We start from the raw sequence: 71,670 nt of genomic DNA on the forward strand, positions 1-71,670 counted from the left end.
ACTAGACATAAATTAAGCAAGTTGTGTTTATTACAAGCAATGAAAGTTATCAGTTATTCAAGATAGACTTACTTAAAATGAGTATTTTGGTCTCTTGATTGAGCTGAATTTAAGAATTTATCCCTTAATCTAAGATTAATAATTAGCAACAAAAAAAGCTTGACAGTTAAGTGCTGAAAACCTAAAACTTCTATAGAGGTGCATATTAGGGGTAACACAGAACAGGTGTTAGTGATCAATGGGACGTGTGACATAGTCATGTGACATGCTGGGGTTGATGGGTAATGTAGTTCAGTGTGGATTTCAGCATAACCAGGACACATAGCTCCTTCATTGAAAAATCTATTTGTTCAAGTGGTTTTAGTCTTAAAATAAGGAAAACACTTATGTTCCTCTGCTGGAATATTATGCGAACCATTGTTGTAGCTTATTACTGGTTAAATCTAGCTTAATATTTGCTGGAAGATCTTATTAAGACAAAGTTAGATATCTTTTCTTAAAATGAGATTACCTTTCTAATGCAAAACATGCTGCACAAGATTTATTTATTTATTTATTTATTTTTTAACACAAAAATAAGACTTTTTACTTCCTTGCAATTCCTTTTCTGCAGTGCAGCTTGAATTTGTGGGAAATTGGATCCATATTGTGTTTAAAGGTTTGTAGCCGTTCCCCAGGATGACTTCTCGTGATGACCTTCTGTGCAAAGTGCATGGTAAAGTCATGAGATTTAAGACAGAGACTGTGTGTGGGATTAAGGAAGGAAGAGAAGGTGAAGAAGGATAATGTAGGGTAGAGATATGTGTGATTTTAAAACAAAAGAATGAATGAAATAATGAAATAAGATTATTTTGGTGATTAACGTATGTTACCTTTCTTTCATGCTTCAAAATTATATTACAGGAAACATACAGAGATAATAAAAATACAAAATAATATCCAAAAAAAAAAAATACAAAAATGCAACAAGACACAAGGGACCATTTTTATCCATGTTCAGTCATACATGTTTAAAAAAAACAAAAAAAAAACTGTATTATAAATAACAGCAAATTAGAAAGATAATTTCATAATAAACCACCTAATATTTCAGTACAACAGTAACACGTCGATCCTTGTTGCTGAGATGACATTCACTTACTGCCATCTAGTGTTCTTTCATTGTGTTCTTGGTATTAAACCTGATTTCAATTCAAGATAAACCACACTGAGGAGATGCTGAATCAGGGCTTTGCAGGTTTGCAGCAGCTCCTGATGAGCAGGTATGACATGATGGCAGAAGAAAAGAAACTGTAAGACCCGTTTCTCTTAGCTGTAGCACAGACTACAAGAACTCTGTAATCTGAATATGTTAAATAATAACTGAAGTGTTGCTAAGTGACTTTTATTGTCAGTAAAACTGACATTTTATCATTTTTTTCTACCCAAGAGCATTAAATCGATCTGAACCAGTAACAGAAGCTGTCACATTTTCCTCCAGCAGAGATTCACTCAAATAAACATTGACGTTTATATTTATGGCATTTGTCAGACGCCCTTATCCAGAGCAACTTACATTTATTTCATTTATACACCTGAGCAGTTGAGGGTTAAGGGCCTCGCTCAGGAGCCCAGCAGTGGCAGCTTGGTGGTGGTGGGGTTTGAACTTCCGATCAGTAGCCCAACGTCATAACCGCTGATATACCACTGCTCCGATGGAGCTGAATAAAATAAACATTTGAAATCTATTTCACTTTATAGATTTTATAGCAGGTGCAGTTTAGTCTTCTAGAAAAGCAGCTCTGCCAGTAGTTCCAGCGGTGTGTTATATGTTATTGTTATATGACAGATGCTCCAGATAATCAAAGTATAATAATAACTGGAGTTAACATGCTGTCTTAACAAGGAAAATGTCAATAGTGAAGTTTTCAGCAAACCTGATGGTGTGGTGCTGTGATGTTTAGCAACACAGTCGTGGGTGAGCGTACATAAATATAACATTATCATTAATTCATATTCATTAATTGTGTTGTATCTGTAAAAAAAACCAAAAAGGTATTTTTTTCTATAAACACCATTTCATGCCAGATCATCAAATTAATCAAATCAAATGGTACAAATTTGTACCATTAAAACTGCAAGTTCCATATCTCAACATGTCCTACTCAGTACAAAAAGAGCACTTTTTTAACCAAGCTCAAAAAATGGCTCATTTGGATGTCGCAGGATTTGTGACGTCACACGGGCAAATACATTTGCATATGACTGCCCCTACAACAAGACATTGACACCTATTTTTACATCACTGCACCATTAGCCCCACCCACTGGTGATAACAATATAATAATATAACAGTATTAGATCAATAATTAGAATGTTTTACTCCCCTTCGAGAGACTGAACTAATTTCACTCATTTCTTCATCAAAATCATGTATATTTTCTATACATATATATAATATAATATCTTGTATATTAGATACACCACCTACATGTTTCTTCCATCTATTCATCCATACCGCTTATCCTTGCTAGGTCACAGGAACCTGGAGCATGGTGCCAGTCCATCGCAAAGCACAATCTCACACTCATTCGTACACTATGAACACTTTTGGACATGCCAATCAGCCTACCATGCATGTCTTTGGACTGGGGGAGAAAACTGGAGTACCCAGAGGAAACCCCCACAGTACGGGGGAACATGCAAACTCTGCACACACAGGTCCATGATGGGAATCGAACCCCCAACATTGGAGGTGTGAAGCAAACGTGCTAACGACTAAGCAATCGTGCCCACCTACATGATTTTTCAAACAGATTATTCCAGAAGTAATCACACCCCTTCTAAAAATAATAAATTCTTCCCTTAGCACTGGCTATGTACCTAAATCATTTAGCAGTTATTAACCCCTGATTAAAAAACCTGACCTCGACCCCTGTCAACTGTCCAGCTATAGACCAATATCAAATCTCCCCTTTATATCCAAGATCTTAGAAAAGGTTGTACACAGCAGCTATGCTCGTACTTACACAGGAACAACATTCATGAAATGTATCAGTCAGGATTTAGACCTCATCATAGCACAGAGACAGCGTTAGTTAAAGTAGTAAACGACCTTCTACTGACCTCTGATCAGGGTTGTGTCTCGCTGCTTGTGTTACTGGACCTTAGTGCAGCTTTTGATACTATAGATCACACTATTCTCCTTGATAGATTATAAAATGTTGTTGGCATTAAGGGAACAGTCCTCTCCTGGCTCAGGTCTTATCTGACCGATCGTTATCAGTTCGTAGATGTAAATGGCGACTTCTCTATGCATACTGAGGTAAAGTTTGGTGTTCCACAAGGTTCTGTTTTAGGCCCACTGCTTTTTACTTTATATACCCTACCTCTGGGTCAAATTAGTCGTAAACATGGAATTATTTTCTACTGTTATGCTGATGATACACAGCTGTATGTTTCAGCAAAGCCAGACCACAGACAGCAGCTTAAGAAAGTTGAGGAATGTGTACAGATGTTGCCTTTAAGAATGTGCATTTTTTTTCCGCACAATTCGTCACGTGTGATCACGCGGCACCCTGCAGGCACGCTTCTAAGAATTTAAATTCATTTGTTGTGCTTCACACAATAACCACCAGGTGGCGCATGGAACAACATATTGTAGCTGAACACAGTACATTAAAATGTGTGTGGTCGGTTAGATCTAAGAAAAATATTACGTACGGTTCACATAAAAATATTACGCTTCCTATCAAAACTTATGCTAAACCTAATTTAAACAAGTTTCTAATTGTAAGATTAAATTATACAAAGGAGAAGTTGAGGATCAATTGCTTCTGAAAGTATGTTTGAGGAAATGTGTAGGTAACTGAACTTTTGTTTGTTCAGTTCCTTTAGCTTTGTTTATGTACATGGCTCCTTTACACTAGCAGTTTCAAACCCTTGCTCAAAAACTTTGAACCTTGCCAGCTGTCTAACTATAGATACACTACAGGTGCATCACAAAAAATTAGAATACCGTGGAAAAGTTTGTTTTTTCCCATAATTTAATTTAAAAAGTAGAGCTTTCATATAGTATAGATTCATTACACACAAAGTGAAATATTTCAAGCCTTTTTTTTGTTTTCATCGTGATGATGGTCGGCTGTGTCTCAGGTGGTAGAGCAGGTTGTCCACTAATTGTAGGGTTGGCGGTTTGATTCCCGGCCCACATGACTCCGCATGCCGAAGTGTCCTTGGGCAAGACACTGAACCCCAAGTTGCTCCCGATGGCAAGTTAGCACCTTGCATGGCAGCTCTGCTACCATTGGTGTGTGTGAATAGTTGAATGTGTAAATGAGACACAGTGGATAAAAGCACTATATAATTGCAGACCATTTACTATGATTACGGCTTACAGATCACGGACATAAATCTCCAGTATCTCAAAATATTAGAATAAAGAATTTTTGAGATGCACCTGTATATTGCCAAAAGTATGTGTACACCTGACCAGTCACAGCAATATGACCTTGTTGAACATGCCATTACAGATTTAGTCCTCCTTTGCTGTAATTATAACCTCCACCCAACACTAATTTTGCACCTTAGTGGCTTGCTGAAAAGACTGACTTGTTCACAAACAAAATATATCTATACACCACCTTAGTGCCACAAAGTTGGGTTTCAGTGTGGGCTACATTGGTACATTGGTACTACTACACATGCCCAAACAATAACATAGCTCATGTCAGATGCCACAATTCACAGACAGTACAAAGGCATCTGGGTGTTGTATTTGGATATACATGATTGATTATTGTGAAAATATTTGCATCACAGCATGTTAATAAACCTATCATCCTATTTGAAGAGTGAGGAGTGTCACTTGTGGTCATTCATGGTGTTCACCATTTACCTCCTCCAGATTTTACAGGCTGAATGTTGCTTGATCACACCCCATATGATTTGTGGTGTGTTTGAGTAACTCTTGCCCTCAATAAAGATGTTTGTTCTTTTAATTAGCCTTCGCATTGCCAAATTGTAACAGTTACACCCTGAACCTGAGGCTAAATCCCTGATAAACAAACTGACTATGCAAACAAACTAGCCTGACAATAACAAGTAATAACTGCCAACCTCATCACAATCTCAGTTTGCTACAACTCATTTGGACAAGCCTATGAAATACTGGGAGAGAGTAGTCTGAACAGATGAGAGCAAAATTAAGGGAACTTCACATCCATGATTACACATGTTTTTTAATCCATTTGTGTGAAGCATCATCCATACAGGTCTCTGTTATGTAGTTGTTGCTGTCTGAGCTGCTGTTATAGAAAATTTATCAACATCTAACCAAACAGAATCCAGAATTCAACAGCGCTGTGGTATAATGAGCAATAACATTTTGAGGTTTCATTTTAGGTGTATCTTCAATTACATGTACTGTATTACATGATGTTATACAGACTCTGTAAGGATTTAGACTTGAAACAAGAGGTTTAATGTCCAAAAAGACTCCTCTTCATGCTAAGTTTCCAAAATGTTCTGCTGTGTGATGACTGATTTTAACTATAGTCAAGTATCTTAACTAGCTAGAATAAGTGGCAGCTAAATGTATGCTGATTTGCCAGTTTATTAGGCATCATCAGTGTATTGGACAAATCTGTGGACACTGTTAATAATGAGTCTTTATTGGTCACATATACAGTAGAGCACAGTGAAATTGTTTTCTTCGCATACCCCAGCCTGTCAGAAAGCTGGGGTCAGAGCGCAGGGTCTTTTCATAACATAATGTATGTTCACAGCTTAGTGAGAATAAATTAGGCTTATCCAAATGCAAAAATGTGATTAGATCTATTTAGATTAAACATCTCTGCACACTATTCCTTTGTTAACTGTGTAAAAGCTTCTGTTGAAGGTGAGATTGGCACAGGTTATAAAAGAGAGATGCAAATTTCACATATTTGCATTGCTGTGATCTTTCTCTCTTCTCAAACTATAAAGCAAGAAAGGTTTCTCCATTGGGAAGATGAAACAATTTTATTAACAAATAAAAAACTGTTGCTATTGTTTCTTTACTCTGAGATCTAACCTAGAGGAATTTGGATTTGGAGCAAACACCCCTGCAGTAGTGAGAGGTGGGGACACACATGCCCCTGACAGAGTGGCTATCAATCACATAATCTTTAAAAATCTACCTTTAAGGCACATTCAATTAGCGAATCCATGGGAACCTCAACTGTTCATCTACAGTTTGATGATTCAACCAGGGTATAAAAGTCAGCTGAATTTCTAGTTTTTACTCATTCTTAAGTGTAAGACTGAAAAGCCTCCATCAGCATGGGACGCAAAACCTTCAAAACACATGGTAGCTTTACATCAGGATCCATGTCTGTTGGTGGTGGTGGTGGAGGAGGAATGGGCAGAAGCTTATGGGCTGGAAGTGCCCATGGTGGAGCAGGAGGTTCTGGGGTTCGCATCTCCCAAGCCTCTCGTCCTTTGTTGGTTGGTGCATCTAGAGGAACTGTTGGTGGAGGCTTTGGCTCTGGTGTAGGTCTTGGTTCAGGTCATAGTATAGGTCTTGGTTCAGGTTTTAGTGTAGGTCTTGGTTCAGGTCTTGGTGTAGGTCTTGGTTCAGGTTTTGGTGTAGGTCTTGGTTCAGGTCTTGGTGTAGGTCTTGGCTCAGGTCTTGGTTCAAGTGCTGCTGCAGGTTTTAGTGGTAGCTTTGGAAGTGGTGTTGGGTTTGGAAGTGGTGCTGCATTCAAAGTTGGAGGTGGCATTGAGGGAGCAGATGTTGGTATCATGGGCAATGAGAAATTCACCATGAGGATCCTCAATGACCGTTTGGCCTCCTACCTGAAGAAGGTGCGCTTGTTGGAAAAGGCCAATGCAGAGCTTGAGCTGAAGATCAGTCAATTTGTGGACAGCAGGACATCACCTACTGAACAGGACTACTCTGACTCCTTGTCTACCATCAATGAGCTCCAGGCTAATGTAAATCTTTTCAAGTTGACCTCTTTTGCTGCAGTTAGCTTAGGTTTTAAAGTGTGAAAAGTATGCTTGGGACATAAACCATTCATATTGCTTTTAGACTTTTACTCTAGAAATGCACAGTTACTATAGCTGTTTATCGTCTTTTGTGCCATGGTTAAATACATTGTTGGTTTAACATGGTTTAACTGTATGTCTTTGGTTTGATTGTTTTCAGATTCTTGATGCCATTAAGTTGAAAGGTACAGTCCAGCTCAATGTTGACAATGCCACCTTGGCTGCAGATGACTTTAGGATTAAGTAAGAACTCATATTGCATTAAAGGAACATACATACATATGTGTCATATGTGAGGAAATGAATGTATTCTTTTAAAGAAATTAGCATATAATGTCTTTACACAGGTATGAGAATGAGTTGGCCATGCGTCAGTCAGTTGAGGCCGATATCTCTGGGCTGAAGAGGCTGCTGGAGGATATCAACCTGAGCATGAAAGAGCTCACTCTGCAGATTGACACAATGAATGACGAGAAGGTCTACCTCAAGAAGAACCATGAAGAGGTGATGAAGCTGTACATGCAAGCAAAATGCTAAATGTACTTCTATCTGTCAAGGAAATGTTATGAAGCAGGTTATAAATTTCAGAGTAGTCCAAACACTAAATGACCGATCACGTTTTAGTGTTTTTTTATGTCTAGAATTGAAAGGACAGGTGCAGATTTTTAAAAATTACAAGCTGTTCAGGTACTCTTTGGACAAAATTCAGTCACTGATATTTATGAATTTATGTAAATCACCTTTATGGATAAGTGAGTTAAGGAGCACTGCATCTGAACCATCTCCTCAAACTCTGATGTATTTCAAGGAAATGGTGACAACACGCAGCCAGATGAGTGGACAGATTAATGTGGAGGTGGAGGCCGCACCACAGCAGGATCTCACCAGCGTCCTGGAAGACATCCGTGATCACTATGAGAGCGTCGCTGCCAAGAACCGGAGAGAGCTTGAGGGCTGGTTCAAGGGCAAGGTGGGTTCCTCCTGGTGCAAAAATGATCAACCTGCCAGATCACAGCATTTTACTAGGGCTGAAAGAAGGTCAGGTTTTAGTGATGTGTGCTATTGTTTAAAAAGTTTAATCTAATTCAAGGACAGAGCTGAGCCATTATGTGTCCCTGTAACAATGCAGGGATTAAAATTTTAAATCTTGGACTAACTTATTTCAAGTATCCTTGTGATTATGTTAACTAAAATATAACTCTGCTATTCTAAAAATAAATTTTCATTATCAGTTGGAGACTCTGAAAAACGAGGTTGCTACCAGCACACAGACCATAGCAACCAATACAACAATGACTACAGAGAAAACCAAAGTGCAGGGCCTGGAACTCGAGCTCCAGTCTGTTTTGGCTGTGGTGAGATTTACATATCAGCATTTTTATGTATTTCCTGGGAAACAAAACCAATTTCCTATGTGTTTACAATATAAACATTTACTGAAAACCACTTTGTTTCACCACAGAAAGCATCCTTGGGAGTAAAACTGCAAGAGACACAGGCTTTCTACACTGCGCACTTGTCAGGATACCAACTGCAGGTGAGGATGGATCAACACTCATCGGATAGGAGAAGATTCTTATATTGTCAAGTACAGGGCCGTGCAGAGAGTTCCTCAGGGGCGGGGGCTCAAACGTAAAAAAAAAAGTGCTATATCACCAAAGAGTTAATTTGACTACTTTACTAACTTTAAAGTAACTCCATATTCTTATCCCCCTGGTAGACTCTGTACTGTAAACAGACTGAGCGTGGTCACAAGAATGTATATCAGAATGACATGACTAATATAAACTAATAGTATTTTATTTTTTACATTTATAGAAATAATTACAACAAAACAGTAACTTTTAGTGGAGAGAGGAATCCAAATAATCTTTAAAGGAAAATTTAAATATCATGAAATAAAACAAAATAAAACTACAGGATTACCATCCACAATTGTAGTGACACGCCCACTGTATATCACTTACTGAAAAGTCAGAAAAACTATTAATTACACAATCACATGTACATTTGTCAGCAACACTTTATTTCCATAAAAGTGCAGCACTGCTTGCTGAACTGGATTTTTACTCTCAAATCTCATCATTTTTCCTTTCAGCATAAAAAGATAAATTGAGATTTTAATGATCTTATATCACATTTTTTCATATCAGTTAGGCTACAGGATAAATTTACCATATTAGATAACAAGGGGCAAGTTACTATATGTATATACTATAATTATATTCTAAATGTTGAAAACTGGGTGATTATTATTCTGTGCTGAACTAAATGGTTTTTATTTATATAAAAAAAAGCAATAGGACAGTGGGGGCGGCGCCGTGGGGGGAGGGGGAGATTTGTGTGTACATTTACATTTACATTTATTCATCTCACCTTTCTTCACCCATGTTGATAAGGAAGCTTCCCTTTCTCTCCCTCCTCCTTCAGTTTATCTTTAATTCTCTGCTTCTCTGTCTGTTTAGCATCGTGCCTTTACTGACTATATAACATACATACATATAACAAGGTTACTTGCATGTCTGGATGTTTAATGAACTTGTGTAGTTAGCACTTACAATCACATTCCCTCTCAATCAGTTAGAAAACTAGCGGCAATAAGCTTATAAAATACTGATGATATTATAAACGTCTCTGGTCAAGTATCCATATTAGTTAGAGGTGAATGCATTGTGTGCAGATGTTATGTAATGTCATTGTTATATATAAAACAAGTGCCAAATTCATTCAAGCTTAATTAATATACAATATGTACATACTATACAACACAAGACAGATTAGAGGTTTGTTCAAATGTTTTACTTTTCTAACATCAGGTCAACATTAGGAGTGTACACAAATGTGTAACAAACATCAAGAGATACAGAAGCTTCACTGGGTGTCTGTTAGTTCTGTGTCCAGGGATTCAAAGAGCTTTTCATTCAGGCTGTGCTTCATTAGTTTGAGTTAAATGAACAAACAGTATGATATTGAGGTGCGATATTTGATCATTTGATAAGCTAACATATTGAATTCCACCAATATTGATGAATTATATAGCCACTTTGGTAAACATTTCAGTGCCGCCATTTAATGACATTTAAAGGGCTGTATGTTGCCAGCAGTATGCAGAGCAACCTACCAGTGATAAGGACCAGACACACCAGACATTAAGGATTCGTGTGTTGTTGTGAAATGAGCACTACTAGAGACTGAAGCATTGTTGCTTTTCCTGAGCATTTTAGAAACTCCCTAACCAGTGTTGACTTGTATAAACATGCCAAAGTACAATAATATGGATCAAGTGTGTAATTAATTGGGATGTTTCTCAAATCGAAGGTGACAAGCCTGGAGGAACAGCTGCTGCAGCTTCGTGCTGATCTGGAGCGTCAAAGTCGTGATTATCAGATGCTGCTGGACATCAAGACCAGACTGGAGCTGGAGATCGCTGAGTACCGGAGACTGCTGGACTTGACTGGGACCAGCGCAAGGTGAATAAAATCTGAATGAAATCCAAATAAATCTTTTTTCCTGTCCATCTTCTGTGTCTCTGATAGTTCAGAGTTGTTTACATTTATGTTCATAGTGCCTTGTAAGAGGTAATTGTCAAGTTGTTGGACAGAATTGTGGTAGAACAACAAAAGTGGACAACAGTAAGTAACGTTAACAGCAAGCTAGCCAGTGGACAATATCGAGTAGCATGAGCAACAAGCTAGCTTGCTAATGTTGGTGATAACTCCGATGTTAATGATTACATTCTCAGAACAGTGATTAGTACGATCAGTGTTATAGATTTAACTGAGAACTGTGTCTGTATATGAACTGATCTGAAGCCAATGCTGCTGTAAACTCATTTAAAAGTAGAGATGGGGATATTGATACTGTACTCCGTGTGAGCGGCAATGGTGATTTGACATCACTCCATAAACGGGGGTAGGAACTGGTAGTTGAGGAGACTTATCAGCTGTAAGTGGGGAATTACAAGTTTAAACTTTGCCTAAAACACACATTTGTCTCATAGCTAGCATAGATAAGAGAATGTATAAATTCCCAGTCCATAAATTAACTATGCACACAACAGGGTAAAGCATTTAAAGTTGTTGTTCTTCTCTGTTTCACCAGTCTCTTTGTCGCTAACAGCAAGAGCTCTGAAACCAAATCTGCCACCACTCCTAAGGCAGAAGGTGATCAGCAGGATCAGAAGGATGAGAAGACACAGTCACCTGACTAACAACAACAAAAGTCATGATGGAATATATTTGACTAATAAGCATTTCAGTCAAGTAATAAAGAAAACATTTCAATCATAATGGTCGTTTTGTGTTCTGTTTCACACACACACACACACACACACACACACACACACACAATCAAAGATTCACTTTGAACTGTCAGTTCACAATAAACAGTGCTTGTGTAATCCATCAGTATCCTAAATTAGCCACTGAAAACATATTAATTACGGCATAAGTTAATATAACTCTGTATTAACGTTGAGTTTAGTGTTTGTTAATTAGTGATGCTAACTATTGCTGTAAATAATGTCAATTTAACTGACTGCACTGCATTAAAGTCTGTGTTCCTAGTTAAACTGCAATACCAAGACAGAATATTACATGTCGCTAAGGAAATTATTATTTTCCACCATGAAACTGCTAGTTTTTTTCCCTAATGAATATGAATAATTATTTTATTTTATTTTATTTATTTAATAGGCAGAAACATAGTCAAAAACAGGTGTGGGTCAGGCGAAGTACAAACAGGTATAAACTGGGCATAGATGAGAAACAGGGAAATGAGGACGACAGCAGGATTAAAAACCGGGAAACGAGGACAATGAACAAAGGCTTGGCATGGCTCTGGCAGTAACACACAGAAACAATACTTTATGCTAAAGTCCCCTTTACTAAACATAAAGGGGATAACACAGAACAGCAGAGACATTAGGAAACAATCAATAACATTACAGAGGCAGAGACAGGACAGAAACCAAAATACACACAGTGAACAAAGTTAGACAACCCGGAAGTGTGCACTGTCACTTCACTGCCGGAGAATTCAGCACAAGGGAAATTACATGACAATAGTCGGTTCATTTTCATAATATAAGTTTTAAAATTGTTGTGGAAATGAAAGTTGCTACATAAATACTGTTCATATTCATTATTATTATGTTGTGGATTCAGGGTGAAAGCACTGTGAACAGAGGACTGTACCGTATTATAAGTAATGTCAAACTGACAGAGTATACAGATACAGAGATGGTGAACGTAGAGAGGCCGTGATGGCAAGTGCAGAGAGACCGCGATGGTGAGTGTAGAGAGACTGCGATGGCGAGTGCAGAGAGACCGCGATGGCGAGTGTAGAGAGGTCATGATGGCAAGTGTAGAGAGACTGCGATGGAGAGTGTAGCGAGGTCACGATGGCGAGTGTAGAGAGACCGTGATGGCGAGTGCAGAGAGACCACGATGGTGAGTGTAGAGAGACCGCGATGGTGAGTGTAGAGGGGTCACGATGGTGAGTGTAGAGAGACCGCAATGGAGAGTGCAGAGAGACCGTGATGGTGAGTGTAGAGAGGTCACGATGGTGAGTTTAGAGAGACCGCGATGGCGAGTGTAGAGAGGCCGCGATGGCGATTGTAGAGAGACCACGAGGGCGAGTGTAGAGAGACCGCGATTGGGAGTGCAGAGAGGCCGCGATGGCGAGCGCAGAGAGGTCGTGATGGCGAATCCAGAGAGACCGCGATGGCGAGTCCAGAGAAGCCACGATGGCGAGTCCAGAGAGGCCGCGATGTAAAGTTTGCCAAATGTGTCACCTGATCATGAGCACAAAATTAATTTTACATATTCACCGTAGTGGCTTTCTGCAAAGACTGAGTTGTTCACAAACAAAGCATATCTGTCCATCACGTCATATCAGAGCATGACCATGCCACAGAAAGCGTAAAGACATCTTGTATCTGAAAATATGTGTTTGCTTTGGGTGCTTAGTACACCTTCTTTCATTAAATACAATTTGATGCATGTTATGTTTACCTCCTGGGTAGAAAAAGAGAAGTGTCATTGTGGACATTTGTGGAGATCATCTTCTACCTTCTCCAGATATTACAGACTGAATACTATAGTTCTCATCTGATGTGGCATGCTATCGTCCACGTCAGCAGATAGCACTTTTAGTGCTGTTAGCAGACACACCTGGTGCCTGAAGCTAAAACCCAATGAGCAAATCTGAGCAAAGACATTGGGTTTTAAAAATGCACTTATTTGTATTTATTTATTTATTTATTTATTTATTTATTATTTCTTGTTTCTCTGGGCTTCTTAAAGGGTGTTCTGATAGATGGGGCCTGCAGTAGGATGACATGGTGTGGGGTTTGAGCAGAGCAGTGCTGCCTCAGCCTTCAACAGATGCTCCAACCCAGGGAGATCTTGGGCTCAGGAGGTTTCTGCCCTTACTGCCCTCTGTAGGGATTCCCATGAGGATTTCCCCTTGGAGCTCCTATGGGCTGAGACGATGAGGCATGCCTTTAACAGAGTAAGAGTAATCAATGGTCAGTTGGTAGAGCTTGGAGCTGCCTTATACTACCTCTATTTTTCAAGGATAGGTTGTATCATGATGCTCAAATAAATGAAGAACTTACCCAGTTGTTGGTACCAAACAGCTGCCAGGAAATATCTTTCCAGGTGATTCATCATAATCCCTGGCATTGTCTGGGCATTCGTAGTGATATATGCAAATGATTATATATGTGACCCCAAAGTGCTATTGGACCTACTCATATTAATCAAGGATTCTCTTTGAGAGGATTGTCATTGATGTCATCTTGCCTTAAGAACAGAACATGAGAGGGTACTGCTTTGTTCCAGTTCTGGTGGACTATGCAACACGATACCAGTTTTTTTACCAGTGCAGTTTTGTGGAGACACTCTTCCAAGTGATCGCCCAAGTTATAATCCCAAAACGGTTTACCAAGGCACTATGTTAATTTCATGGATACTCTGTGAACTGTTTTGGATTGTTGTGAGCCGAATGAATTTATAGCAGTGTTTACCACACACAGACAGATGTTCTGGTTAAACTCTAAGAAGACCATTCATAAGTTTATGCACAACAACACTTGAAACTTGGATAAGTATCTTGACCCTTGTTATTCACAAACCAAAAGGAAGGGTAACAAATTAGTGTTTTTAGGGCTTGCTGGCTATTATCACAGGTTTAATCTGCATTATTTTGATGTCACCAGCCCCTTGACTGACCTTACTAAATAAGGAGCACCAGACCTGTCATTTCACTGAGAAACTGCAAACTCCTCTGTCCTGTAATCCTGTGGTTTCAGCTGCACTACTGACAGAACTGCTGACAGTAACTAATCAGAATCCAGAGTTGGACAGTGCTGTGGTGTAATGCGATATAACCATTTGATTTCAATGTTTTGTAGTTATATCTTTAATTACATTTCCTGTACTATACAGCAGTCATACAGAATCTTTGTGTTCATAATCTGTAAAACACGAGGTTGGAGCTTTGACATCCAAAAGACATGTCCGTATCAAAGACATAAGCTTTGCATTTGATCTCTGTTCCTCAGAGTATAACACGCTCCGGTTTAACTAAGCTTCCACAATTTTTTGTTGTGTGACTAGTTGACTGTGTAAAAGTTTCTTTTGAAGGTGAGATCGGCACAGGATTTACAAAGAGATGCAAATTTCATATATTTACATGCCTCTGATCTTTCTCTCCTCTCAAACTATTAAGCAAGAAAGGTGTCTCCGTCGGGAAGATGAAACAATATTGTCAGTAAATAAAAGGTTATTATTATTGTCTCTTTTCTGTGAGAATTAACCTTGAGGAACTTAGTAAAATCTACCTTTAAGGAATGAGGAAAAAAACAATGTTGATTCATTTTGGTAGATGACATAACAGTCAATTAGCGAATCCTTGGGAACATCACCAGTTCAGCTACACTTTGAAGCTTCCAACAGGGTATAAAAGTCTATTGAATGTCTAGTCCTCACTTACTCTCCAAAGTAAGAACAAAAAGCCTCCATCAACATGCAACGCAGTAGCTTTGCATCAGGATCCTTGTGTCTCAGTGGTGGCAGAGAAAGAATCCGGGGCAGCAGCATACAGGCTGGAGGTGTCCATGGTGGAGCAGGAGGCTCTGGGGTTCGAATCTTCCACTCCTCTCAGCCCTTGTTGGTTGGTGCATATAGAGGAGGCCTTGGTGGAGGTTTCAGCTCTGGTTTAGGTCTTGGTTCAGGTCTTGGTGTAGGTTTTGGTTCAGGTATTGGTGCAAGTTCTGCTGCAGTTGGTGGTGGGATTGGTGGTGCTTGGTTTGGAGGTAATGCTGCGTTCAAAGGTGGTTCTGGATTCGGAGGAGCTGGTGGGGGGGCGGGTATTTTAATCCTCAACAATGAGAAGTTCACCATGAGGGTCCTCAATGAACGGTTGGCCTCCTACCTGAAAAAGGTGCACTTGTTGGAAACGGCCAATGCAGAGCTTGAGCTGAAGATTGGTCACTTTGTGGACAGCAGGACACCTACTGAACGGGACTACTCTGACTCCTTGTCTACCATCAATGAGCTCCATGATAATGTAAATCATTTAAAAATTTAACTCTTTTTCTGCAGTTAGCTTAGGTTTTATAGTGTGAAAAGAATGTGTGGTGCATAAAACACTCATCTTGCTTTCAGAGTTTTAATCAAGACCTAAGTTAATGGCTCACACTCCTTGTCTAATCACTTTATACTTTTTTTTCAGGTGAAAGTATTTGTACTTTACTCTTAGATTATGGTAGTTTTGTAGAAGGTGAGAACACTTATCCTAGAAATGCACAGTTACCTTGGCTGATGAGTTCCCTTGTCTTCTGCATGGTGATCAAGTACACTGCATATGGTTTCACTTTATGTCTTTCGGTTGATGTTTTCAGATTCTTGATGCCATCCAGTTCAGAGGTGCAGTCCATCACATCCTTAGCAATGTCACCTTGGCTGCAGATGATTTCAGGATTAAGTAAGACCTCATAAAGAACATATTGTAGATGTATTACATGAAAAGATCATACTGTAGATGCACTACAGGAGGGGAAAAAGAGGTTTTTTTTAAAGGAATTAACACACAACGGGCCTCATTTATCAATCTTTTCATAAAGTTGTGTGTAAATATTTGCACAAGCCAAACTGAACTAAACATTTTCACCAGATTTACAAAAGTTTTGGAAACACTGATTTTCTTCATACTTGCATGCACACATTGATAAATGCCAACCACACGTAAATGACCAAGCACATGATTTACATTTTATTTACATTTGGTGATGCCCATAAAACTCCATAAAAGACAAAGCTCACAGAGCTGAAATGACCTGTAAAGGGCAAAAAGGTGTAGTCTTAAAAGTTAATTTTTTAGTCGTGTCTAAGCCAATAAAAATATATTATTTAACAGAGTAACAGCAACTGGAAAGGTTAAAATCCAAATGACAGAAAAGGATGAATAAGATGTTAATTAATTGAGGTGAAAAATGTAGGTGTATATATATATAAAAAATATAATATACAGTTGTGCCCATAAGTTTGAAAAAAAAAAAAAAATGTGCCCTTTCAGAATCTGCTAAATGTTAATACCATTAAAAAAAATACAACGGATCATAAAAATCCCATGTTGTTGTTTATTTAGTTCTGTCCTGAATAAGCTATTTCACATAAAATATGTTTACATATAGTCCACAAGACAAGATAATAGCTGAATTTATTTAAAAAAATTACCCCGTTCAAAAGTTTCCACACCCTTGATCATTAATACTGTGTGTCGTTACCTGAATGATCCACGACTGTGTTTATGTGTTGTGAGAGTTCTTCATGAGTCCCTTGTTTGTCCTGAGCAGTTAAACTGCCCACTGTTCTTCAGAAAAATCTTTCAGGACCTGCACATTCTTTACTTTTCCAGCATCTTCTGCATATCTGAGCTCTTTCCAACAGCAGCTATGTGATGTTGAGATCCATCCTTTCACACTGAGGACAACTGAGGGACTCGTACATGACTATTACATAAGGTGCAGACGTTCACAGAATGTAACAAATGCATTAAGAGCCAGGGGGGTGTAAATTTTTTAACAGGATGATCGGTGTAAATTGTTATTATTTTGCCTTCTGGGACACATGTAATGATCTTATTTAGAGTCTGAAGGTCAGTACTAAATTAAAAAAAGATCTTTAAACAAAATAATAACAATCTTGTTCAAAAGTTTACATCCCCCTGGCTCTTAATGTATCGTGTTGCCTTCTGGAGCATCAGTGAATGTTTGCACCTCATGTAATAGTTGTGTACGAGTCCCTCAGTTGTCCTCAGTAAGTTGTCCTCTACTTCTTCACACAAGTTATTTATATATTGAGGAAAATAATCCAATATTAAATATCTGTGATGGGTAAAAGTATGTGCACCTCTAGGATTAGCAGTTAATCTGAAGGTGAAATTAGAGTCAGGTGTTTTCAGTCAGTAGGATGATAATCCATGATGATAATCCAAAGAACAGGGATCTATCAGAGTCTGATCTTCACAACACATGTTTGTGGAAGTGTATCATGGCACGAACTAAGGAGATTTCTGAGGACCTCAGAAAAAAGTGTTGTTGACACTCATTAGGCTGGAAAAGGTCACAAAACCATCTCTAAAGAGTTTGGACCCATCTGTGAAACATGGTGATGGTAGTGTCATGGTTTGGACTTGTTTTGCTGCATCTGGACCAGGACGACTCGCCAGCACTGATGGAACAATGAATCTGAATGATACCAGCGAAGTCTAAAGGACAATATCAGGACATCTGTCCATGAACTGAATCTGAAGAGAAAGTAGTTCATACAGCAAAACAACGATCCTAAACACACGAGTCGTTCTACCAAAGAACAGTTAAAGAAGAATAAAGTTAATGTTTGGAATGGCCAAGTTAAAGTCCTGACCTTAATCCAATAGAAATGTTGTGGAAGAACCTGAAGCAAGCAGTTCATGTGAGGAAACCCACCAACATCCCAGAGTTGAAGCTGTTCTGTACTGAGGAACGGGATAAAACTCCTCCAAGACGATGTGCAGGACTGATCAACAGTTACCCCAAACGTTTATCTGCAGTTATTACTGCACAAGGGGGTCACACCACATACTGAAAGTACATACTGAAAGCAAGGGTGCACATACTTTTGCCACTCACAGATATGTAATATTGGATCATTTTCCTCAATAAATAAAGGACCAAGTATAATATTTTTGTCTCATTTGTTTAATTGGGTTCCCTTTATCTACTTTTAGGAAAATTTGATGAAGTTTTATATCATATTTATTCAGAAGTGTAGAAAAGGGTTCACAAACTTTCACGCCCCGCTGTAAGTATTCAGACCCATAACTGAGTATTTAGTTGAACACCTTTGGCAGCTGTTACAGCCTCAAGTATTTTTGGGTATGATGCAACAAGGTTTGTACACTGGGAATTGGAGATTTCTCCCTTCTCCCCCGATCACTCGGTTTGGCCGGACTGCCAGCTCTAGGAAGAGTCCTGATTGTCCCAAACTTCTTCCATGTAAGAATTATGGAGGCCACTGTGCTCTTGGGAAGCTTCAATGCAGCAGAGATATTTTTGTAGCCTTCCCCAGATCTGTACCTCGACACAGTCCTGTCTCTGAGCTCTGCTGCAGTTCCTTTAACCTCCTCATGGCTTGGGATTTGCTCTCTTATTCATTTACAGCTCTTAGACCTTATATAGACAGGCGTGTGCCTTTCCAAATCATGTCCAATCAGTAGACTTTGCCACAGGTGGACTCCAATCAATCTGTAGAAACATCTTCAAGATGATCCAGAGAAACAGGATGCACCTGAGCTGCATTTCAAGTGTCATAGCAAACAGTCTGAGTGATATTTCAGTTTCTTTCTTTTTAACAAATTTGCAAAGTTATCACAAATCTGGTTTTGCTATACCATATGCTCTCTTTCACAGTTAAGATTATCTTAACGTTGCAATATTTTCGGGAAACTCAGCCAAGATCTGTCACCTAGTAAAGGGGTGCACAGCACTGAGCCATTTTAACATATAGACAGATATATACCAGTATATTAAAAAAATGCAGTAACTTACTGCAAATTACTTTATTTGAAGCCAGTCAATTGAGGTTTACATTATTGTTCTTAGGCGTAAATATACAATCACATGGGAATGAGTTGGATACAAACATTATTCCAAAATTATGGTATTTTAATGAATAACAAATATCTTGTGTAAATGCTCCTATGGACGATATCAGCTTGATAAATGAGGCACAATGTCTTTACACAGGTATGAGAATGAGTTGGGCATGCGTCAGACTTTTGAGGCCGATATCGCTGGGCTGAAGAGGCTGCTGGATGATATCTACCTGAGCATCAAAGAGCTCACAGTGCAGATTGACACACTGAATGAGGAGAAGGTCTACCTCAAGAAGATCTATCAGGAGGTGATAAATCTATCCAAGCTAACAAAATGCTAAACGTATGGGAAATGTCAGGGTAATGTGGTGAAACAAGTTTTCATCAAAGTACTATACAGTGCCCTCCACTAATATTGGCACCCTTGGTAAATATGAGCAAAGAAGGCTGTGAAAAATTGTCTTTATTGTTTAACCTTTTGGTCTTTTGTTTAAAAAATTCACAAAAATATTCTGCTCTCATGGATATCAAACAATTACACACACAACACAGGTTTATCCAAAAAAATGTATATTTGTTAAATTTAGGTGTGCAACAATTATTGGCACCCTTTTAGTCAATACTTTGTGCCAAGATAACAGCTCTGAGTCTTCTCCTATAACACCTGATGAGGTTGGAGAATACATGGCGAGGGATCTGAGACCATTCCTCCATACAGAACCTCTCCAGATCCTTCACATTTCTATATGGGGTTCAGGTCAGGGGACTGGGATGGCTATGGCAGGACCTTGATTTTGTGGTCAGTAAACCATTTTTGTGTTGATGTTGATGTATGTTTTGGATCATTGTCCTGCTGGAAGATCCAACCACGGCCCATTTGAATCTTTCTGGCAGAGGCAGTCAGGTTTTCATTTAATATCTGTTGATATTTGATAGAGTCCATGATGCCATGTATCCTAACAAAATGTCCCGGTCCTCTGGCAGAAAAACAGCCCCAAAACATTAAAGATCCACCTCCATATTTAACCGTGGGCATGAGGTACTTTTCCATATGGCTACCTCTCTGTGTGCGCCAAAATCACCTCTGGTGTTTATTACCAAAAAGCTCTATTCTGGTTTCATCTGACCATAGAACCCGATCCCATTTGAAGTTCCAGTAGTGTCTGGAAAACTGAAGACGCTCGAGTTTGTTTTTGGATGAGAGTAGAGGCTTTTTTCTTGAAACCCTTCCAAACAGCTTGTGGTGATGTAGGTGACTTCGGATTGTAGTTTTGGAGACGTTCTGACCCCAAGACACAACTAACATCTGCAGTTCTCTTTTTGGCCTCTTCACAGTGCGTTGAGATGATATAGACACACGTCCAAGTCCAGGTCGATTCATAACATCTCCAGTTGATTGGAACTTCTTAATTATTGCCCTGATGGTGGAAATGGCATTTTCAATGCTTGTGCTATTTTCTTATAGACACTTCCCATTGTGTGAAGCTCAACAACCTTTTGCCGCACATCACAGCTATATTCTTCGCTCTTACCCACTGTTATGAATGACTAAAGGAATTTGGCCTGTGTGTTACCTTTTTTATACTCCTATTAAACAGGAAGTCATGCTTGAACAATTTCCTTTTCCTAGTCACTCAGGTGTACTAAAAATTTTTAAATATCAATGGGAATATACTTCAAATATATTTTTCTCATATGAATACATAGGGATGCCAATAATTGTTGTACACCTATATTTAACCAAGATATATTTTTTATAAACCTGCAATTGTTTGAGGTCCATGAGAGCAGACTGTTTTGGTGGATTTTTTTAACAAAAGATCAAAAGGTTAAACAATAAAAACAGTTTTCTCAGCCTTCTTTGCTCATATTTACCAAGGGTGCCAATATTAGTGGAGGGCATTGTAATAATAATAATAATAATAATAATAACAATAATACTACTACTAATAATAATAATACTCTTTATTTATATAGCACCTTTAATACAAAAGGCAGTTCAAAGTGCTTTACAAAAAAAAAAAAATGCCAGCATTCAAAAAACTAATAAACAGTTAAAATAAAAATACTTCCTAAAAGAGCTGCCTCCTTATGAGTGCACGTCCCTAAGAACAGAATATAGTAAAACAGTTAAGGAAATACATTAAAAGCTTTAAACAGAAAGAAAAAAAAAACTTTTTTAAGGTTAACTAAATGGCGGAGTCATGTTTTGATAATTTTTAATAACTAAAACAAAAAGGAAAGTTACAGGTACATATTTATTTATTTATTTTATCATTTGCAATTAATGATCAAAAAATTACTTAATGATATTTAAAAGCTATTCAGATTCCTCTGTGAGAGAGAACTGAACAGAAGTCAATCACTGGTATTTATGTAAATCACCTTTATGGATAAGTGAGTTAAGGAGCACAGCATCTTAAACATCTCCTCAAACTCTGATGTATTTCAAGGAAATGGTGGCAACACGCAGCCAGATGAGCGGACAGATTAATGTGGAGGTGGACGCCGCACCACAGCAGGATCTCACCAGCGTCCTGGAAGACATCCGTTATTACTACGAGACTGTTGCTCTCAAGAACCGGAAAGAGCTCGAGGGCTGGTTCAAGGGCAAGGTGGGTTCCTCCTGGTATACAAATGATCAAAACTACTGTTTTTAAAGTACTACCTTGTGCAGTAATAACTGCAGATAAACGTTTGGGGTAACTATTGATCAGTCCTGCACATCGTCTTGGAGGAATTTTATCCCGTTCCTCAGTACAGAACATCTTCAACTCTGGGATGTTGGTGAGTTTCCTCACATGAACTTCTTGCTCCAGGTTACACCAGATACTGAAAGCACATACATTTACCACGCACAGATATGTAATATTGGATCATTTTCCTCAATAAAGAAATGAATAAGTATAATATTTTTGTCTCATTTGTTTAACTGGGTTCTCTTTATCTACTTTTAGGACTTGTGTGAAAATCTGATGACGTTTTAGATCATATTTATGCAGAAATACAGATTTTAAAGGGTTCACAAACTTTTAAAGACCACTGTATGTGATAAGAGTATAAAGAAAGTCTCTGCAAACTAGCACAGACACACATGTCCTTGAGCATTGGTGATTCTGAGTGTGTGCACATTCTGTATTTTTCCACTTCTGCAGTTAGAACATTACGACGTACAGTAACTTCAAGGCTCAAAAAATACAGAGTACAGAGACAAAACGAAATGCATATATATAAAGATTTCCACCACAATAACTCCTGTTTTCCATTGGCAGTTGGAGACCCTGAAAAAAGACCCTGCTATCAGCACAGAGACCATAGGGACCTCCCAAACAGAAATGAATACGGAGAAAATCACCGTGCAAGGTCTGGATCTCCAGCTCCAGTCGATGCTGGCCGTGGTGAGATTTACATATCAGCTTTTGTATATATTGCCAGGTGGGATTATAGTCTCAGAATATAGCAAATGTTAACTAAGAGGTTGTTTATAGTGTAATGTAGTCAAGCAAACAAAAAAAACATTGTATAGGTGTTTACAATATAAATATTTTATAAAACCTTGCCACATTGTCTTACCATAGAAAGCATCCTTGGAGGAAAAACTTTCAGAGACACAGAATTTCTATGCAGCGCAGCTGTCAGGATACCAACTGCAGGTGAGCCATGATGAGCACTCATTTAAAGTCATTATTGCTTTAAAAACAAGTTTCAAAGAAATGGCACATTAACTCAAGCTCAAATAATATACATTATAGATATACTTTATAATAAAAGCCCAGACACTACAGAGCAGGAGTTTTTAGAATTGACTTATAACAATAATGAGTCTTTATTGGTTACATATACATTACAGCGAAATTCTTTTTCTTCACATAACCCTCGCAGTTTAGGAAGTTGGGGTCAGAGCACAGGTCAGCCATGATATAGCACCCCCTTGGAGCAGAGAGGGTTAAGGGCCTTGCTCAAGGGCCCAACAATGGCAGTTTGGCAGTGCTGGGGCTTGAACCCCCGACCTTTCAATCAGTAACCCAGAGCCTTAACCGCCAAGCCACCACTGCCCCAATACGCTATGCAATATATGCTATGCATATTCACTGTGTATGTTAAAATATGTCCAGTAGACGACGTGACCTACCAGTTATAAAGACCAGACTATTGATTAACCAGTTTCTACATCCCAATAGTTGCTATTTTCTGAGAATTTTAGAAACCCCCTAACCAATGGTGACTTGTAGAAACATGCCATAGTATAGTAAAGTGGATCAAATGAGTAATTAATTTGTATGTTTTCCAAAACAAAGGTGACAAGTCTGGAGGAACAGCTGCTGCAGCTTCGTGCTGATCTTGAGCACCAAGGTCGTGATTATCAGATGCTACTCGACATCAAGACCAGACTGGAGCTGGAGATCGCTGAGTACCGGAGACTGCTGGATGTAGGGGCCAGCGGAAGGTAAATTAAATCTTATTAAATTAAATGAAATCCTATCAAGTCCCTCTTTTTGTCCATATAATGTATCTCTGATAGTTCAGAGTTGTTTACTCTTGCCCACATAGCTGGAATGGATAAAAGAATGTGCAAATTCCCGGTCCACAAATGAATCAAGTACACAACAAGGTAAAGTATCTAACATCATTGTTGTCCTTTTCTGTTCCACCAGTGCCTTAGTTATGTCAGGCCAACTCCATCAACGAACTCCGTTTCCTAAAACGCTCCATGGCCTAGGGACACAGACATGGCGGGCCCATACTACACTTCCCAGAATCCACTACCGCTGACACGCTCACAATCACCGGACTTCTGAATGCACTCATCCATTCCCAGTCACTCAAACATTCAAAGAGACTTTCACACCACGCATGTTGCAAAGTAACGCTCAGTTTGTGTTTACACCTGTACTTACTAAGCCTTCGTTTCTGTGATCGTTATTCTAGTATCGAATCTGATTGTTTCCTTGTTTTCCCTCTGAATGCTGTTTGCTGATCGCCTGACTATGGCCTGTTCTCTGACTCTCAAGTTGTCTAATGATTTGGATTTGTCTGTCAGCCCCTTAATAAATAACTCTAACTGCAATTGCATACGTCTCAGACTACTATCTCTGACAAGTTGCTACCAGCAAGAGCTCTGCTCTACTGAAGATACCACCTCAGAAGAGAAGGTTGACGAGAGGGCTTTCACCTGCTGAATAACGTCAACAAAAGTCATGATGGAATGTATTTCACTAAGCATTTCATTCAAGTAATAAAGATAAAATTTCAATCATGATGGTAGTTTGTGTTTACTGTTTCACACACACACACGCACACACACACACACACACACACACACACATATCAAAGAATCATACCTGTCAGTTCAGCAATATACGATGTGTGTAATCCATCTGTAACAATTAACTACTGTTAACATATTACTTAAGGCATAACTTAATATAATTCTGTATTAAAGCTGAGGTTTAGTGTTAACTAGTCATGCTAACTAATGCTGTAAATAATGTCACTGTAACTGACTACACTGCATTAAAGCATGTGTTCCTAGTTTAACTTCAATAACAGGATATAATATTAGATGTTGCTAAGCAAATTTATAATTTTCCACTAGGAAACTGATTGTTTGGCTTGTTTTTTCTTAATAAATATCAATAATAATGTTTTAAAATCATATTTCTACTACGTTGTTAATGTTCGGCTGTTTATGTAAGGGCCATAAACATTACAGTTTCACAGTTTTAGTTGATTCTTGGGTAGCTATGGATTAGTAAGTCCTGGGCCCTTTCGCAGGCACATCTTCCCACCCCAATATGGATAAAAACAGTACATGGAGCCCTGACTACACCCCAACTAGCCTTGCAACACATGCAGAAAAGAAAAACACAACAAAAATGCATTCATTAGTACTTTACGAGGACTACACATTATTGCTCTTTGGGTTGGCAGGTCTAAGACTGTATATGAAGACAAACATGTACACAACCAGGAACACAGTGTATACCTCTATTCCATTTCAGCCAGATCATCCATGCAGCCACTCACCTGGCCACTATCATCATTCGGATCATTTATCTCCAGGTCCATTCTCACCAAGCATCCAGTTTAAGTTGACCTTCATCCTTGTATATATTCACATCATTATTTTTAAGTTTGGCTCACCCAGTCATCTTTCATTACACTCAACTTTGCTTTCAGGCTAATCCTGAATGCAAAACTTAACTTGTCTCCCAGACTAATAATATTTCATCTCATCTAGATATATTACTTTACATATATTGTTTATTGCTGTGACATTTTTCAACCCTGTTACAGTAAAATTCTGCAACTGGCCATCATGAGCAGATTTTGCAACAAATTGTGGACCAACTGCAAAAGTAGTCCGCAGATTGGTTCACAGTCTGCTCAGCCAGTGGTGGCATCCCCTGGAGAGTGGTCTTCCCATGAAACCCTATCACCAGTCACCATACCGAACCCCGTTATCCAGCTTCAGAGTGGTACAATGGTGAGCCAGGTCATTGTCAGGGGTTTCAGTTACAGCGTTCTCCAGAGTTCAAGCTACAGCTCTCCTGTTTTCCTCCCAAGCACTCCAAGGTCACTCATGTGATCTTTTTACTCATGGCTAGAGCTCTCACGTTTCCAGCTTGGGAACAGCAGTCGACACTGTGCTCCTCCCTTGATGAGTTTGTGGACAAGCTCCACTGAACATTTTACAATGCCGTTGGTGGGAGCAAGGCAGTTCCATGGTCAGTAGCAGACTATGCCATTAAGTTCCACACTCTGGCAGCTGAGAGTACGTGAGCCTCTGGGGCAGTGATGGCCAGTTCTCAACAGCACCTGTTGAAGGAACTTAAGGATCTGCCGTTGTGCTTAGAACAGTTGTACAACCTAGACATTCATTTTGATAATCAGTTGTGAGAGTGATGAAATTGGAAATCAGAGGGTCTCCTACATCCAGTGGCATGGCATGTGCAAATGGTCCCTTTGCTCCCTTCTGAACCCCCAAAGTAATCCATGCTGTTGGGTAGTACCCATCTCTCCGCCAGGAGCGGGATCTGCATGTTCTACAGGGCAGGTGTCTTTACTGAGGTAAACTAGGGCATTTTAGGTCCAAGTGTCCCAAACTTCAGGGAGTAGCCTACCCCAGAAGCCTAGATCTGAGGTGGACCTAAGGCATTCTCCCTTTAATTAGGGCATTTTCCTCTTGGCAATGATTTCCTTTTGAGTTGCTGCAGCAGGCATCCATTTTTTCCAAGCTGGACTTGTGCAGCACTTGTATCTGAGTGTAGGGATTATGTCTCCCGGCAGGCCTGGGAACACCTGGGAATCCCCAGGAGGAACTGGAATCGGTCACTGGAGAAAGGGAGGTCTGGTCTGTCCTACTTCGTATGCTGTCACTGCGACCCTTACCAGGATAAGTGGTGTAGAAAATGGATGGTTAAAATTGTATTAGAAATGAATGTTGCTATATAAATAATGTTCATGTTCATTATTATTATATTGTAGATTCATGGTGCTTGTGTTTCTCATTCATCCATTCACACACACTACCATGCAAGGTGCTAGCCTGCCATTGGCAGCATCTTGGGGTTCAGTGGCGAGTGCAGAGAGGCCGTGATGGCGAGTGCAGAGAGGCAGTGAAGGTGTGTAAAGAGAGGCCGTGAAGGTTTGTAAAGAGAGGCCGTGATGGCGAGTGCAGAGAGGCAGTGATGGTGACTGCAGAGAGGCCGTGAAGGTGGGTAAAGAGAGGCCGTGATCGCGAGTGCAGAGAGGCCATGAAGGTAAGTAACAAGAGGCCGTGAGTTGTCATTTTATTAGGCATCTCTCTTTCCAACTACGTACAGTAAAGCATCTGGAGCTTATTAGACAAATCTGTGGCCGTTGTTAATCGTAATATACTCTATGTTCACAGGTTATTGGAAGTAATTAAGGCTTATGCAGATGCAAAACTTTGAGTAGATCTATCTAGACGAAACAGAAATGGCATTTCTGCACAATATTAACTGCTATTTTGAAGGTGAGATCGGCATAGGTTATAGCAGAGTAATGCAAATGTACATATTTGCATTGCAGTGATCTTTCTCTTCTCTCAAACTATTAAACAAGAAAGCTATCTCCATCGGAAAGATGAAACAATCTTGTCAACATATAAATATAGAGCAAAAACCTATGTAAAACTGAGAGGTGGTACCACACATGCCCCTGGCAGAGTAGCTGTCAATCATATAATCTTAAAATCTACCTTTTAAGGCATGAACCCATTACAAAAACAGCTTTTTATTTATTTAATTTACATAAATTGCAATTTGTGAATTCATGGGAACCTCACCTGTTTAGCTACAGTTTGAAGCCAGGGTATAAAAGTTTGTTGAACATCTAGTCCTCGCTCACTATCCAGAGTAAGACCAAAAAGCCTCCATCAACATGGCCAGCACCCTCACAACACATGGTAGCTTTCCATCAAGATCCTTGTCCATCGGTGTCAGAAGTGGAAGCCGGGTCTGCAGCTTACTGGCCGGAAGTGTCCATGGTGGTGCAGGAGGCTCCGGGATTCACATCTCCCAAGCCTCTCAGCCCTTGTCCATTAGAACATCTAGAGCAATCACTGGTGGAGGTTTTGGCTCTGCTTTAGGTCTTGGTTCCGGTCTTGGTTCCGGTCTTGTTTCGGGTATTGGTTCAGGTATTGGTGCAGGTTTTGGTGGTGGGTTTGGAAGTGGTGCTTGGTTTGGAGGTGATGCAGCATACAAAGACAGTGCTAGGTTTGGAGGTGCTGCTGGGGAAGCAGATGTTGGAAACATCGGCAATGAGAAGTTCACCATGAGGATCCTCAATGAACGGTTGGCCTCCTACCTGAAGATGGTGCGCTTGTTGGAAAAGGCCAATGCAGAGCTTGAGTTGAAGATCAGTCAATTTGTGGACAGCAGGACTTTACCTACTGAACAGGACTACTCTGACTCCTTGTCTACCATCAATGACCTCCAGGCTAATGTAAATCATTTAAAATGTAACTATTTTGCTGCAGTTAGCTTAGGTTTTATAGTGCAAAAAGAATGTATAGTGCATATATGAGTCTTGTTAATGGCTCACACTCCTTTTTAAATCACTTTTTAGTTTTTTTTTTCAGGTGAAAGTATTTGTACTTTATTTATTCTTAGTTTCTTAGATGATGTTAGTTTTTATATTGTGAACAAATGGCCTAGAAATGTTGCCTTGGATGTTTGTTTATCATCTTCTGTGCCATGATTAAGTACATTGCACATGGCTTCACTTTATGTCTTTGGGTTGATTGTTTTCAGATTCTTGATGCCATTCAGTTAAAAGGTGCAGTCCATATCAACATTGACAATGCCACCTTGGATGTATATAACTTTAGGATTAAGTAAGACCTCATATCACATGGGAAGAACATATTGTCGCTATATTACACGAGGGGAAATGGAGGTATTTTAAAAAAGAATTCATATGCAATGTCTTAACACAGGTATGAGAATGAGTTGGCTCTGCATCAGTCTGTTGAGGCCGATATCTCTGGGCTGAAGAGCCTGCTGGATGATATCTACCTGAGCATGAAAGATCTCACATTGCAGATTGACACAATGAATGACGAGAAGGTCTACCTCAAGAAGAACCACGAGGAGGTGATGAATCTTTCCAAACTAACAAAATGCACTTATGTCAGAGAAACTGGTGGTTTTGGATGTTGAAGTAGACCAAACACTAAATGGAGAAGTCATTGTTTGATGCCTTTCACATCTAAAACAGAAAGGAAAGATACAGGTCACAGATTTAAAATTTTACAAGCTATTGTAAAAATTTACACAAATTACAAGCACTTGTGAGCCAGAATTGAACAAAAGCCAATCAATGATATTTATGGATTTATGAAAATTACTTCTTGCATTGGTAAGTTAAAGCGCACAGCAGCTCAAACATCTCCTCCAACTCTGATGTATTCCAAGGAAATGGCGACCACACGCAGCCAGATGAGTGGACAGATTCATGTGGAGGTGGAGGCCGCACCACAGCATGATCTCTCCAGCGTCCTGGAAGACATCCGTGATCACTACGAGACCATCGCTGCCAAGAACAGGAGAGAGCTCGAGGGCTGGTTCAAGGGCAAGGTGGGTTCCTCCTGGTATACAAATTATCAAAACCAAACTACTCTCATTATAATAGGACTGAAAGAAGAATGTCAGGTTTTAGCAAATATATTTTTTATCTAATCCAAGCACATAGCTGAGCCAAAAACTGTCTCTGTGGTAGTGCTGGGATTAAAATGCCCCATTCAAGAGTCCATGATCAGTAGACATCTGAGACTAACTTATACAGAGTATCCCTTTGATTATGGTAACTAAACTATAACTCTGTTTTTGCATTGGCAGTTGGAGACCCTGAAACAAGAGGTTGCTACCAGCACAGAGACCACAGCAACATCCAATACAGCACTGAGTACAGAGAAAACCAAAGTGCAGGGCCTGGAACACGAGCTACAGACTGTTCTGGCCGTGGTAAGGTTTACTTATCAGCATTTGTCTGTATAGACCACTTCTGTGCACATCCTTTTTGCAAAAAGACCAGAGAAGTCTATAACCCTGAAGCTACTTGGTTATAATCTGACTTAAGAAGCTATCAAAAATTTTAGTTAGGAGTCAGATTGACATTACTTAAAATGTTATTCACTTATCATTAACAATAAAAGAGAGGGAGCATTATTCGGCTAAATTAATACTTTTAAATGGTGTAACTCTAGAAGATTCTTGTGGCTTGGCATCCTATCAATGGATAGATTATGCTAAGTGGTGGTCTAGCCTGCATTTACCAAAAATATATACAAGCTACACAGGTTTGTTAAAGCAATGTACATTAACTATGATAGCTAACTAGCAAGTTATGCCTATTAAATTCACTTATATGATAGATAGCTACTTACTTGAGATGACTGCAAAGACTGAGCTCTTCTGACCAATTATCCCTCCTAACTGCCTCCTGAAAACCATCTTCTATTGGAAACTTAGTAAGGATGCCTGATTCAACAGCATACAGTGGTGCTTAAACGTTTGTCAGCCCTTTAGAATTGTCTATATTTCTGCATAAATATGAACTAAAACATCATCAGATTTTCACACGAGTCCTAAAAGTAAACAAAGCAAACCTGGTTAAACAAATGAGACAAAAATATTATACTCTGTCATTTATTTATTGAGGAAAATGATCCAATATTACATATCTGTGAGGGGTAAAAGTATGTAAACGTCTAGGGTTATCAGTTAATGTGAAGGTGAAATTAGAGTCAGTGGGATGACGATCAGGAGTGAGTGAGTGAGCGTCCTGTTTTTTTTAAAGAACAGGGATCTATCAGAGTCTGATCTTCACAACACGTGTTTGTGGAAGTGTATCATGGCATGAACAAAGGAGATTTCTGAGGACCTCAGAAAAAGAGTTGTTGAAGCTCATCAGGCTGAAAAGGGTCACAAAACATCTCTAAAGAGTTTGGACTTCACCAATCCACAGTCAGACAGATTGTGTAGAAATGGAGGAAATTCAACACCATTGTTCCTATCCCCAGGAGTGGAGACCAACAAAGATCTCTCCAAGAGCAAGATGTGTAATAGTCCACGAGTTCACAGAGGAACCCAGGGGAACTTCTAACCATCTAAAGCCCTCTCTCACATTGGCTAATGTTAATGTTCATGAGTCCACCATCAGGCGAACACTGAACAACAACGGTGTGCATGGCAGTGCTGCAAGGAGAAAGCCACTGCTCTCCAAAAAGAACATTGCTGCCGTTCTGCAGTTTGTTAAAGATCACGTGGACGAGACAGAAGACTACTGGAAAAATGTTTTGTAGATGGATGAGACCATCTAGTTTTTTGGTTTAAGTGAGAAGAGTTATGTTTGGGGGCACACGGTGGCTTAGTGGTTAGCACGTTCGCCTCACACCTCCAGGGTCCGGGATTCGATTCCCACCGTGGCCCTGTGTGTGCGGAGTTTGCATGTCCTCCCCGTGCTGCGGGGGTTTCCTCCAGGTACTCCGGTTTCCTCCCCCAGTCCAAAGACATGCATGGTAGGCTGATTGGCGTGTCTAAAGTGTCCGTAGTGTATGAATAGGTGTGTGAGTGTGTGTGTGATTGTGCCCTGCGATGGACTGGCACCCTGTCCAGGGTGTACCCCGCCTTGTGCCCCATGCTCCCTGGGATAGACTCCAGGTTCCCTGTGACCCTGAGGAAAGAGTAAGCGGTAGAAGATGGATGGAAGATGGAAGTTATGTTTGGAAAAGGAAAACACTGCATTCCAGCATAAGAACCTTATCCCATCTGTGAAACATGGTGGTGGTAGTGTCATGGTTTGGACCTGTTTTGCTGCATCTGGACCAGGACAACTCGCTTCACTGATGGAACAATGAATTGTGATCACTGAATTACATCAGTGAATTCTAAAGGAAAATAACAGTTCATCATTGATGAACTGAATCTGAAGAGAAAGTGGGTCATGCAGAAAGACAATGATCCTAAACACACAAGACGTTCTACCAAAGAACGGTTAAAGAAGAATAAAGTTAATGTTTTGGAACGGCCAAGTCAAAGTCCTGACCTTAATCCAATAGCAATGTTGTGGAAGAACCGGAAGCGAGCAGTTCATGTGAGGAAACCCACTTATTGATGCACAAGGAGTTCACACCACATACTGAAAGCAAAGGTGCACATACTTTTACCCCTCACAGATATGTAATATTGGATCATTTCCCTCAATAAATAAATGACAGAGTATAATATTTTTGTCTCATTTGTTTAATTGGGTTCTCTTTATCTACTTTTAGGACTTGTGTGAAAAGTTGATGAAGTTTTAGGTCACATTTATGAAGACATAGAAAATTTTAAAGGGTTCACAAACTTTCAAGCACCTCTGTACATGCTCTTAAAACTCATTATAGTCTCCCTCCATTTTTCTGCATCCAGGAGGCACAGCTGAGGTCAGGGTGACGTGTCTCACTCAGGGGTCTATTGACTGGTTAAAATATGGCCTCAGAATATAGCAAATGTTAACTTAGTGGTTGTTTATTGTACACTACTGCGTGAAAATATAAAGCCATTGCATATGTGTTTACAACATAAACATTAACCAAATCCTCACTACTTCATCTCACCACAGAAAACATCCTTGGGGGCAAAACTGTCAGAAACACAGGCTTTATACACTGCGCAGTTGTCAGGATACCAACTGCAGGTGAGGCTTGAGGAACACTAATGGAGGCATTAATGATTTGTGTGCTGTTGCTATTAGTATTATAGTATTATATATAAGTATTATCCTATAAGTATTATAGTATTATATATAAGTATTATCCTATAAGTATTATAGGAAGACCTTTACATTTAAGTAATGTTCATGAGGAGTTAAGGCTCCTCATAGATGGAGTGATAGTACCAGTGATGGCTCGTACAAACATGCTATGGTACAGTAATGTGGATCAAATAAGTAATTAATTTGTATGTTTTCCAAACTCAGGTGACAAGTTTGGAGGAACAGCTGCTGCAGCTTCATGCTGATCTGGAGCGTCAAGGTGTTGATTATCAGATGCTGCTGGACATCAAGTCCAGACTGGAACTGGAGATCGCAGAGTACCGGAGACTGCTGGATGTAGGGGCCAGCCAAAGGTAAATAAAATCCATAGAAATCAAAGTAAATCCCTCTTCTGGTCCATCTTCTGTGTCTCTGAACTTTCACAGGTATTTACTCTTATCTTCTTAGCTTGTATAGATAAGACAATGAATTAATTCTCAATCTATAAATTAATTATTAATATAAAATAAATGATCTATTGTCATCATTATTATTATCTGCCTGTATTTCACCAGCACTTTACTCATTACTGGAGAGACCTGTGTTACCAAGTCTGGACCCAAGATTGCCTCTGCTCTCAGACCCGCACCTCCAGAAGCAGGTGCTACCACACCTGAAGTCCCAACTGAAGCTGCTCCCAGTCCCAATTGAATCTGCTTCCGGGCCCGCACCTCCAGAAGCAGGTGCTACCACACCTGCAGTCCCAACTAAATCTGCTACTGGACTTAGACCTCCGGTTGACCAAGCTACCAGACCCAGACCCAGACCCAAGAATGAAGAGCAGGTTAATGAGAAGGTCTCCTCCACCACCACAACTATTGACTAACAACAATTTTTAAAAAATGTTCACTAAGTGTTTCAGTTGAGAAATAAAGATAACCTTTCAATCATGACCCTACTTTGATTTTATTTTTTCACACACACCATCAACTTCAAAAAACAATACATGTGTAATTCATCTGGAGTGTAAAATGAGGTAATAAATTATTATAAAGTACTGTATATTACAGTACATTACTAATTGCGCAATTATGGATTTTACCAATTAACCACTACAACCATATTAATTAAGACATAAGTTACTATAATTCCTTATTAAAGCTGATGGTTAGAGTTTGTTTGTGTTAACTAGTGCTGTGAATAACGCTGATATAAGAACATCTCAGTATAAAACATGACCAATTCAACTCACTAACACTCCATTCAAACCTGCATGCATACTATAGGAACTGATCAAATTATTATTTCCTCTATGAAACTATTTATATGCCTTGTTTTATTCCTAATGAATATGAACAATTATGTTTTCAATTATATTACCACTACATCGATGATATTCAGCTGTTTATTCCTGGGCTATTTTAATATTTTAAGCAAAGGCAAAGATTACAAACATCACTTCATTTTAGGGAGGAATGGATTAGCTGTTTACAAGCTTGTCTCCCATGGTGCCTGCCCCGCCCCGCCCTGCCCTGCCCTGCCCTGCCCTGTCCTGCCCTGCCCTGCCCCGCCCTGCCCCGCCCTGCAATCAAACACATTATTCCTCTTCAGGGTTGGCAGGTCGAAGACATGAAGACAAACATGGACACTGCAGTGGAGACCATGAACATGGCGTATAGCTCTGTTCCCACCCAGATCTCACCCAGCACGTCTGTGCACCGCTCACTAAGTCACATCGTTCAGATCATTTATCTCCATGTACATGCAGCTTCCTGTCACGTCGCAAGATGTAAGGGAGTAGGACATTGAAGTAATTGCAGTTAAGAGCTTTTATTAAAGGAGATAGGCAGTTAATCCAAAACGTGAAACAGATGCGTAGTCAGTCAAAAACAAGCAGTGGGTCGGGCAATCGGCAAACAAGCATAAACGGGGCAAAGCAGGAATCGAAGTCGTGGTCTCAGAAAACAGGGTCAAGACACAAATCAAGAAACATGAACTATGACTATGAACTGGGAGCAGGGAAACACCAGCGTGGTCTAGATAAACTAATCTAACGTTTAAACTAACTAAATCAATCTAACTATATTAACTATAATACTCCGCGAGGTGTACAGGGAAGCAAGCGGTATATATCCTGAACATAATCAGTGCTAAGCGCTGGCAGCTGAAAACAATAAGCTACACCCCGAACAACAACCAATAACAGAACAGGGAGCAGACAGAACAGAAACAAAACAAACGCACGTGTCCACAGTAAACAATGTCATGGTTGTCCACATTCGAAGAGCGGGCGCTCACACACCTTGCTCGTGCACGTGCGCGCCCTCCGGCTCTCAAAGCGTGCTGCCTAAAGGGGAAATCGTGACACTTCCCATATAATCCCATAGAATCCTAAATGCAAACCTTGTCTCCCAGTTTAATAAATCTGTTACTTTGCTTAGATTTCTTACTATAAATATATGACCAGTATCCCAGAGCCTTAACTGCCAAGCCGCCGCCAAGCCGCCGGAACCTCCTAATGTTTAGATTAGCACGACCAAATTGTTCTCTTTTTTTCATATTTCAGAAAATGGTCGGCAATTTTCAATGATTGCTTGATGATTTTACACAATTTGTTAAGATTTTAAAAGAATCTTTTGAAGAATCAAATATAAAAATGATACAAACCTCCATAGACAATACAGGCAAAGGCATCTCTGTCTGCTGCTGCTTGGACATCAGTCAGGGACACTGTTGTCCTGCGACTGGAATAAATCCATGAGTTTGCTGCCACAACAACCTCTTCAATTGTGTCCAGAACATCTTGGAGGCCAGTATCTTCTCATCAACTGTGCATGAAGTTGTAATGAATTTTATTTATAATGAAATGCAGCAGTTTCTGTACGTCAGTCTCCTGCATTTAGATTCTCGTGGCTGCAGGAGCAACAGCAAATACTTTCCATGCGTTCTGTTTCCAATATGCTGATCCTGTACAGTAAATAATTTATAAAACATAAACATGGAACATCATGGCTCAAGAAGGTAGGGTGGTGATCTCAACACTAGATGGTTGTTGGGTTGATCCTCACACTCCTCCTGTCTTGTGGAAGATAACAGGGATTTGTTTCTGATATATATATATATATATATATATATATATATATATATATATATATATATATAATGTTCCTGAGGCAGTGAAAATACAACTATAATAAACTATTCAAAATGTTCAGTTATCCAGCACTTCCTCTCGTTGGCCATCAGTCAGGAGCAGAGTGTCCTCTTGTCCGAGGCCATCTTTAACTTTACTGACAATATCCAGAACAGAAGCCTCAAACTCAGAAAAACTTTCATCATGTTTTGCTTGTCTCCAACTTGCCATCCAGAAGTTCAGCAATGAAAACACTCCTAAATATTTATAAATAAAAATAAAAAAAAAATAACTATTTATAAAAACTAAAGCAGTTGTGCACATTTGATATTAGCGAGTATCCTGTTCCTGCACATTATATGTTAGCATGCATGCTGCAGTTTGATTTCTCTGGCTTAGCCACAACATAAACGACTAACGCACTGAAAGCAGGTAATCCTGTTGTAATGTTAAATCATCTGAGGTTTGTAGTTATGGCCAGAGTTGCAAGAAAGTAGTTCCCAGTAATTTTAATAAAGAGGTCATTGTTTTATATGTTATTATACTGCGATGCTTAAATAGTCTACTAGGTGTAGCATATTCAGTCTTGTTTGGAAAAACCTTTGGAAAGTTTTTGCATAGTAGCTCTGGGAACTGCAGAAGAACCGGTCACAGAACCCGCAGCTGCACCGACTGGAAGAGCGAGAAGGGTTGGGTGTTACTGGTGGATTAGATGAGTGCGCTGCACTGATGCTCTCACCATGCACCTCATAATGCCCCTGCTGTGAGGTCAATAAGACTGAAGTGACCGTCCGGCGCAGGAAACAGAGCCATAGTGCCATCATCAGTGATTTAAAGACTGGGGACATGGACCTTTAAGACATATTTTTCAAGTTAAACAGAGTTGAGGATATTTATCAGAACATTGGAATTGATGGTGTAATTGAACAGATTAGACAGTGGGATTAGACAGTGAGATTAGACAGTGGAATTAGACAGTGGGACAGAACAGACATGATGATGCATGCTGAACAAGAGCTACTCAGTAAAGAGCAGAGAATGATTTTATCTTTATTTTATTTATTTATTTTTTGCTTGGACATGGAGAGGTATATTAGGCTGTTGTCACTTTAAGACCTAATGCACGGGTTCAATACAATTACACATCCGATCTTCTCAGCAAAATCCCAGCATTTTCACACATAAACCCAGTTCACGCTGCACTGACAGACACTGACCGAGGAGAACCATCACCAGATTACAGTACGTCCCTTCCACAAGCCAACAAAACCAACAGGGGTAACACACTGATCCGACAAAACCTGCCGGAGTGTCTGTCGCTGCAGAGTGAATTGGCCTTAAGTGTGTGTGTGTCTGTGTGTGTGTGTGTGTGTGTGTGTGTGTGTGTGTGTGTGTGTGTGTGTGTGTGTGTGTGTTTGAATCTGCAGTATCTGAAAGATCCTGTACAGATGTTGTCTTCTTTCAGAGTTACGTGTTTGTTCCCTCTAAACAACACAAAACTATTCGTGATCGTCAGAGTGATCGTCAGCGCGTGATCCTCAGAGTGATCGTTGGCGTGATCGTCCGAGTGATTGTTAGCGTTTATCGTTAGCGTGATCGTCAGCGTGATCGTCAGAGTGATCGTCAGAGTGATCGTCAGCGCGTGATCGTCGGCGTGATCGTCGGCGTGATCGTCAGCGTGATCGTCAGCGTGATCGTCAGAGTGATCGTCAGCGCGTGATCGTCGGCGTGATCGTCAGAGTGATCGTCGGCGTGATCGTCAGAGTGATCGTCAGTGCGTGATCGTCAGAGGGATCGTCGGCGTGATTATCAGCGTGATCGTCAGAGTGATTGTTAGCGTTTATCGTTAGCGTGATCGTCGGCGTGATCGTCGGCGTGATCATCGGCGTGATCGTCAGCGTGATCGTCAGCGTGATCATCGGCGTGATCGTCAGAATGATCGACAGCGTGATCGTCAGCATGATCGTTAGCGTTTATCGTTAGCGGGATCATCAGCGTGATCGTCAGCGCGTGATCATCGGCGTGATCGTCAGCGCGTGAACGTCAGAGGGATTGTCGGCGTGATCATCAGCGTGATCGTCAGAGTGATTGTTAGTGTTTATCGTTAGCGTGATCGTCGGCGTGGTCGTCGGCGTGATCGTCAGAGTGATCGTCGGCGTGATCGTCAGAGTGATTGTTAGCGTTTATCGTTAGCGTGATCGTCAGCGTGATCATCGGCATGATCATCGGCGTGATCATCGGCGTGATCGTCGGCGTGATCGTCGGCGTGATTGTTAGCGTTTATTGTTAGCGTGATCATCGGCGTGATCGTCGGCGTGATTGTTAGCGTTTATCGTTAGCGTGATCATCAGTGTGATCATCGGCGTGATCGTCGGTGTGATTGTTAGCGTTTATCGTTAGCGTGATCATCAGTGTGATCGTCGGCATGATCATCAGCGCCGTGAGGGCAATAACGTGCTACTAAGTTCACAGTTAGCTGCGTCCGGGTCATGCCAGTTTCGGGCTGTAGGAGTTTTTCTCATTTATTATTTTTTAACTTGAGCATAAAATCAAAAATATGAAAAAGAAGTTGTTATTTGTTTTTTAAATATTGTACTGGTAAATGAATAATGACATACCAAGTCCTTTATCGACTTTCTGAATTTGAATTCTTAATTGAATTTGAAAAGAACGAATGATACACGGATTCTGCAGCTTTCAGGTTTTTGTTTTGAGTTATCAGTTAAAGCAGATTTAATCGTAACACTTTACGATCCACCCTCTGTAAAAATGTGTGTGTGTGTGTGTGTGTGTGTGTGTTTGTGTGTGTGTGTGTTGACACATGGGCTCTACAGAGCAAACAGTTCATAGGAACTGGGTGTGTGTGTGGGGGGGGGGGTGATATGGGTATGTGTGAAATGCAAAAACTGCTTCTGTTATTGTTGGAGTTGTAGCAGAGGGTGTGTTGATTCATTCTATAATTGATCCAAGAGTGAAAGCATCATTACACTGACAAACACTTTCAGGAAATATTCAGCTTTAGTAACAGAGCATTGTGATCTACTGGATTTAATGCGCTGATGGACAAGTAACCATGACCCTCCCTCTGTCTCTGCACAAATAACAAATATAAATAATTAAACTATTAAAAAAGAGAAATGAAGGTTACGTTAGAGCAGGATGTGTGAGTGTAAATAAAATCCCTGCACTTCTTCACTGCGTTTAAGATCCAAGCTTGTTTTCATATTCCAGTGTTTTTCCATTAAACTAAGTGTAAGTGCTAATTCATTTGCTAATTGCATAAATGATGATTATTAAGGATAATTACACTGAAATAAAGAACAGAATCACTGTTTATAATTATAGCACATGTGGGAAATAAATCAGAGAGAAATAATAGTGTTCATTATTAAACAAATGATTATAATTTATAATGGTGTTATTAATACTGTGTGTGGAATTCAGTTCAGTGTTATTAGTACAGCGTGTTTAACAGTGGACATTGTCCCACAGCAGCGTTACAGAAATATATAAACTCAGGATATAGATGTTAAATGTATGTATTTATCTCTTCCTTGAGAGGAACCAGACTCAAAAGAAACCCGTCCTCATCTGGGTGACACCGGCTAGTGCGATTATAAATAAATACACCCCTTCTATAAATGTGCTAATACTACATGCTCAAATAGTGCAGTTGTGTAAGCAGGAAATTCATTACAGTTTCTACAGGAAGTCTGTTGTGTTGAACTTCTCCACCGTTCACTGATGGAGACTCGAGTGCAGAACTGTTTGTGGTAATTGTAGTGTTGAAGCTATCACAGCATAACTGTTCATATGAACTGAGGTCCAGAGCATCTTTATGGTGTTTAAGTGGAACCGTCCTCAGTAATCTCAGTGATCTTTAGTCTGCACCATGTGGGACATCCTCAGGAGCAGCATGTGACTTCCACCTGATCAGAACTCCAACCAGAAGTAAAACATCAGGATGGATCAGGCAGGTCCGGAGAGCAGAAGGGGTCAGGATCACTGGCAGCTCAGGAGTATCATGTGTAGAGAGAGAGAGAGAGAGAGAGAGAGAAGGAAAGAGAGAGAGAGAGAGAGAGAGAGAGAGAGAGAGAGAGAGACATTATTAGGTATGGTTATTGTCCTTTAATGCTTAAGGACAATGTGGTTTGCGTGAGTGAAAGCAGGAACTCCGGCGAGACTAGCTATGACATCATAACTAAAACAGAGAACCAGAAGGAAACACAGACATGAGGACGCTCTTGCAGACGGAGTTGAAGCTGAAGCAGAAGTGAGACCAGCTTTAATGGGTTTAATCTTTATAAAACATGGTAGCTACATATCTGTTGCTGTGTGTGTGTGTGTGTCTGTGTGTGTCTGTGTGTGTGTGTGTGTGTGAGAGAGAGAGAGAGAGAGAGAGAGAGAGAGCTGCAGGCGGTGAGTGAACAATAAAGCTGTCGCTGTGGAATTTACACACCTTAATGCTGCTCCCCACACAGCCACGCCCATGCAGCTGCAGCCTTAACATTCAATTTAATGCCTTATATGTAAAAAAAAATATTTTAAAATAATAATAATAATAATAATAATAATAATAATAATAATGTAAGACACTATAATTATGGTTGTATCTAAATCACCGTCAATATAATTAAATGTGTGTGTGTGTGTGTGTGGGTGTGGGTGAGATTGTAAACTTGGTGAAAACATTACTACAGCTAAACAGCATGGAGACCCTGTTCGGACTGGGTACTAGGGCCATCTCAGGTGATCTGTTCACACCAGGTACGATCACGTGTCTCCTCTGAGCACTTCTGTTCAAATTTCATCAGTAGCAGGTTGCCAAATTTTCCAAAATCCCATACCCATCTGACTAACTAATTAAATCTAAATAAAAGCTCAAAGTGTTTATGTTTAGGCATCAGACGGAGAATCATTTGCTAATTCAGTCAGCAGGAGTTTGGATCAGTGGATAAAAGCTTTCCTCATACCGTTCTCTGGATCTTCTCAGCTCAGAGAATTAATGAGCTTTCCACAATCACACACATGAAAAGAGACGAAGTAAAAACTGAAATAAATAATAAAACCTATGATGCGTCACTGCGAAGAGAAAGAGCAGCAGATGAACTTAATGTATAATGCATAATGTGTGTGTGAGAAGAGATCTCGCGAGGTCACGTACATTCTCATAAAGAAGGTAAGATAATAAAGTGTGTGACAGCATTCCTGTGGAGATAAACATCACCTTGATGCCATTTCCATCTGCAGTTATAATCACTTTATATAATTTAGCGAGGTGTTGCTGGGTGTGGACAGTGTGTGACTGACACTGATTGTGTGTGTGTTGAGTAAAAATGTGTATCATTTATGTCTGACTGGATTTACCTGTGTCACGTTAATAATGTTGTTTTTAAAAGGACATGGATGACATTCCTGGACATCAAGTTCCACGGCTAAGCCAGAGTATAAAAAGGAGTCTCGAGACATTTATTCCCTCACCCACTGCTTCGAGTCGAATCGTCACACGGCAAGCTTCAAGCGAAAGAACTGCAACATGGCAAGTTACTTCTCCAGCACCTCTATGGCCGGTAGATCCTCCAGGTCGAGCCGAGTCTCGAGTTCTTCTCGTGCCATCAGCGTTTACGGAGGAGCGGGAAGTTCGGATGTGCGGATCTCCGCCGCACCTGTCAGTTTCATGCAGGCCTCTTACAGCTCCATGGGCTCAGATGACTCTGCAGTCATCGGAAACGAGAAGCTGACGATGCAGAACCTGAATGACCGTCTGGCCTCCTACCTGGCAAAGGTACACATTCTGGAGAAGGCCAACGCTGAACTGGAGCTCAAGATCCGCCAGTTCCTAGACAGCAAAGCATCACCCAAGGCCCGAGACTACTCCGCCTACTTCGCCACCATCAGTGACCTGCAGAACAAGGTATCTTCCATCACAGCTCCAGTAGAGTTCAGTACTTAATGCTGTTCTGTCCTGTGGTCACAGTTTTAATGCTAAATCATCCCTGTGACAGGAACATTAATTTATTTAGATCTCATTCTGAATCTCACATGTTCCAGAAAGTCTCAATCATTCAAACATTCAGGTGGTTAACACCGTGAGAACACTGTTGCTAGGTAACTGGGAAATATGAAGCATGAGCTAGGTAATTACAGAGGCATTTTTATATTTATCAAGTCCTATATGCAGACAGTGTGAAGACACAGTGACCATGAAATGAGACAGAACCGTCTGGAACATCAACATTCGCCACAGATGTGTTGGATAATTACTGAGAAAAGACCAGATTTAGCATCAACTGCTAACCAATCTGTTATCTGACTGTTCAGGAGACAAGTCATTTATACAGTGTAAAGACAGAACAATCCAGAACATTAAAATTGACCTCAGATGTGTTGGTAAATAACTTCTCAAAATAATCTCCCAACATCTAATTCCACTTAGCATTGACCGCTGTCTGAACTTTTGGTAGCTGGTGGCTGGATTCCTCAGCGGTGTAAACACACAGTGAGAGTGGAAACGAGGCAGAACCATCATTTACGTACCTCAGATGTTCTGCCCAATTATTGAGAAAATATTAAAATAGCACTGTAATTACAATTAGCATCAAATGTGTACACACTGATTAGCAGTAATAAAACTATTTCCACTGCTAATGTGTTGTAGATCTACGCGGCTATCCATCTGAAGGGAGGAGTGCTCTTCAGCATGGAGAACTCACGCCTGGCCTCAGAGGACTTTAGGATTAAGTGAGTGTATGGAGGAAAATGTTGCTTAATGTTGTTCCTCCTGAATATATCATTTAAAGTTATGTTGATGCCAGTAATTAATAAATAAATGTTGTTACAACCAAGAAATGAATAAAAATAGTTAACGCATTTGCCCTCAGAAACGTATAAGTTTGAAAATGTAAATCAGGAAATGGCCTCATAATCCTATACCTGAAAACCAGGTATCGCTACATTAGCTAACCAGTTAGTTGATAGCTAGTAAACTAGTTCACGTTAGTCAGTTATATTTAAGTACAATACTCAATTTACATGCTCATTTTCTGTATTTGGATGTATTTGAACATCACCATGACGACCAGCATCACAAACGTTACCTAATTTAGTGAGCTAGAAATGTAGCTTAGCACACAGTTGCTATAGAAAAAAAAAATATCTCCACATTGTTGTTCTTTGCAAATGGAACATGATTGGCTCTGTTTATTTAGTGACATCACAGTCCAAGTTCATACGTAGCTCCGCCCACAAATTCAGTTTTACACAGAAGGACTGAGAGTATTTCTTGAATAATTTTGTTTAAATTTGATCCATTGTCTCTTTTGTTCTCGCCATAACGTGGTGCGCTAATTTGTGCTTTAATGAGGTTCGAGCACGAGTTGATGATGCGTCAAACGGTGGAAGGTGACATTGCCGGGATGAAGCGGCTGCTGGACGATCTCAAATTGTCCAAGCAGGACCTGGCGCTGCAGCTGGAAGGCCTGAAGGAGGAACTCGCCTTCCTCAAAAAGAACCATGAGGAGGTGAGTTGTGCTCCCAAGAACAAATTAACAGTACAGTCAAGTCAAAGGAGCTACAAGTCAAAACGTCACCTGCAACCAATGTGTGCATGCTTTAGGTCAAGACCTTTAACACCGCTACCTAGCAACCATTAATGGTTCTTAACACGCTATTTATTTAGTCTTTGTGTCAGAAAGCGCTTGAAACTTGATCATTTGCCCTCATTACTAGCCTTTCTTTTAATTAAATTGTTTCATCTTGATGAGGTGATTATAATAAAACACTTATTTTATTTACACAGAGGGCGGGGGGGGGGGGGGTCCTCAGCGGCAGGGGCTCAAACTTAAAAAACTACTTCACTAACTTTAATTTAGATACATACTCTTATCCCCCTGTTAGGCACTGTAAACAGCAGCTTGTGTGTTTTCTGTTGTAGGAGATGTCGCTGGCGCGTCAGCATATGGGTGGGCAGGTGAACGTGGAGGTCGACGCCGTGCCTCAAGCAGACCTCACTAAAGTCCTGGCAGAAATTCGTGAACAATACGAAACAGTCGCTGAGAAAAACAAGAGAGAGCTGGAAGCCTGGTTCAAATCCAAGGTGAGCTGATCACCAGATGTGGGTAGAGTAGCCGAAAGTTTCACTCAAGTACAAGTAAAACTACTTATAACAAATAATTACTCAATAACATTAACAGTAATAATGTTAATAATGACGTGAGTATTAAAGAGTAATAAAGAACACGATGAGAAGACTCAAGTAGAAAGTGACTAGTTACTTCAGATCTGATTAAAATGAAGGGAAAGTCCTGAATCTCAAGTTACATGGAGAACTGTACGTCTCACCTCTCCCTCAAAGTCTGTTCTGGTTATATGATATAAAACCTGGGTTCAGGTTCAGGATAAAGCAGCAGATCCCAGTCCTGTGAAGGGTACAATAACACAACCTGTCATTTTCAACACAAAATCTCTCTCACACACACACACACACACCCAAAAAAACAAACATTTTCATAACAGTTGACTGTCTTTATTTTTACAACATGTTAACAACATAAACAAATCTAGAACAGAACATAGCAGCGCCCACTAGTGGACAATTTACTCTACACAACCAACGAGAGCAGAAATAGTGCCTAATGGTCTAATTTTTCTACGAGCACCATATCTACTAGGTGTCCACAAACTTTTGGTTATATAGGGTATCTATCTATCTATCTATCTGTCTAAATTTGCCCATCAGAGGACGCTACTGTTAATTTAATTGTTCTCATAAAACATTTTTCCATTCCCAAAAGGGAACATTATCTTTGCTGCTTGTGATGCATCCTGGGTAATTATTACCACCGCTGATGATAAAATTTGATCTTAATGTTGTTTTTTTGTAGACAGAGACTCTGAAACACGAGGTGGTCACTAAAACTGAGACCCTGCAGACGTCTCAAAGTGAAATCAAGAGCCTGAAATCCCGTCTGCAGGCTCTGGAGATCGAGCTGCAGTCCCAGATGTCGATGGTGAGGAACATCATCACGCATGTCTTCACTACTGTAGCCTGCTAGCTAATGTGTGAATTAGCAGTTAGCGTATGACATTAAAACTTGAAGAACTTTACATTTTATTCCATTACCCACTCTAATGTTGTTCTGTGCGATTTTTCTGGATGTCTGTCACAGAAAGCGTCGTTGGAAAGCACGCTGAGTGAAACCAGGTCACGTTACTCCATGCGTCTGTCTGCATACCAAACACAGGTGAGCGTTACTGAGCTGCTCATTATTTAATGTTAACACTTCAACACTTCTCGAGGATTAAATGAGATTTGAATATGTTTTCAGGTGACGAGTCTGGAGGAGCAGCTGCAGCAGCTTCGTGCTGATCTCGCTCGCCAGTCTCAGGAGTACCAGATGCTGCTGGACATCAAGACCAGACTGGAGATGGAGATCGCCGAGTACAGGAGACTGCTGGACGGAGAAGCCTCCACGTGAGTTTTTATGAGCTACAGATATAACACGTTTGTCGAGTGTTGCGCTAAGTATAGTTAGCATGTGAACAAAACTATGTGTAAATCGGCTAATTAGCACATGTTTTCTAGGTCTATAAACTATATAACAACATTTTAACATCATTTCACCCAAAAAATGAAGGTCAATACATTTAATTTAAAGTTTTCTAATAATTAAACAAATAAAAATTATGACATATTGCTAAAAATGTTGGTGTGATATGTATTTTTCAGTAAAAATAATAGCTGGTCTCTCTGATCAATCAGGATTAATTTTACTCTGTGGATTATTACAGTATGATTCAGATGAAGTGTGTAAAAGAGACTTTAGAATAAAACTTTAATAAATGATAAATACTGTAAAAATACTGTGCTAATAAATAATTATAATTACAGCAGTACGAAGACAACATCCAGCAGCACTTCGAGGACTAAGGTGATCACAGTGGTGGAGGAGGTGGTGGACGGGAAGGTGATCTCCTCTTCATCATCACAATCAACCTTCCTTAAAAAATGAAGCTGGGATTCAGACACAGAGCTCCAGAGCGCCCTCGTGTGGCCGCGAGAAACACCACACGGTCTGAGCTGAATAAACACTGCAAGTCACTGCAACTCACCTCACCGTGTCCTGTGTCTCATTCACACACACACACACACACACACACACACACACACACACACACAGATAAATACACACACACACGCACACACACAGAGATAAATACACACACACACACACACACACACACACACACACACACAGATATAAATACATACACACACACAGATAAATACACACACACACACACACACAAATACACAGACACATACACACAGATATAAACACACACACAGAGATATAAATACACACACAGATATAAATACATACACACACACACAGATAAATACACACACATACACAAACACACACACAGATATAAATACATACACACACAGATAAATACACACACACACACACACACAGAGAGATATAAATACACACACAGATATAAATACATACACACACACACACAGATAAATACACACACATACACACAGATATAAACACACACACAGATAAATACACACACAGATAAATACATACACACACACACAGATATAAATACAAAAAATTCCATGGTCAAAAAAATTTCAATTACTATTAGTTCAATAACTATAATAATAAATATATAATATAAATATGCTAAAATAATAATATTAATAATAATAATTGAGTGAATTAAAATATAACACATCTAACCTACATTTAGTAAAGAAGCAAATAAGATAAAATATAATTAGCATGTGAATGGGAAGTTTTAAACAAGACAGAAAAAAACATTAAATAAAATTACTGAACTATTATAAATATCTTAAAAGCAACTTCTGCGGAATGAAACACACTCCTCCTGTATGTTTAAACAAAAATTAATTATCTATTAAATAAAATAAATATCATTAAATAAAACTTAATTAGCATTGAATAATAATGTACCTAGTTGAGTGAGTAATGAAGAGCTGATTATTGTTAAATAACTCCGTGGATCACAGAAAAAACATTACCTCCAGATTTTAATTACGTTAATAACATCAAAACAAAACACATTCCATAGGATGCTTTCATCTGAAGGTTTTCAATACAGTAAACTAAGAGTATTTCAAATATATAATATTTGTTTCTATAATATTCTAGGATATAATGCTATCTGATTTCTTTTATTTATACAAATAAAACTTCCTCCATGTTTCTTCTGTAAATCAGTGGCTCCACCTAGTGTCAGGTTAATTTAGTCACAAACGGAATCCAAGTCTGATACAAATCTTTACTATTTAATGAAAACGTTTAATACAAACTTCAGTACGGTATCACACTGGTACAAAAACATCTGGCAAAAACATCTGCCAGTGCAGCTGGTGATGTAGCTTACAGCAGGTTATGGTCACTGAACTGTTGGATGTCCAGGTGCTGCTCCGAAAACAATGTGGACTTGATAGATAATTGCAATAGCTTTGAGGGCAAGGCTGGCCTGTTAGGACAGGACGGTATTCATCTCACTCGGGAAGTCCTGCTCTCATTTGCAGAGGACAGACAGCAGCTTAATAAAGTTGAGGAATGTGTAAAGGACATTAGACGTCGGATGCTAATTAACTTCCTTTTCCTTAATTCTGATAAGACAGAAGAACTTGTACTAGGACCACGTGTAGCTAGAAGTAATCTTTCTGATCTCACAGTAACTCTGGATGTTCTTTCTGTTTCATCATGTACAGCAGTAAAAGACCTTGGAGTGATTATTGACTCCAGTCTATCATTTGATGCTCATGTAGATAATATTACTAGGATAGCCTTCTTTCATCTCAGAAATATTTCTAAGATAAGAAATATATTGTCACTACATGATGTAGAAATATTAGTTCATGTATTCGTCACCTCTAGACTAGATTACTGTAATGCCTTACTGTCTGGATGTTCCAGTAGGAGCATAAACAAACTCCAGTTAGTCCAGAATGTAGCTGCTAGAGTCCTTACAACGCATTTGGTAGACGCCCTTATCCAGAGCCACTTACATTTATCTCATTTATACACCTGAGCATTTATCGCCTCTGGCTGCTCATTAGTGATCAATTTAAATAAGAATGTTTTATCCAGATTTCTGTAAAGCTACTTTTTGATAGTGTCCATTGTTAAAAGCGCTAAATAAATAAACCTGAATTGAATGAATGCTCTTGTGGCTGAACGAGCACAAATCCCCACAGCCATGCTCACTCTTATGTGATTTTCTAATCTAATGTAATTGCCAAAAAAAAAAGGCTAAAAAAGAAAACTGCCATTTTTCATTAGTTTCTTTAATAACTCGTTCCAGTACATGATTTAAAGAATTACATGGTTTCTTGATAAACGTGTACACGGTGAGTACGAAAAGAACTCGTCACTAAAACAGATATAAACAGATAAAACGGATACGAAACATTTCTACCAGACCCCCCTCCCCGACATAATAAAGAAAGACACTTGCATAATAGCAAATCAGTCACAAACAGGTATGAAAATGTATATAATTATATATATATATATATATATATATATATTTATATGTAGACTTAGAAAAAAAAAAAAAAAAAGGTAATACTTTGAGAGGTGTGTACAATGGAGCATAGAAGACAAAATCAATATATTAATGTTCCTCTGTAAGTCTTTCATAAGTGAGGTTACTTTTTGTATATGAATGTCTTTATTTCTCATCTGTCAATCATTCTCATGGGGTGGGATCAGTGATTATAACTGGCGTATTGAAGAGTAGTGACGTGAGTGTATCTCTGAACCTGATGTTCTCCTGCACCTCAGAGCCCCTGTTCATATTAACATCGGTTCATTCACAGTAATGTTGGCGGGATAAGATTTGCTAATATAGCGATACTATCATCAGCTAATGTTACTGCATTAGGCTCAGTGCAAAGAAAGTCTGGTTCCGAGTTCCACTTGACCTACTATCAAGAAGGTTTGTTATAGAACTACAAGGTTCCCTAGTGACGGATTCCCTTTGGTTCTGAAACCTTGATGGTGAACACCATGTGCTGGGACTGAATATTTTGGTCCTGGAAATGTGCATTGTGGTCATTTCAACGGCCTGAGAAGTCGACAGAGGAAATTATCTACTGTTATCTAATTAACTACCGTCACGTTTGTGCCCTCAACAAAACTTCGCATCAGCACAGAACTCCATCCATCCACAATATGAAAGGAACCAATCAGAGATCAGTTCCTGTATAAATGCCATGCTAGATTTTAACAGATGTAAAATGGACTTGATTAAGTGGACAAACCATGAATCTATTCATTAGCCCACTAACAGAGTGAGAGCTCCAATGTGCCCATGGTTCCACAGGAACCTAATTAACTAGGCATTAATACTGATGAGGGATGTGCATAGGGATGTACCATTACCCCACAGAGGTAATGAGCAAGTCCTGGAATGCTTGGGGAATTTACGCCTCTGCTGTAGTATAGTGTGTTTGTGTCTTTGGTAAAATGACAGTCAATCTGTAGATAACATTTTAGCTATGAGCAATGCTGTTCTCTACAGCATATACAACACATAGAACAAGTTCTGTTCTACAAGTCTGGCCATGTTTTCAGTTCTGCTTAACACTTTGTGTTTAAACAGAAGGAATCTAGGTAACTGGAAGCAGGACCTTTGGAGGACCAGACCATGTCCACAAGCACCAGGATTTGGGAATGAGTAGCAAGCTACAGTTACGGCATTGAGGTGGTTCACAGCACCAAGAACCGCATGAACCAACTGGAGTATTACGTAAATGGGCTGCACTTATATAGCGCTTTTATCCAAAGCACTTTACACTGTGTCTCATTCTCCCATTCACACACACACTCACACACACCAATGGTAGCAGAGCTGTCATGCAAGGTGCTAGCCTGCCATCAGGAGCAACTTGGGGTTCAGTGTCTTGCCCAAGGACACTTCGGCATGTGGAGTCATGTGGAGTCATGTGGGCCGGGAATCGAACCGCCAACCCTGCGATTAGTGGACAACCCGCTCTACCACCTGATCCACAGCCGCCCGCAAACAAAACAAATAAAAATGCTTAACAGGGTTTTCTTTCCTCTTCTGGCTGGACGGGGGATAAAACACCTCGGTGACTTCCACCAGTCTGGTCCACTGGGCAACTACAAATAAAACACTGATAGTCTGATCTCCTTCCTCATACTGGGGCTACTGGTCTGACCACTACTGAATAAAGTAAACATATTCAGTACGTACTCATACCTGACTCTGTCACTAATCCCACCCTCTGAGGCTGACTGACAGATAATAATATGATGGATCAAACCATCACTCATAAATAAGTAAATTAAATAATTTTATATGTGATATCTATATATATAGTATCATTATTACAGACATTAACATTTTGTTTTATCTCCTGTGCTCCATTACGTTTTAGCTGCACTCGTTCTTCGTTATTGCGCTTTCTCTCGTTTGTGGATCTGTTCATGTGCTTTGAGGTGGCCCGACTGGCTGAAGCACTTGCTGCACTGCGAGCACGAGTACGGCTTCTCACCCGTGTGGATCTGCTGGTGCGCCTTTAAGTGTCCGAGGCGGCCGAAGCTCTTGCCGCACTGCGTGCACTGAAACGGCTTCTCCCCAGTGTGGATCTTTTCATGAGTCTTGAGCACGCCCGAGTTCCCAAAGCTCTTTCCACAATACACACACTGGTATGGCTTCTCACCTGTGTGGCTCTGCTGATGGTTGCGGAAGCTCACCTCCTTCGTGAACGCCTTGCCACAGTGCTGGCAGGAGAACGGACGCTCGCCAGTGTGTACCAGGCGGTGTGTCTTGAGTTCCTTGGAGTGAAAAAAGGCCTTTCCGCACTCGTCGCAGGTGAACGGCTTCTCGCCCGTGTGGATGCGCTGGTGCGAGCGCAGGTCATCTGCCTTGGTGAAGCCTTTGGGGCAGAAGTTACAGTTGTAGGGCTTCTGGCCCGTGTGTATCAGTTGGTGCCGCTTCAGGTTGCCCGCTTGGCCGAAGCTTTTGCCACACTGCGAGCAGGAGTACGGCCGCTCACCTGTGTGGATGCGCTGGTGCGTCTTCAGGTTTCCCAGAGTGCTGAAGTTCTTTCCGCATTGCGTGCAGGAGAATGGCTTTTCGCCCGTCAGGTTGCGAGGTTTGCGTGGTTGAGTTTTTGCTTTCGCAGTGTCTGGGTTTGTGGCATTTGTGTTTGCATTTGCAGACTGCATGTCGTACATGTGAGCGGACGAAAATTCGATAACAGCATCAGGGCGGAGCTTATTGAGCTCAGTGCGGAGCTCCGCCATTCGGATTGACTCGAGAATGTTTGACTCCGCTGTATCCGATGTCTCAGACTTCTCGGATGCGAGCGTCGAGTCGTATTCGTACCGGCTGGCCTCAAGTTCCATTGCATAGTAACACTGCAGGTCGGAACTCTGATCCGACTTGATGTAGTCCAGGTTGTCATGCGACACGTAGTCAAAGGCATCATAACTCGGCTTATAAGAGTCCAACTCGGCGCCGTGGAACGAGTGCAGGTCCGACTTGATGTACTCCAGGCCACTGATCTCCATCCGGACGTGTTCCGATCCCAGCTCCGCAGTGCTCAGCGGCTGGATTTGGGTCACGTCCACGGTGCGGATCGGTACCAGCTCCAAGTCTGGGTCGCTCTTTACACATGGCAGCATGGCGGTTGGCTCTGCAACCTCCGAGCTAAGTGTGTTCAGCATGGCCAGTGTCGGCGTCACACACTCGGCACGCAGGGGCTCCAGAGCAGGAGACAGACACTCCGAGGCCAGAGCGTTCAGGCCTAATGCGATACACTCCGTCTCCAGCTCGGCCATCCTCAGCCAGATTCGTCCCTTAGCAGTCTACTTAGTGCCAGCACTGCTGATCTCTTCCCTGATTCTGGACCCTGTATAACCCAAACACACACGCACACACACGCGCACACACATGCGCACATGCAGACACACACACACACACACACAGGTTAAAGTAATGTGAGTTTGAGTTTGGTACTAGCATGAGATTGATGATAATGAAGTTAACACATAAACATAGTGTTCATGTAGAGCAACATACTGTACACATGGCAAAAAACATGTTAGTGTAACAACACACACTCTTGCAACGCAACAAACAGACACACTGGTGTGACACAACAAACACACGCTGGTGTAACACAACAAACACACGCTGGTGTAACGCAACAGATACACACTGGTGTAACGCAACAAACACACGCTGGTGTAACAACAAATACACACTGGTGTAACACAACAAACACACATTGGTGTAACGCAACAAATACACACTGGTGTAACACAACAAACACACACTGGTGTAACACAACAAAGGCACACCGGTGTAACGCAACAAATACACACCGGTGTAACACAACTAACACACGCTGGTGTAACACAACATACACACGCTGGTGTAACGCAACAGATACACACTGGTGTAACACAACAAACACACGCTGGTGTAACACAACATACACACGCTGGTGTAACGCAACAGATACACACTGGTGTAACGCAACAGATACACACTGGTGTAACACAACAAACACACGCTGGTGTAACGCAACAAACACACACTGGTGTAACGCAACTAACACACACTGGTGTAACGCAACTAACACACACTGGTGTAACACAACAAACACACACTGGTGTAACGCAACAAATACACGCTGGTGTAACGCAACAGACACACGCTGGTGTAACGCAACAGATACACACTGGTGTAACGCAACAGATACACACTGGTGTAACGCAACAAACACACGCTGGTGTAACACAACAAACACACATTGGTGTAATGCAACAAATACACACTGGTGTAACAACAAACACACACTGGTGTAACACAACAAATACACACTGGTGTAACACAACAAATACACACTGGTGTAACAACAAACACACGCTGGTGTAACACAACAAACACGCTGGTGTAACATAAATACACACTAGTGTAACACAACAAATACACACTGGTGTAACACAACAAATACACACTGGTGTAACACAACAAATACATGCTGGTGTAACACAACAAATACACACTGGTGTAACAACAAAGACACACTGGTGTAACACAACTAAGTCATGCTGGCGTAACACAACAAATACACTAGTGTAACACAAAAACACAGTAGGGTAACACAACAAATACATGCTGGTGTAACACAACAAATATACACTAATGTAACACAACAAAGATAGGCTGGTGTAACAACAAATACACACTAGTGTAACACAACAAAGACACGCTGGTGTAACTCAACAAACACAGTAGTGTAACACAACAAAGACACGCTGGTGTAACTCAATAAACACAGTAGTGTAACACAACAAATATACGCTGGTGTAACACAACAAAGACACGCTGGTGTAACTCAACAAACACAGTAGTGTAACACAACAAATACACGCTGGTGTAACACAACAAACACACTGATGTAACACAAACACATGCTGGTATCACACAACATACACACTGGTGTAACGCAACAAACACGCGCTGGTGTAACACAAAAAACACACGCTGTTGTAACAACAAACACACACTGGTGTAACACAACAAACAAATGCTGATGTAACAAAAAACACACTGGTGTAACACAACAAACACACTGGTGTAACACAACAAACACACACTGGTGTAACAACAAACACACGTTGCTGTAACACAACAAGCACACTGGTGTAACACAACAAACACACGCTGGTGTAACACAACAAACACATGCTGGTGTAACACAACAAACACATGCTGGTGTAACACAAACACACGCTGGTGTAACAATAAACACGCTGGTGTAACATAAATACACACTGGTGTAACACAACAAATACACGCTGCTGTAACACAACAAAGGCATGCTGGTGTAACACAACAAATACACACTGGTGTAACAACAAAGACACACTGGTGTAACACAACAAATATACGCTGGTGTAACAGAACAAAGTCATGCTGGTGTAACACAACAAACACTGGTGTAACACAACAAACACGCGCTGGTGTAACAGAAAACACACTGGTGTAACGCAACAAATACATGCTGGTGTAAAACAAAAAATACACGCTGGTGTAACACAACAAACACATGGTATAACAACAAATACACACTGGTGTAACACAACAAACACATGGTGTAACACAACAAACACACGCTGATGTAACACAACAAATACACGCTGATGTAACACAACAAATACACGCTGATGTAACACAACAAACACACGCTGATGTAACACAACAAATACACGCTGATGTAACACAACAAACACATGGTGTAACACAACAAACACACGCTGATGTAACACAACAAACACACGCTGATGTAACACAACAAATACACGCTGATGTAACACAACAAACACATGGTGTAACACAACAAACACACGCTGATGTAACACAACAAACACACGCTGATGTAACACAACAAACACACGCTGATGTAACACAACAAACACATAACACATGAACATATGAAAATTGTGTCATTTATCACAGTATCAGTGTTGTGTTGATGTATTGTGTATTGTTTAGCTGATTTAATGTTCACAGTAAATTAGAAAATAATCCTAATATAAATCACAGGTGTACAACTGCCTCAATCAAACACACACACACACACAAACAACAACAAAAAACAGCTAGACTTAACACAAAGCTCTAATTTGTTTAGCTGATGATGATGATGAAGATGATGAAGATAAAAGGTTGTTACACACTGAATAAAATCTCTCCTGTTTGCGCTCCAGTCAGAATAAAAGGTAAATATTTGCATATTTATTAGCATGTTAATGATGGCTTTAATAACAGGTCATAAGGCGCTTGCAGAAGTGTCAATCACTCAATCAATCAATCAATCAATCAGGACTTCAAAGCGAGGCCGCGGTCTGATTAATGAGCGAAATCACAACCTGCAGCGGTAAATAAACCTGATCTGTAGCATTAGCATTGTGTGCTAACATGCTAATCCGGGTCGTGCTGATGAAGCTTCCATACTTTCTGCTGCTTTTATTCAAACTGTCGGTGTGGGGTTATTTTTACACAATAAATCTCTCTCTCTCTCTCTCTCTCTCTCTCTCTCACTCTCTTTCTCTGTGTGTGTGTGTGTGTGTGTGTGTGTGTGTGTCCAGCTGCTGAAGCGGAACTCGGATGATTGTGATGTTTTTGCAGAATAGAATTGTGCAGAATCTCCGCTTTCTCGGGTTTATTATGCATGCACGCAGAGAAGCGGCAGAACAGGAGGAGTGTGTTGGAGTGTGTTGGAGTGTGGAGGAGGCTGAGAGGCCCACACTGCTGCTGCTGCTGCTGCTACAGAGGCCATCTTGTTTATGGCTAAAGCTATGTGCTACACACCGACACAAACTTCAGCACTCTCATTACCGCATGCAACTTTTCTTCTTTTTGTTTAGTTTAGTTTGTTTGTTTCGTTTTCACACGCGCAAATCCTTTACTTCCGCTCCTTCCTCTGCTCAGGTGTACATAAAAAAAAATTAACGGATGCGTGAAATCCAGAAACGGAAACGCAACAATTTATTGCAGTTATTCTGAATCTTATGCATGCATGCACTCGGCCGCGCGCGACCTGATAGGAGGGGAAAAAACAGATGCACAAAAATAATGATAGGATGAAAGTTATAAAAATGCACGAGAGAGAAACAGGTGATCTGTGCACGCGCTTTTATTTTACCTGCAGTTTCCCCGGTGCATTGCTTTTTCCCCCTTCTCCCTCTCTCTCTCTCGCGCGCGGGCTCGTCGCTCAGCCCCGGAGCCGCCACGTCCGCGAGAAGCTCTCTCTCTCTCTCTCTCTCGTGCCTGCCTCCTTCTTCTTCTCCTCCTCCTCCTTTTTCCCCGTTTCCGCGGCTCGCGCTCGTTTCTTCCAGTCAAATCGGTGGAACGGCAGTGCGCGCGCGCAGCAGCAGCTGCAGCCACATCAGGAACAGCAGCAGCAGCGCGCGCGCGGAGTCATGGTGGCCTACTTCCGACCAAATGTGGGTGGTTTTATTTTCTGGTCGAGAGCGCGCGCGCGAGAGAGAGAGAGAGCTTTGACTTTGACACACCAAGCCGTGCATGCTGACAGATTCACCACCAAACGATTTGTGCACGGTGTAAAGCGGCACGTGCGTTGTGTTTACCGCTATAAATCACTAGTGCACTAATCCCGTGCATCGCGTGAAACGCGTTTTATAGCTGCTGTAGTGTGTGCATGGCACGTGCATTATTTACTGTCGTGTACGCTGTTAAAATAACCTGCACGTGGCAGTGTATGGACGGTGCATTGTGTGAAATGTTGCATGTCATTTACTTTTTTTTGTCATGTGTTTAAATTGTTTCAGTGTTCAGTGCATTGCTTTTTTCATTATAAATCACTAATGCATTGCATAAAATAGGTGTGTTTACCTAAGATATATATATATACACAGTGGATATAAAAAAAAAGTCTACACACCCCTGTTAAAATTGCAGGTTTTTGTAATGTAACAAAAAAATGAAACAGATAAATCTTGTGAGAACTTTTCACACCCTCAATGTGACATTACATTGTATAAAGATAAAGTGAAAAACAATCGGAATCTTTTTAGGGAAAAATAAAAAATGTACAATAACCTGGTTGCATACGTGCACACCGGGTTAAAAACAATCCAAATTGGGTTATTTTTAGACCAACGGCTGGGTAAATACAGGACAGAACACATTTTGGGTTAAATTAACCCATCACGTGGAGTTGTTCATTTTAACCCAGCAAATGTGTTGTTTTTCAACCCAAAGGATAGTTTCATTTTTACAGAAACGCTGGGTTAATTTTATTTCATATATAGGTTAATATTTTTACCCTTTAAAAATGTCAAATATACCACATTATAAACAAACATGTCAGCATGGTATCTCCTTTATTTATACACAAGGTGTTCAGAAATGTATTGCTAGAGCTGATAAAGTTGTGTTTATATATAGACTTTGAAGTAAATGACTTAAGTAAGTCATATATTTAATGAAAACATCAGATTTTGATCAAAGGACACGTTTAAAACATCCACAAAAAAAAAAAAAAACATCCTGAGTAACCAACTGACGATCCAGTGTCCTTACAAACAAGTACCAAAGCTAACGAAGATAGCGGTGCGTTTAGTGTCACGTAAACTGGACTGTTATCGCACATTTCTGCTGTTTCTAGCGTACAGTAATGCTTTTATGGATAAATATATTGATGTGAACCTTGTTCCTCCAAATAAATGTAACAGCCTGGCTGTCTGGAAGCCGCTACCTCCACCTGAGCTGATTTGACCCAAGGCGCTGGCTGAGGCGTCGGGGTGGGGGAGGGGTGCACTGATTCACCTGTCAGTGAAAATGACCCAGCCACTAACCCAGCGGTTGGGTTACACTAAACGACCCAAAACTACCCAAGACTGAGAAAATAACCCAATTAAATGGACATTAATGTGTATACACACATACGCACATACATAACAAGCATATCTTGTAAAATGGGAACGTTTCATTTCGCTAGCTTTCCCGAGTGACGCGTTCACTACATAAACTTTCATTCAAGTTCGCTGTTGTCCGGTTTTCAGTGGTTATGATCTGTGTTCAATAATAACTCGTATTTAAGTAGTTGCTGCTGATGATATTGAAGCTCTGCTGTTAATACAAAGCCTGGAGGCAGAATTCCAGGGAGGGATCCGGATCCACTGCAACCCCGAGCAGGACACGGCTCTCGCGGACCATAAATGAAGGAGACGTGAAAAATGGGTCGGTGGAGTTGAGGGTTCTTTACTGCTTCAGTTCTTTAGGTGCAGATTTACAGTAAAGTTTACAGTGACGTTAACGACACCGTATACTTACTGTATTATTACAGCAGTAACTGTGCTGTATTACAGGATTCTTACTTCAGACCTTTTCCTCATACATTCCACACGGCGCAGGAGGTTTGGACAGACTTTAAACTTCAACAGGTGATGAAATCGCACCTTCAGCTCCTAACTGTGGACACAGTGAGAGACTCGCTGTCTGATGGATCTGGAGCAGTTTTGGAAGGAAGTGTGGAATAAAAAGATCAAATGAAGAAGTCAGTAGACTCTTACCCCAAAAACACTGAGTGCTTTTTTTTCAAACAAAAGGTGCTTTTACAAAGCATGTTAAGGGGTGTACATACTTATGCAGCCAGGTTACCATTTGTTTTTCTTTTTCTTCTTGTCCTTTTCCCCCAAAACATTTGTATTTGTTTTTCACTGGTATGTTGTTGGTTGCTATTTCCCATTAAAGGTGAAAAAAGATCTGACATGACTTATCTTAATTAAATGTTTTACACCACAAAAACCTGAAATTTTATCAGGGGTGTGTAAACTTTTTATATCCACTGTATATAAACACACTCTTTATTACACAGTGCTTCAGCTATAGTACCGGTACTACACATCTCTTCCCTGGACGTGTCAATAAACTCTTATTTTAAATAAAGAATTGTTTTTAATATTTTTATTTTATTTTAAATCTTAAAGATTTCGCACAAGACACACAGTGATGAACAGGTCCAGTTTAGTACCTTTATTATTACACAGAGATTGAAGATAAAATAGTAAAAATAATAATAAAGAGAGCACTGTGTGGACAAGATGTATAGTTTATACATAATGCATTTATAATTTTTTTTCCACACAATTAACTACCAAATAAAAAATTCATCAAAAATCAAAACATCAAAATGAAGTGGAAAAGAAAATGTTACAAAAACAAGCTTCTTCCTTTTAAGGGCAAATTGTCAACAAAACTGTAACTTCATTACTCATTGCATAATTCATTCAGTTTCTCATTCGTTATCTACAGCCTTGGACCACACACACACACACACACACACACACACACACACACACACACACACACACACACACACACACACACACTCCCCTCCAACGCTACTGGAACAGCAAGGCCAATTCATTAGTTTGTGGTGTACAATAAAGACGTTTGGGTTTGAGATGAAAAGATGAATATTAGACGATAGATCAGGATTTCAGTTTTTATTTCCTGGTGTTTACATCTAGACGTAAAACACAGAACCTTCTGTATCAGATCACCTGATTATTATGTGAGCAAAAGTATAGGAACAGATCAGTCCTGAAGTAAATAACACTTGATATTCAGTTGCGTATCTGTTACTCGCAGTAACTGCATCACTCCTGCGACTCACTGACTCCAAACTGCTGGTTTCTTCTTCTGTGAAGCTTCTCCAGGTTTTTACTGCAGATCCTTTCAGCCATGACACTACCTCCACCTTGTTTCACAGATCAGCTTGTATGTTTTGGATCATGATCAGATTCTTTCTTTCTCCACACTTTGGCCTTTCCATCACTTAGAGGTTCATCTTGGTTCCAGAACGTTTGTGGATCATCTCTGTATTTCTTTGTGAATTCCAGTCTGGATTTCTGACTCTTACTGCTGATGAGTGATTTATATCTTGTGGTATGTCCTCTATATTTCTGCTCTCGAAGTCTTCTTCGGTGGATTGTGAGACCTTCACCCTGCCCTGCGGAGGTTGTTGGTGAGGTCACTGACTGTTGTTTTTGGGTTTTTCTTCACAGCTCTCACAATGTTGGTCATCAGCTGTTGTTGGTGTTGTTTTCCTTGGCCGACCCATTCGACATTCCAGATTGTTGTATTGGTTATACCCAGTGTTTGTGTAATGACTCAGATTGATTTTTCTCGCTTTTCTCCCATAGACAGCTCTCTGATCGTCATGTTGGTTTGTCCTTTTTAACAACAAATGCAGTCTTCACAGGTGAAACTGAAGGTTAAAACCATGAGTAGATGTTCAGAGCTATTTACCGTTTAAACAATCTATCTACCAGGACACACCTGGGGAGCAAGAAACACCTGGAAGCCTCGTGTTCCAATATTTTTGATCACTACAAAAAATGGGTGGGTTCAAACAATAGGTACCATGTTCTAAGGTGTTTAAAATATATTCTAGATGTAAATATGAGGAAATGAAAGCTGAAATTCTGATCTATCGTCTAATATTAATCTTTTGATCTCAAACCCTAAATGTCCTCACTGTGTAACAAAAGCAATAGAATTGGCCTTGATGTTCCAATACTTTCGGTGGTGACTGTGTATATAAAACTAAAATGTTTAAGCAACTAAAAAACTACAGAAACTAAAAAATGGGAGGAAAAAAACAAAACAAATCAAGATCAATTCCCTAAATATTTGAAAACCCTCTATTCTCATTTTGTGAAAATTTAAAAACATTAAATCAATTAACATTAATTTTTCTGTTTACTGCAGCATAAAATAATGTTTTAAACCTGTTTAGGAATCTCACATTTTGTCCTTTTTTAAATGCCGGTATTTGGATAAACTGGTGGTAGTAATAATAATAATAATAATAATAATAATAATAATCAAGCCCAACATCAACAATTTTTCCCTAAAGAATGTTGTAAGAAAACTCAAAAATAAAATATAAGATCACAATTATTTAGGATTAAAGTTTACAAAAAAAATGTACAGAATAAAATCATCAGCCTTTAAAAAAAACATTTGAATAGATTTGTGACTTTTGGATCGTTTAAGTACCGAGACGTCCTTCACACATTTCTGGAGGGGATTTATTATAATTATGGATTTATTATAATTATGGATTATAATTATGGTTATATTATAAAGTCTCTGTGCAGAAATGATGAATTGTTTGTTTGCTCGTTTTATTTTATCTAGTGCATTTCAGCGTAAGACCTCTGTCTGATACGCCAATGACATTTTTATAAAAACCTACAAACATAAATGAGCTAAAAACCAAACAAAATCATGCTAAAATAACAACCCTGTGTTCTGAGGTAATGAGCTACGACGACGTTACACCACAATGAGGTACGGCTGTGTGGAAAATAACCCAAAGTGCAAAAACGCCCTGTTTAACAAACTGCAGTAACAACAGGCTTTAATCCGTTCCACACCATCATCACTGGTAATGTTACTAACATCTCCAACATCCATATCGCGGCACACTGACGCATCATTACAGCTCTACACACTACAAATGCTGAAAATGGAAACGAGCAACGTTTCGTCCTGCGACTGGAAGTTTCTGCTGTTCAGTCCGTACAGGATCTCGGGAGGTTTTCTGATCGTTTCGGCTAAAACGCGCGATTTTGCTGCAGATTTTTCAAAATTTGCGATGCAACTTGCGGAGTTTTTTTTTGACAGAAAAGTACTCGGATTGGCAAAATCGCAATCACAGGAAATTGCTGTGCAGACTCTTTCGCAGTGATGTTTGTGGATAAACGAGTCCTTTTAGCTGTACTCGTGCTCGAACAGGGCTTGGGTTGAATGCGTCTCGGCCCAAATTTGTGGTATTTTTGAAAAATCGCAGCTGGTCAGAATATTGTGCAGTTTTCTTGATTTTGCGTTAATTTCTGCGATCTCTAAATGGTGAAATCCTGGAGGGACTGACTTAGAGCTGGGCAATATGAGGATAAAATATCAATATCGTTATAAATTACATTACAAGATACTTTTCTTATACGAGAGATACGAGATATCCTGATATGTTATTGTCAATGTTTTTTATCAATACAAACTAAGTGGAAGCAGCTGGTGTTAATTTTGTAATTTTGCTAAATTAATTTTTTCAAATATAATAATAAGAAGAAGAATAGTATTTAAACGACATTAAATAAAGTATCGAACAGGTTTTTTGCTGGGAAATTGTAAATTGTATACGCCGTATTGCAGAATCATGATGTTCCCATCACATCACAGCCCCAGTTTCTCCAACAGTCATTAAGAAAATCGGGTTCGAGTCCAAGAGCAGTTTATACACAAATCCGACGTACTCCTCAGATGATCCGTTATTTACTGAACGCAAGTTTTCAATCAGACTGAAATCTAGTCTTGATTTTAAGAAGATTCTCCATTAATCAGGAGAACGTCTGATTACTGGTGGAGTAATCACTTATTTATTATTAAACCCACTCAGAACCCGGCGTGTGCCAATAATCAGCCGTACCATATATATTGCGATATTCAAAGCACACATTATTATTACTGGACTCTTCTAATTCGGTTCCGCTGGTCGAGAGGCAGCTTCGCATTTTTCACGCAACCCGGTGAACAGAACCGACGCTAGCATCTCGAAGCGTCCGTTTTCTTCTCCGATTAACAGTCGTGTGTTGTTCCCGTGGTTACAATATTCTTTCTAATGTTGTATCTAACTATGTAACTAATTATGTTAGCACGTTGTTTTAGCTCTAGACAGCCAGAGCTCAATCTGTTAAAAAAAAAATTGTAAAAAAAAATAATAATAATAATAATAATAATAATGATATTGTGGTAAAAACCTGTGATGAAAGGTTACAGAGGCATCATGGTCACATGTCTACAGAAAGAAGCACAGTAAGAACAGGAAGACGCTACGCTAGTGCACCAGGTTTCTGCAGGAACCCATATAAAGCCAAAGAGAGAGAGAAAACAACATCCATGGTTATGATTATTTTTTTAAAGCTCCAGAAGATGGAACAATGAAAATCTGCATAAATTTCCACATGCGTGATGGATTTATTAACGGAGTTGTGTTTCTCTAATGAAGTCATGCAGTTTGCGGAGTACGCAGAACCCGGAACCTTTAGATCGTCGTTTGGATCCGATTAAACACTCGGATGAATCCAGTCAGGTCGTGTGAAGAGGTATTTCTGTAAAAACGAAGACTGCGGCGTTTATTTATTTATTTACAATCAAAATGTTCGTGAGTTGCTTGTTAGTGTGCCACTCCATCAGATTTATTTAAAAAAAAAAGGAAGTGAGACACATCTTCCTGTCACATGGTCTCCTCGTCTCATGTTTGTGTTTCCATCCAACCGCGTTTAACGCCAGTGGTGACCTGAGCTAGTGTGTAACAAATTCCGGAATGATCCGTGTCTTCTTCAGTGATGTGATCTGGTAAAAGCTCTGTGATTGACTGTATGCAATGTCAATCAAATGTCCTGTTCTTGTGAAAGTGGGTGGGACTTGAGCAAATTTAGTGGTGATATCTCAACACAACTACAAGCGAAACGAGTGATTTATCTCCTGTTTACCTGAACACAGGGTTCGGGGCGTACAGGGACACGTCTCTGTGGAGGTAAACATCACTCACTGAACGATATGATCTGGGACTCCGCCCTGGATGATTGAAATAATTTTTACCTGCATGTGTGGATGGAAACACAACCAGAGACGAGCCTTCATTCCAACATGAAACTCTCTCTGGTTCTTCTGTCATATATTTAAATGCTTAAAATAAATCAAAATATAGCACTTCCTTACCTGCAACAAAACTGTTGCTATATATATTTTTTATATTATAAATATAATATAAAATATATATATTATATTATATATATATATATATTTTATATTATATATATATATATTTTATATTATATATATATATATTTTATATATTATATATATATTATATTATATATATATATATATATATATATATATATATATATACACACACACACACACACACGTTACGTTGTTTGATGTACCTTCACACTCTCAGTTTAGGATGTTAGGTGTGTGCCGATCGTCATTAATAAACAATACGTCATGATACTGAACACAGTTTGTTGTTCGCGTCCATGTTGTTGGATTTCTGATGTAATATTGTGATAAAATGTTGGGGAACGATCGAGATATGACGGTATAATATCAGCACATGCCTGGTTTTGGAAACTTCTGGAATCTCCGTGTGAACACGTCGTGTTCTTCTCTCTCACGCGCACATGTCCTCTCATGTGTTTTTCCCCGAATTCGTGCACGTGTGGGCGTGTAGTTTGGAGAGCGGTGAGCGAGGGTCCTTGTGTGTGAGCCGGTGCGTTTTGAGAAGGTGAGCTCGGTTGAACTTCCTGCCGCAGGTTTTACACGCGTGGTTCTTCCTCCCACTTCTGCAAGACCTTGGCTTGGCTTCTTCTTCTTCTTCTTCTTTCTGGACCTCCTCCTCCTTCTGGTCCTCGGGGTCTTCGCCGCCGTTGTGATCATCCGCTCTGGCGGTGTCATGATGAGGCGTCCGAGTGCCGTGCAGCAAGGTGATGGCGTTCATCAGACTCTCCTCCGACTCCATCGACTCGTCGTCGCCGTCTATCAGCTGAGACGGGAGCGTGAGGAGCCGGTGGAGCATCGAGGGGGATTTTAACTGGACATCATCTCCTAGGGAAAAAAAAACAGTGCCGCAGTAAAGGGTCATATGACACCGAACAGCATCTAACTTCCTTTCTAACGACGCTCATCAATAACAGCTGTATTAAAGAAACTTTTTTTATTTTGTTTTCATACGTCACAAAACAAAGCTCAGGTTTATTTAAAACATGCAGCGTTAACTGACGGAATCAGCAATCGCCTGTTAATTAACCCGTTATTAACCATTAATATCTGTTTATTAGTCACGCATAACTCAGAAATGGCAGTAATTACAAATGTGCTAAATAGTGCTTGCGTGTGTGTGTGTGTGTGTGTCTATTTATTTGTGGTGTCTCACCCTTCATGCTTGTCTCTGAGGTCTGATGAGGGTCAAAGGTCACAGTCAGGGCCTCAGCATCCTGCAGCCACTGCGGCCTATCTGATTGGCTCTCGTCGTTCCTGTGTGGTTCTGAGTCGTCCCTAATCGGTTCTTCAGAAGGGAGACACGGCTGCTCCAATTTAACGGGCCAAATGTCAGCACACCACTTCTGACCGAACACCTGATCCAGCACCGGAACCCAATCCTGAGACACGCTGATCACTGCCGCGGGGGTGGAGTCTGACACACATACACACACGTACCAGCAGAAAGGTTTCACTGAAATTTCATTCAAATTAAAATAACCTTCAAAATGTTATAACACACCTAAAAACACTGCACTACACTCTGACAGGCAGTACCACCCCCCGACACACACCCTCAACCTGTACAAAACTGAGATTTTGAAAAAATAATGTGGGCTTTATTAGAGTAGATTTGAGGGCAAGGCTGGCCCGTGAGGGCAGGACGGTGTCCATCCCACTCGGGAAAGTGCTGCTCTCATTTCTTGCAGCGTAGAACATAGTCTCAGAACAGGTCTAGTTCATCTGGAACAATCCAGAGCCAAGGCCCGGGAGCAGACAAGCAGGCTAAACCGACCACCTGCTAGCGGTCCTCACCTAGGTTCCACAATATAGAGACTGTGTCTGTTCCCAGAGATAAACATAAATGTAGAAATATTCAGAAAGTTTGTAACATAATTAGCAACATAATTAATATAAAATGAGATCATACTGAATGCACAGCCAGCTTTGATCTGAAGCTAGCACTGTTAAATATTCCCAATGTTAAATAATCTCTTATGTCTAAAGCACTTCTTGTTAATGAAAGCGTTCCTGATCAGGGGTTTAATATAATGTGTTTAACAGAGATATGGATTAAACCTGATGAGTACACAGCACTAAATGAAGCCCGTCCTCCTGGATACAGTTATATACATCAGCCTCGTCTGACTGGCAGAGGGGGAGGAGTCTCACCCATTTAGAATGATAATCTATTCATCACACACACCCAGACAAAAACCTACTGAAAAGCTCTTTAGAAGGTTTTTACACTAGCATAACACACTTAGCCACAAAAAACAAGTCTACTGAGTCGATTCTGCTGATGATTATTTACAGACCTGCAGGGCCATGTTCTGAATTCCTTGGTGAATTTGCAGATTTAATCTGGAACCAGGTCGTTTCTTCAGACACATCTTTAATCGTTGGAGACTTTAATATTCATTTTGATGACTCAGAAGACCCTCTGAGAACAGCGGGGGTGTTCAGATCTCAGATCTCGTTTAAAATATATATTGATCATAATATTTGCACCTCGCCTCGCTACCGTGTAAAACATTCATTCACGTCAGCTACCGCACCGAGTTTCATCAAAAACCTCCCAGAGACATCAACTATGATTGGATCACCGTCTGATCCCACAGAACTCGATCAGATGACTGAATGTTTAGACTCAACGCTCCACTACCCACTAGATAAAGTGGCTCCACTTATAAGAAAAATAATTAGAGAGACAAAGCTAGCACCCTGGTATAACCATCACACACACACACACACACCTTTAAACAGACCACTCGACAATTAGAATGCAAGTGGCGTCAAAAAGATTGATAGTATTTCAAACAGCATGCAAGGAGAGCCTCCTGAACTATAGAAAATCTCTCCAAGTCTATCTCTCCACCTGAATAGAAGATAACAAATAATCCTAGATTCTTATTTAATACTGTAGCAAAATTAACTAGGAATAAAACCACTACAGAAACATGCACACAATCACAATCATTACATAGCAGCGACGATTTCACTAATGTTTTCATTACCAAAACAGAAAATATTAGACAAAAAGACTCAGATTATTAAATTAAAACCAGGCAGTTTTATAACTAACCCTGTAGATGATAATATAACAATATCAGATCAACCATTAGAATGTTTTACTCCCCTTAGAGACCGAACTTTCATTAATCTCTTCAGAATAATCATCAACTTGTATACTACATCCCTTACCTACATGTTTCTTCAAACAGATTATTCCAGAAGTAATCACACCCCTTCTAAATATAATCAATTCTTCCCTTGGCACTGGCTATGTACCTAAATCACTTAAATTAGCAGTTATTAAACCCCTGATTAAAAAACTGACCTTGACCCCTCTCAACTGTCCAGCCATAGACCGATATCAAATCTCCCCTTCACCTCCAAGATCTTAGAAAAGGTCGTACACAGCAGCTATGCTCGTACTTACATAGGAACAACATTCATGAAATGTATCAGTCAGGATTTAGACCTCATCATAGCACAGAGACAGCATTAGTTAAAGTAGTAAATGACCTTCTACTGACCTCTGATCAGGGTTGTGTCTCGCTGCTTGTGTTACTCGACCTTAGTGCAGCTTTTGATACTATAGATCACACTATTCTCCTTGATAGACTAGAAAATGTTGTTGGCATTAAGGGAACAGTCTTCTCCTGGCTCAGGTCTTATCTGACCGATCGTTATCAGTTCGTAGATGTAAATGGAGACTTCTCCACACATACTGAGGTAAAGTTTGGTGTTCCACAAGGTTCTGTTTTAGGCCCACTTCACTTTATTTTATATATGCTACCTCTGGGTCAGATTGCCTTCACCCAGGTGTGTTGATGGTGGAGTGTCTGGCTGCATTACCTCCCTCATGTCTGTGTTCCCTTCTGGCTCTCCCTTTTAGTTACATTGTTATAGCTAGTCTTGATTTTACACTTTTTTCATTGTACTAAGTTAATTTTAAATACATTTAAAATCACGTGCTATAGAATACATTTTGGCCGTCACGCTCACAACACCAACAACAGCAACGAACTACAAGTGACACAACTGACTTGTCGCCTGCTAGCATGAACACAGACGTCCTGAATAACGTCTCAGACAGATGAAAAGTGGGACAGACAGAGGAGCAGAAAGACAGAGAAACAGGAAGTGGGGGAGGAACAGGTACCGTCAGTGTTCTGTGTCTGTCCCATTCCTGGTTCTTCCTCATCCGGTCTCTTCTCAACCTTCACCACATCAGTGCCGTTTGGAGATCCCACCATCTCCCCCTGAGACTCGTTTATCTTCATGTCACCCGCTCCGTTCTCCTCCTTCACGGCACGTAACTTCTCCATCAACTCCTCGCTCTCCCGCTCCGCCTTCCTGAGCTCCAGAAGAACATCGTCGAAGCTGTCTTCTACAATCTTACTAAGCTCACACACAGCAAACTCCAGCACACGTTCCATCACCAGCTTTAGCTGACCTGCAGGAAAACACACACACACAATAACCACCGCAGATGTAAGATACCAGACAGTGGAAATAAAAAGATAAATATAAATGCTGTAAACAGGAAACAGACACAAACACAACCTCGAGTTCCACGTTCTGACGCTGAGATATTTAGAGAAGTGAAACATAGCGTACAGGTTAAAGCAGAAGAGATTAAAAATGTGCCATCTTCAGCAGTGTGGTTACAGCTACGGCATGTGTAATGCTACGGCATGTGTAAATACAGTTCTGCGAAAAAGTATATGCCCCCATCCTGATCTCTTCTGTGTTTGTGTATATCTCTCACTAAATTGTTTCAGAAATTAAAACTAAATCCAAGATAAAAACAAAGGCGACCTGAGTAAACACTCAATACAGTTTTAAACCGTAATGTTATTTATTAAAAAAAAAAGTTATCCAATACCAACTGGGCCTGTGTGAAAATGTATTTGCCCCCATAGTCTATGGAACTGCATTGATAATGGGGTTCAGCTGGACGAGACACAACCAGACCTGATTACTGCAAACCCTGTTCAATCACATCAACACTTACATAGAACTTTTTCAGCAGCAGGAAGTTGGTTAAAAGATCTTACCCAGTAACACACTACGGCAAAGCTGAAAGAGATTCCAGAAATGATGAGGAAGAAGGTGATTGAAGTACATCAGTCTGGGAAGGGTTACAAAGCTATTTCAAAGGCTCTGGGACTCCAAAGAACCACAGCGAGAGCCGTTATCTCCAAATGGAAAACTCTGCACAGTAGTGAACCTTCCCAGAAGTGTCCGACCTTCCAAAATTCCTCCAAGAGCACAGCGACGACTCATCCAGGAAGTCACAGAAGAGCCGAGGACAACATCAAAGGACCTACAGGCCTCTCCTGCATCAATAAAGGTCACTGTTCATGACTCCACTATCAGAAAGACACCGGGGGAAAACGGCTCCATGGAAGAGTGGCGAGGTGAAAACCACTGCTAACCCAGAAGAACATTAAGACTCGTCTGAATTTCACCAGAACACACCTTGATGATCCTCAAACCTTTTGGGAGAACGCTCTGTGGACTGATGAGTGGAAAGTGAAACGGTTTGGAAGACAGGAGTCCCGTTACATCTGGCGTAAACCAAACACAGAATTCCACAGAAAGAACATCATACCTACGCTGAAGCATGGTGGAGGAAGTGTGATGCTGTGGGGATGCTCTGCTGCTTCAGGGCCTGGGTAACGCAGTAATTGATGGAAACATTCTGCTCTCTACCAGAAAATCCTAAAGGAGAATGTCCTTCAGACCGTAAATTGAATCTCGAGCGCGACTGGATTATGCAGCGAGACAACGATCCAAAGCATAGGAGTAAATCCTGGAAGCGAGTGAGAGACTGATCTCCAGTTATCAGAAGAGTCTGGTTGCTGCTAAAGGTAGCACAACCAGATTTTAGGTTTAAGGGGGCAATTAGTTTTTCACATGGGTGATAGGTGTTGGATAACTTTTTTTTGCTTCAATAAAATAATAAAACTGTAGTGTGTGTTTACTCGGGTTCCCTTTGTTTTATGTTGTATTTCGTTTGAAGATCTAAAACTATTTAGTATGAGATATACACAAACACACAAGAAATCAGGATCGGGGAAAATACCTTTTCACAGCACTGTACATCTGAATACAATAAACACTACTACAGCAAAAAAAAGAAAAAAGAATAAGTGAACCTTTCAGGAGGTGTGGCCTCTTTTGCTCACTTTTAACCAGCCAATCCCCGTCAAATAAACAACTGGGCAGGGCCGATTTCATCATCCCCGAACAGTGACGTGACCCCATCCCCGAACAGTGACGTGACCTTATTGTACATTGGAATTATGAATTAACACAACATTGCATGGTATCGTGATACTTCGGCTTGTGTAATATAAGATATGTTTATGGTATCGTGACAGTCCTAATGCCAAGCAGTGTCATGTGACATGATGTTCTCCCAGATAGCGTGAGGTTCTCCTGGACAATAACATGCTGCAGCCCATGATGTGAACACTCCGTTCTCCTAAACAGCGATATTCCGTTACACCAGACAGAAACACAGCGTTATCCTGCACAGTAAAACAACACACCCATTATCACAATGTGATTATATCCCTGATAACACAACTTTATCTGGGATATTAACCCTGAGATCCGTTAGAGCTCAGAAAGTTAAAAAAAAAGAAACAAATCTAAAGAGAACCTTATCCGTCTAAACACACGTCCGTCAGACACACTCACGTGTTCACGTGTTCAGTAAATGAACGCCACCACAGCTGCGTTAATCATGATTTCCAGCAGAGGTTTTCTGACGACACAAACAGGACTGCGGTCTAATTTTCTACTCTAGCGTGTCACAATAAAGCAGTTTTTATAAAAGGCTAATAAAAACCATGTTACGCTGTTTCACAGGTTTGAGGGTTTTGGGAAACATTCGTATTTCTGAACCATCGAAATGCATAACTTTACATAAATCATTAATCATTTAGACTCCCAAAAACTATTCGTTTTCACCCACACAAATGCCTGAGGGTGAAACGTCCCGAGAGCCATGATTCGAATCCGTATTCACTTTAACCAGGGCAGAGACGCAGAGACGCCGCGTGCTCATGGAGTTATGTCGTGCATGTGGTTACTGATGGTGACGGAGAGCCTTCACCAGGAGAGCCTTCTCCATCAGTCTGAGTTCTCTGGTACCACCTTCCGGCATTGAACAACCCCAATTTGGTTAAAATTAAAATTTAAAAAAAAATAAAAATTATCTGGAAAGTCACAAAACCACCAACTCACACAAACTCCGCCCACACCCGCATGAATGAACTCCAGATATTTATCCTCAGTTGCAAACCTGAATAGTGTGTGTGTGTGTGTGTGTGTGTGTGCGCCCTCAGACTCTAGCCGAAAACACACCTACAGACCATGTTCACTGCTAACCAGCTGCTACTGTAGAGCAAGACACACCCCTGGGGGCGGGGCATATACACTCTAGGGAGTGTTTAATTGGACGAACACAAGATTAGTGCAGGATGAATCACAAAAACAATGTATTAGATACACAGAGGTGTTGGTGTATAGCCTGTAACACCCAGTTCAAAATAAAACAAGGCTCTGAAACATTGGAGCGCTTCAAATACAACACTGTATTGTGTTTTGTGTGTTTCTCTTTGTGTTAACATGTGTATGTTGGTGTGTATATATATATTAGTGTGTATGTTGGTGTGTGTGTTGGTGTGTACGTGTTGGTGTGTGTGTTATTGTGTATCTTGGTGTGTGTATGTGTTGGTGTGTGTGTGTGTTAATGTTGGTGTGTGTATGCTTGTGTGTGTGTATATTAGTGTGTGTATGTTAGTGTGTGTTGGTGTGTGTATGTTTGTGTATGTTAGTGTGTGTATGTTGGTATGTTAATGTGTACATGGTGTGTATATGTTGGTGTGTGTATGTGTTAGTGTGTGTATGTGTATGTTGGTGTGTGTGTATGTTGGTATGTTAGTGTGTACATGTTGGTGTGTGTATGTTGGTGTGTATGTTAGTGTGTGTATGTTGGTGTGTGTGTGTGTGTATGTTGGTGTGTGTGTATGTTGGTATGTTAGTGTGTACATGTTGGTGTGTGTGTATGTTGGTGTGTGTTGGTGTGTATGTTAGTGTGTGTATGTGTTGGTGTGTGTGTATATGTGTTGGTGTGTGTGTATGTGTTAGTGTGCATGTTGGTGTGTGTATGTGTGTTGGTGTGTGTATGTGTTAGTGTGTATGTTGGTATGTTAGTGTGTACATGTTGGTGTGTGTGTATGTTAGTGTGTGTATGTGTTGGTGTGCATGTTGGTGTGTGTATGTGTGTTGGTGTGTGTGTGTGTGTGTGTGTGTGTGTATGTGTTAGTGTGTATGTTGGTGTGTGTATGTTAATGGTTCACACACACTCCGTGCTTCGTGGCATGTAAATTACTGGTGCATATTTAAGTGACCTTCCCCCTGCTTCCGCTTTAGTTTCTGTTTTTACAAAAACCTCACCGTGTTTATTTTTCTACCCTAAACCCGACACGACCCTCCCACACACGCCGAGGGTCTGAAGATTTAAACACATCTGCATGAACCCCTCCGCCAGGTTCTTACCCACGGCTCGTCTTTTCTGCTCGTGCCGGAGAGAGTCGGGGAGAGAGTCGGGGAGAGAGCCGGGCCTGGGGACGCCATGCTGTGGCTCGGGATCCGCGCTCTCCCCGCGCGCTCCCTCTTCCCGTCTCGGGGACTGGATG

General features: G+C 40.3%; 6 protein-coding genes across 9 annotated transcripts in view; 4 read left to right on the plus strand and 2 right to left on the minus strand.

Moving 5' to 3' along the window:
* The first annotated feature begins 6,266 nt into the window (after positions 1–6,266).
* Positions 6,267–11,297, plus strand: LOC128600216 (keratin, type I cytoskeletal 13). The gene is made up of 8 exons (XM_053612534.1): positions 6,267–6,954; positions 7,169–7,251; positions 7,356–7,512; positions 7,817–7,978; positions 8,241–8,363; positions 8,471–8,545; positions 10,327–10,478; positions 11,110–11,297. The coding sequence occupies exons 1-8, from the start codon at positions 6,301–6,303 to the stop codon at positions 11,216–11,218; spliced, it is 1,515 nt and encodes a 504-aa protein (XP_053468509.1). The 5' UTR covers positions 6,267–6,300; the 3' UTR covers positions 11,219–11,297.
* Positions 11,298–14,981: 3,684 nt separating this feature from the next.
* LOC128600217 (keratin, type I cytoskeletal 13) lies at positions 14,982–24,412 on the plus strand. The gene is made up of 8 exons (XM_053612535.1): positions 14,982–15,582; positions 15,917–15,999; positions 19,304–19,460; positions 21,606–21,767; positions 22,425–22,550; positions 22,731–22,805; positions 23,451–23,599; positions 23,808–24,412. Exons 1-8 carry the CDS (start codon positions 15,040–15,042, stop codon positions 23,923–23,925), a joined length of 1,413 nt encoding a protein of 470 aa, XP_053468510.1. The 5' UTR covers positions 14,982–15,039; the 3' UTR covers positions 23,926–24,412.
* Positions 24,413–27,509: 3,097 nt separating this feature from the next.
* On the plus strand, positions 27,510–32,891 carry LOC128600712 (keratin, type I cytoskeletal 50 kDa-like). 2 transcript variants are annotated; one of them, XM_053613372.1, is made up of 7 exons: positions 27,510–28,122; positions 28,431–28,513; positions 28,616–28,772; positions 29,094–29,255; positions 29,517–29,642; positions 32,284–32,358; positions 32,641–32,891. In XM_053613372.1, the coding sequence occupies exons 1-7, from the start codon at positions 27,559–27,561 to the stop codon at positions 32,791–32,793; spliced, it is 1,320 nt and encodes a 439-aa protein (XP_053469347.1). In that variant the 5' UTR covers positions 27,510–27,558; the 3' UTR covers positions 32,794–32,891. The 2 variants fall into 2 exon arrangements, with proteins under 2 accessions (XP_053469347.1, XP_053469348.1); XM_053613373.1 differs by lacking the exon at positions 32,284–32,358.
* An 8,108-nt stretch (positions 32,892–40,999) lies between these two features.
* Positions 41,000–45,657, plus strand: LOC128600465 (keratin, type I cytoskeletal 13). 2 transcript variants are annotated; one of them, XM_053612986.1, is made up of 8 exons: positions 41,000–41,462; positions 42,207–42,289; positions 42,912–43,068; positions 43,482–43,643; positions 44,431–44,556; positions 44,716–44,790; positions 44,875–45,020; positions 45,441–45,657. In XM_053612986.1, the coding sequence occupies exons 1-8, from the start codon at positions 41,085–41,087 to the stop codon at positions 45,556–45,558; spliced, it is 1,245 nt and encodes a 414-aa protein (XP_053468961.1). In that variant the 5' UTR covers positions 41,000–41,084; the 3' UTR covers positions 45,559–45,657. The 2 variants fall into 2 exon arrangements, with proteins under 2 accessions (XP_053468961.1, XP_053468960.1); XM_053612985.1 differs by having other exon boundaries at positions 41,070–41,462; positions 45,438–45,657.
* Positions 45,658–46,900: 1,243 nt separating this feature from the next.
* Positions 46,901–55,546, minus strand: si:dkeyp-113d7.1 (uncharacterized protein LOC407709 homolog). The gene is made up of 2 exons (XM_053612984.1): positions 55,290–55,546; positions 46,901–51,482 (listed from the first exon to the last, which is right to left on the minus strand). The coding sequence occupies exon 2, from the start codon at positions 51,409–51,411 to the stop codon at positions 50,020–50,022; it is 1,392 nt and encodes a 463-aa protein (XP_053468959.1). The 5' UTR covers positions 51,412–51,482; positions 55,290–55,546; the 3' UTR covers positions 46,901–50,019.
* A 7,553-nt stretch (positions 55,547–63,099) lies between these two features.
* Positions 63,100–71,670, minus strand: part of si:dkeyp-113d7.10 (uncharacterized) — a 9,091-nt gene continuing 520 nt past the window's right edge. Inside the window, exons 1-4 of one of the 2 annotated variants that reach the window (XM_053613357.1) lie at positions 71,531–71,670; positions 67,116–67,409; positions 64,122–64,382; positions 63,100–63,793 (exon numbers count right to left, since the gene is read on the minus strand). The exon at positions 71,531–71,670 is cut by the window's right edge and continues 520 nt beyond it. In XM_053613357.1, the coding sequence (XP_053469332.1) occupies positions 63,378–63,793; positions 64,122–64,382; positions 67,116–67,409; positions 71,531–71,670 (1,111 nt within the window). In that variant the 3' untranslated portion in view covers positions 63,100–63,377. Of the gene's footprint in view, positions 63,794–64,121; positions 64,383–67,115; positions 67,410–69,117; positions 70,904–71,530 lie in introns of those variants that run through there. The other variant, XM_053613358.1, reaches the window with a different exon arrangement.

Source organism: Ictalurus furcatus, chromosome 24 (assembly GCF_023375685.1).
Source record: "Ictalurus furcatus strain D&B chromosome 24, Billie_1.0, whole genome shotgun sequence".
Taxonomy (NCBI): Eukaryota; Metazoa; Chordata; class Actinopteri; order Siluriformes; family Ictaluridae; genus Ictalurus; species Ictalurus furcatus.

Bases quoted from the DNA above. Each gene is read 5' to 3' on its own strand.
- LOC128600712 (XM_053613372.1), top strand. From the start codon at position 27,559: ATGGCCAGCACCCTCACAACACATGGTAGCTTTCCATCAAGATCCTTG. The intron at 28,514-28,615 runs GTAAGACCTCAT...GTCTTAACACAG, and splicing joins GTATATAACTTTAGGATTAA to GTATGAGAATGAGTTGGCTC. The intron at 32,359-32,640 runs GTGAGGCTTGAG...TTCCAAACTCAG, and splicing joins TGTCAGGATACCAACTGCAG to GTGACAAGTTTGGAGGAACA.
- LOC128600216 (XM_053612534.1), top strand. From the start codon at position 6,301: ATGGGACGCAAAACCTTCAAAACACATGGTAGCTTTACATCAGGATCC. The intron at 7,979-8,240 runs GTGGGTTCCTCC...TTTCATTATCAG, and splicing joins AGGGCTGGTTCAAGGGCAAG to TTGGAGACTCTGAAAAACGA. The intron at 8,546-10,326 runs GTGAGGATGGAT...CTCAAATCGAAG, and splicing joins TGTCAGGATACCAACTGCAG to GTGACAAGCCTGGAGGAACA.
- LOC128600465 (XM_053612985.1), top strand. From the start codon at position 41,085: ATGGCAAGTTACTTCTCCAGCACCTCTATGGCCGGTAGATCCTCCAGG. The intron at 42,290-42,911 runs GTGAGTGTATGG...TGCTTTAATGAG, and splicing joins TCAGAGGACTTTAGGATTAA to GTTCGAGCACGAGTTGATGA. The intron at 43,644-44,430 runs GTGAGCTGATCA...GTTTTTTTGTAG, and splicing joins AAGCCTGGTTCAAATCCAAG to ACAGAGACTCTGAAACACGA.
- LOC128600217 (XM_053612535.1), top strand. From the start codon at position 15,040: ATGCAACGCAGTAGCTTTGCATCAGGATCCTTGTGTCTCAGTGGTGGC. The intron at 16,000-19,303 runs GTAAGACCTCAT...GTCTTTACACAG, and splicing joins GCAGATGATTTCAGGATTAA to GTATGAGAATGAGTTGGGCA. The intron at 22,806-23,450 runs GTGAGCCATGAT...TCCAAAACAAAG, and splicing joins TGTCAGGATACCAACTGCAG to GTGACAAGTCTGGAGGAACA.
- si:dkeyp-113d7.1 (XM_053612984.1), bottom strand. From the start codon at position 51,411: ATGGCCGAGCTGGAGACGGAGTGTATCGCATTAGGCCTGAACGCTCTG.